This window comes from Pongo abelii, chromosome 3, assembly GCF_028885655.2.
Source record: "Pongo abelii isolate AG06213 chromosome 3, NHGRI_mPonAbe1-v2.0_pri, whole genome shotgun sequence".
Classification (NCBI taxonomy): Eukaryota; Metazoa; Chordata; class Mammalia; order Primates; family Hominidae; genus Pongo; species Pongo abelii.
Window position 1 is genome coordinate 176,713,328 of NC_071988.2, and position 72,089 is coordinate 176,785,416.

Consider the following 72,089-nt stretch of genomic DNA (forward strand, 5'->3'; position numbering starts at 1 on the left):
CTTGATGGTCTTTACAATTTGGCATGTTTTTGCAGTGGCTGGTACCGGTTGTTCCTTTCCATGTTTAGTGCTTCCTTCAGGAGCTCTTGTAGGCAGGCCTAGTGGCGACAAAATCTCTCAGCATTTGCTTATCTGTAAAGATTTTATTTCTCCTTCACTTATGAAGCTTAGTTTGGCTGGATGTGAAATTCTGGGTTGAAAATTCTTTTCTTTAAGAATGTTGAATATTGGCCCCCACTCTCTTCTGGCTGGTAGAGTTTCTGCCAAGAGATCTGCTGTTAGTCTAAAGGGCTTCCCTTTGTGGGTAACCCGACCTTTCTCTCTGGCTGCCCTTAACATTTTTTCCTTCATTTCAACTTTGGTGAATCTGACAATTATGTGTTTTGGAGTTGCTCTTCTCGAGAAGTATCTTTGTGGCGTTCTCTGTATTTCCTGAATTTGAATGTTGGCCTGCCTTGCTAGGTTGGGGAAGTTCTCCTGGATAATATCCTGCAGAGTGTTTTCCAACTTGGTTCCATTCTCCCCGTCTCTTTCAGATACACCAATCAGACGTAGATTTGGTCTTTTCATACAGTCCATATTTCTTAGAGGCTTTGTTTGTTTCTTTTTATGCTTTTTTCTCTAAACTTCTTGCTTCATTTCAATCATTTGATCTTCATTTGATCTTCTGAATCAATCTTCTGAACAATCATTCTGAATTTACATCTTAGTCATTCCAATGATCACTCCCCTTCTTACCCCTTGAACCTCCAACTAATTGACCTATAAACTACTCACCCAATCTTTACCCCACTAAACGCATACTACAGAGTTATTCTATCTCATAGAATAATATTTATTAATAGAACTAAAGACCTCTATTTGGGTTACATAGAGCTACTAGACTGCACCAGAGAGGAAGTTCTAACTCAGTCTGGTTAGCCTGCCCCACATACATAGGGCCACAGGACTCAGTCTTAATGAAAACCAGAATTACAGATTGTAGGTGTTTCGAAAGTTTACATTTGAATTAATTATTCTGACAGCAGAACAAGACTGCTTTTTGGCCTTTTTTCTTTTTTTTCGTCAGAAGGGTTTGGTAATTCAGTGTTGTTAAGACACAGGTTGAGAGAAATGTATCTAATTTATTAAGAATCAGAATTGGAGTGGAATAAGTAAAAGGTGGTAAAACATAAAAAGCCCATGATTTCAGGGATGCCCTAGCGACTGTGCATACAAGGTGATCAATGCAAATTAAGAGAGATACAGTGACTCATTAGAAAGATCTGATGCTTAGTTTAGAACCCAGACTGCATTATGGGTCATAATGGCATTCCTCTTTCCCCTTCGAGTTCCATGGACTCTCCTTATTTCCTGCATTTGAGAAATGCAAGCAAAGTGCCCTCTTGGGCGCCAAGCAGGAGTCTCTCTCTGCTTCCTCTGCAGTGACAAATGACAGAGTTGGACTGTCACAGCTGGAATCATCTACGGAAGATGCCATCCATGGAATGCTAAGAGAGAAATGTCATGCCTAAGAAAGTGCTTTGCCTCTCACATCCTTCATGGCCCGGTGTACTGAAGTGCCTGAACCAATGCTGGCCCTGTTGTCCTCAACCAAAATAATTTTCTTCATGGAATATATTTATGATGGCTTTAAAAAACTTAAAATGCAATTTAAAAGTTTCTGGGAGAACCAGAGCATCAGAATGAAAGTTAGAAGAGAGGAGTTGGAGATCCAGTATTGCTGCTAACGGGCTCTTTGATTTGGGGCAAGTTAATTTCAGCTTTCCCGGCCAAATGGTGCCTAAGGTGTCTTACAGCTCTGGTTTTCACTGTAACTTGTTACCCAGGGAAGCACACTACCAAACGTATGCAGTGAGACAAGACAGGAAAGATTTAATCACATTCTCTCTCAACCAAAGTTAATCAGTCTTCACTATCAGAAACTTATTTTTTTATTACATATATTAGTTTCTTATGTTGTGAGTTAATCCTAGATCTCTCAGAGAAAAGTAAGCGTATTTCCTCTGGCATCACCTATTTCTATTATTGTGGTTTATTTATGTATTTATTTTTAATAATTAGATAAGTGGATCCTGATGTTAACTAACAACTAATAACAATCTGAAAAGGGTTAGCTTTATGAGTACTTCCTTTAGTTTGCCCCTACGTCAACTGAGGCCTTGGTCATGGGTTTGGTCCATATGTAGGCCATTAGCTACATGTGAAGAAGATCTCAAGTTCTGATTTGCTGCCTTGAGAAGTGAGGTTGTTAATCATAGGAGGTACACTGACAGGATGTAAATATGGCTCATCATCATAACTGGAAAAAAGCAATGTTAACGCGCCTCTCCCGCCACATATAGTCATCTTGGTGCTGATGCTCACCTTCCAGTATAATGAAAAGTTCAAATTCATCTGTCAGGCAGAATGAATTAAACCAGGATAAGAAAGTAAGTGTCAGTGAATTAGAATAAACATACTTACTACACACATAAAATAAAACAAAACCCAAAATCCACATTTCCAAAACAGGTTTGAGATGACATTTCAATTGAAGATTCACCACATTAAAGAGCTCCTTGCTCCTGAGCAATGTGCTGTAGATCATTAATTCTATAAACATGCAAGTAGCTGCCAGATTTTTGGTGGATCTGTGTCATATTACTGCCACAGTAAAGGAAGCTGAAGAAGCTCCAACACATGGAAAATAAACCAGACCACTGCACAGGCTCATTTATAAGGAACAGAGGACTAAGTTGGATTTTAAACATTTTAAAGATTTCCCATTGCTTCTCTTTCCTTTGTGGGAGGGTGTATTTTGCAGAATGTATATGAAAATAACTTCTAAGTGACATAAAAGCTTGCATTTTATATGAGGAAAATACATGTATTCAGACTATTTTTAACCACTTGAATTTTGCATCTCTTCCTTTTTTTTTTTTTTTTTTTTTTAAGACAGGGTTTCGCTCTATCATCCAGGCTGGAGTGCTGTGGCGCGGTCATAGCTCACTGCAGCCTCAAACTCCCAGGCTTAAGCAATCCTCTTGTCTCAGCCTAACTCAGAGTAGTTAGGACTACAAGTGTGTGCCACCACACCCGGCTCCTTCCAATTTTTTATTGATAACTTTTACTTCCCATGTCACACAGTCACTATTATTTCTCTTTCTGGTGTTTGCAGAGATCCCCTTCTATTTTCTCCCTTGTTTGCCAAGTATCTTTCAACACTTCTTTTTAGTCACAAACACCTTTACATTGCTTATCATCTTCCTTCTTACTCATTTGGGTCACCTTTTCCCATAAGCTCAAATAAATCTTAAAACAAATCCAATCTGGAATCTGTTACTGAAGAATTCTAGCTGATAAAAGTGTTTTGGATCTCTTTCTCTGGGAGCCTTGAGAAATAAAGTTAAAGGTAATTTCTTTAATTGTACATGCAGAAAATAGTCTTTATAGCATTTGAAAAGTATACCTATTAATAAACTTTTGGATAATAAAAACTTGGACAAAATCTAACCAAAATGACATACAATGTTAAGTATGGGAAAGGTCTTTAAACAACACTGTCTCATCTATGGCAAGGTTCTATGGTCTGACTGTAATGCCTGTTGAGAAGCCCTTGTCTATTTGGTTTTCTTTATACTTGGGGAGAAAAAAGACAAAAAGGGAAACAAGAAAACCAGCAATGTTCAACAACCTTTCAGGCTATTTCCAAGAACAATCTTTGTACCTCACAACATCTCCACCTAGTGACTCCTTAAGGATCTTACAGCAATTCCTAGAAATTACTTGTTTTAAATTTACACTAATATGCCTAACCTCATTTCAGATAGTTTAACCTTAAACACACGTATTTAGAATTAATTACTATGAATTAAGAAGGTACCGACATGAAAATGAAGAATGCGGAGAATCTTTTTCTGGAGAAATAAAAGAGCAGCAAAAAATAGTAATCAATATAATAATCACAGTTCCCGAGGTAGAGAATTGGTGACATGTCAAACAAAGCCAACTAGGTCTATCAGTCTAGGTTTTCTAGTTGCTTTATTTTGAATGCATACATCTTATATAAAATAACATTTGTATTCATTGACTAAAGGGCAGACGGCTTACAAAAAATATTTGTTGAGCTTCCAGTGTGCATCTAGTATTATGCCAAGTTTTCTACTTGTTTCTGGATGTATTTTGAGACAGTATAGTATAGCAATTATGTCTGTAGGTTTCAAACTGGAGCCACTTACTTGCTTTATGACTTTGCCCAAACTACTTAAGGTTTCTGCATCTGTTTCCCCATCTGCAAAGTAGGGCTAGTAACTTTACGAAAGTTACTGTGAGAATTAAATGAAAATATGAAAAGTCCTTAGGATTGTTTCTGGCATCTAAAAGTGCTCAATATTTGTTAATATAATTTATTATTTTATTCTCACAATCCCCACTTTAAACAGGGTCTGTCTGGCTCCAAAGTCCCTGCTAATTCCTCACTGTTGTAGTATATTTAAAAATTAAAAATACACTTTAACAAAATTTAAATTGGTAGACATTCATTAGTTCCTTGAACATATGGAGAAAATACATTAGGAGTTAATGTGGAAGAAATCACCTTGAGGTTGGGAATAAGGAGATCTGTGTTACTCGGTGAATATACTGGGCATGAAGTTCCTTGTTAATTAGAGATCTACATGAGCTAGGTTCTTTATTGTCTAATATTCCATGAATCTAATATTATCTATAGATAAATAGTTGGTTCCTAAAGGTGGATTTTTCTTTCCTTGTCTGCATTTAATCTCGAGCCGTCTTCAAAGGAAGCAAAACTGAAGTTATGGATACAGAATGCCAAACAACCCTATCTGTGAACGTTGGTTTTACAAGAGCATAGAACCCAGTTCGGCAGTTCGCCTCTGCCAAACGTCTCTGCAAGCTGATTAGTGGTAGCGTCAGGCCTATCGCTAGTTCTCCTCATTTAACCCATTTGCTTAGTCATTTAAACCACTTATACTTTATACTTCTAGTCCTATTTGCAAATCCATCTTTTAGCTTTATAACCCACCTTCCCCCAGCCCTTAATTTCAAAGGTCCACCAGGTATATGTGGTTGTTTTGCGCCAAACTAGCAGTGGTTGTTTTACGTCAAACTAGCAGTTTACGACAAGAAAACTACATCAAACAAGTAAAAGAACCACTACGATGCATCTATGTTTTCCCTTAAGTACGGAATTTCACTACAGCCCTTGTCTTCAAACACCTAAACAATGCACCTAGGACCTTCATTTATTATTCCGTGCCCACCCACACCCTAAAAATCGCTCTCTTCACCCCAATTGCTCGAAATGCCTGTCACTCCAAGCACTTTGACTAGCCCAAGAGCTTCATTTAAACTTTAGCCCCACTTTCTCCTCCTCGCCCCGCCCCGAAGCTAATCCCTGATTGGATGAGGCACCACTCCTCGTGGGGCTGCTTAGGCCACCGCGCGCGCTGAGCGCTGGGAAACCAGTGGAGACACGAGGACCAGCGCGAGCGTTCCCGGTGGGTTCCCCTCCCCCTGCGGCGACCCCCTACCCCCCCGCTCTGACCGACTGGTCCCCTAAACGGTGGCGGCGGTTTTTCGTCGTTGGGCCCCGGGATTTAGGACCAACATTTGGAGACCCGAAGGGGTGAGGAGGGGAAAGGGGAAACGGGGTCACTACCAGACCACTGCTAACGGCTGGATACAGTGTCCGGCTCATTCTCACGCCGAATACACAGTGGGGGCTGGCGGCGGTGGCTGCGGGGTTTACCCCTCGTCCTTCCCCAGTCCCGTCGAGCAGTGGGAGGGCAAGTGTCCGAGACGCTGCTTCCCGCCCCGGCAGCATCCGGCCAGAAGGCGCCCTCGCCGTCACCCAGGCGCTGCATGGTGAGGGCCCAGCGGCCAGTCCCTTTGGGGCGTCTGGCGGCTTCTTCCGCCCCGCGGCGCCCTGCGCTCTCCGCCTTATTTCCGCTCTCCCCCGCTGCCTTCCGGCCGCTTCCCACCTGTGCTGCCTTCCGTGTTATTTTCCTGACACGCTCACGCCGACGACCAACGACCGCTGCAGGCCCGGGCCGACGTCTGGCCGTTGTAAGGCCCGCGCGTCCCCTGGAGGCTTTGGGACGCCGTCTGGGGCGTCCCGACGGCTGGGTGAGATTCACCAGTCTGGTGTCAGAATTGAATTCAGGCTGGGTGAGCTTTAGCGGGCTCCTCCTCGTTTTCGTGGAGTTCTAGCCGGGGCTGAGCCTCGACCTTTACTCTGCCTTTGTCTCCCTGTTTCTTCCCCGAGTACCTTCTGTGTGCTGGGCTGTGGGCAGTGGGAGGCCGCGGGTGTACAGGGAAGATAGCTCGCCTCTCCCCCGACATACGGACGGCAGCACAAGTCGTGGCACCACCTTTGTTTCCTGACATCTGGTGTTTTTAAACCCCTAATTTAAAAATGTTTCTTTGGAGCTACTGGAAAAACCACAGAACCAGCGGGATTTAATCCTGGCGTTGATATTCTGAGATATTGCGAAGCTGCTTGATTTATTTGGGCACCAGTTTTCTCCTATGTAAATTTAGCTTAGGTAATATTTAAGTTCTTTAAGCTTTAACTGTCTTTACATTCTTGATAAATTCCCCGTAACCTTTATGTTATGTCGTAATCCTAATATAGGCAAATATCAAAGAGGAAATATCATAAGGAGTTTTTTTGTTTTGTTTTGTTTTGTTTGAGACGGAGTCTCGCTCTGTCGCCCAGGCGGGAGAGCAGTGGCAGGATCTCGGCTCACTGCAACCTCCGCCTACCGGGTTCAAGCGATTCTCTTGCCTCAAACTATCGGGAGTAGCTGGGACTACAGGCGCGCGCCACCACGCACAGCTAATTTTTGTATTCTTAGTAGAGACAGGGTTTCACCATGTTGGCCAGGATGGTCTCGATCTCTGGACCTCGTGATCCACCCGCCTCGGCCTCTCCAAGTGCTGGGATAACAGGCGTGAGCCATCGCCGCCGAGCTTTTTAAGTCTTGGCTTCTCTTAAAAATTGGCCTGATTTTGTGTTTGAGAATGGCGTTATAACCAGGAAGCAGGATATGTTGCGTGTATAAGGAGAATAACATATAAGGGACGTGTTCAAGGGTCGGTAGAATTTTGCTTATTTAAATAATGGGAAGATATTTTCGTTTCAAGAATCACCACGATGTATATACAGTTTGACAGACTTCCATTTGGATCTTTTCAGAATTGAATCTCCTTATAGGGGTCTAATAATAGACTTGTTTTCAGGGCACACATTTAAAACATTCTACTTTAAACTTTGTTTGCATCTGTTTGCATTGTTAATAAAATTTGTTTGCATCTTTATAGACATAAAGATGACAGTGCTACAATCACTAAATATTAATGCTTTCTGCTTAAGGCACTGCTTTGATTGCTAATTTTCACTTAAGAGGTTGGAGTAATGGACTTGAATATTATTGCCAAATATAATACATATCAACACTTAAAATATAGGCATTACTGGATATATCATGAAACAAGAATTATTAATAACGAGAACAAACCCAGTTTATGGACTGAAATTAAGCCTCAGGTTTAATGGTGTTATTTTATCGTTAGGAGAAGGAAGACATGTCAATTTAAGTAGAGTTTGTGAATACAAATCAAGTAATTGCTGTAAAAATTGTCCAGATTTGCATATTAATGCCGAATATTACTTCTCATTTTACTACCTGATGATTGATGAGGCAAGAAAATGTGATCTCTGTGTTCAAATTGGTAACAGATTTTAAATAACAGATTATGAAGGACCTTGTGTAAGGAATGGTGTACTTAATTTGGACAAGAATATGTAGATATCTTTATCCTGAATTCAAACAGCATATACACCTTTGTGTTCAAAGCAGTATTTTTTAAAAGTATTAGTTACAGTTTTTTAAAGTAGTTCAATTTTTAAGTCATTTTAAATTTAAACTTCATATTAAAACTTTTTATCCATTATATATTTAACTTCTAGCAATGAAATGTGCTCTCATTCTTTAATAAAAACAACTTAAAATGGAATTGAACTGATCCATCTGTACACTTACTTCGAAATAATTATAGACTTCCATATCCACACACTTTTGATTACCTCTTCTCGTTTTCCAACCATGTTGGCTGTAGTGCAGTCTGTCACTAAAATGAATTGCTGCTTAAAAACAAACCGAAAACCTCCATTGACCTGGCAACCATGGCTTCCATGTACTATACTCAATGACAACAGAACTAACAAATCAGGAGTTTAGTACCATGTAATTCAAGGAATGTCATAAAGATTTAATGTGCCCCTATAAAGGCACGTTTTGATGTTCTTAATTTTTTTCATTATTACATTGAGTTTTTAAAACCCACAGTAAGATTATATAATATTCACTTTTCACAGCTTTCTAAATTTTTACAGTAACTTGGAAGATGAAGTTTCAATTGAAGTAGTTTTAATACAGCTGACACAGTTCCTTTAAATAATTTTCATTGATGTTTTGCTTAAATTGTGCTTGTCTTTTTTATTACTATTAATATACTTTCTATTTTTGAAAGGCAGTATAAATTTGAAAATACGTATTTTTGATAATTATTAAGAAGGTTAAAATTAAAGGAGATGTAGTTAGCACTTAAAGGCTTGATTCAGATTGTTACTTGAATAGCTTGTGATTTGCTATCCTGTCTTGGCCTTTTGCTTCTTACCTTAGAGAGGTTTTTTCCTTTCTTGTTTTTTCTTTTGAAAGTGAGCTAGAGAGGAATCTTTGAAAGTCTACAGTTTAGGGAAAAAAATACATATCTGAAAGCTAGAGTTAAATATGGCACAACTTTTAATTTCTCATTCCCACTTTGTCTGCAAAACCATTTTTGTCATTCTCCTACTCAAGATCCCTCCTTGTCTTGCTTGGATTACTTGGGTCAGCAGGGTAAGGAAACAAGTTTTCAGAACGCTTTGTAGTGTGACTCCACACCTGAAAGTGACAAAGGACAAATTAAGTCTGGAAGCCTCAATTGGTATGTCAGTTTTGCTCTAATGTATAGGACAGATTTGCTTTCTTGGATATTTAGGTAACAGGTTGATTCTGGAGTATTTTAGAATGAATGTATTGTATGCTTGTTTTCGATTTGATTATATTTCTCTGGCTATTCTTGAATTTTGCCTGTTTTAGAAATATACTTTTGTTAAATTAATATGTTAAAGTTAGGTAATTTTGAACTTTCTTGTGAATTATACATGTGCATATATTTTGTTTTGGAGGCTTTGAGATAACGCTTTTTTTTCTATAGAGAATATAGGATTGGTGACTCTTCAGTGTGTCTTTTACTTCTGTAATTTCAAGCTTTTATAATATTTTGATAGAGATTTTTTGAGATGTACAAAAGTCTAGCATATGTTTCTAGTCATTATCTAGTAAAAGGAGCCTTTAATGTGTATGGACTGGCCTGTTATTTCAACGTAAGAACCTAGATAATCTCTTTAAAAATAGAACTTTGAAGACATGAATTAACCCAAGAAATAGGTCTGTAAGGTAATTGTAGAGATGGGTTGGATTGCAGAAATCAGCCATTTGGAACTAGCTGTGAATTGTAGTAAAAAAAAAAAAAAAAAAAAAGTCTTGTTTATTAAGTTAAATTCTACATTTTGGATAAAATGGGAGCATATTTATTACTTATATAACCAGTAAGTAGCATATGTAAGGTACCATATTAAGGTTGGTGCAAAAGTAATCACGGTTTTTGCCGTTACTTTTAATGGCAAAAACTTTTGCAACAGCCTTAACTAGATTCTTGTTTTTTCCTCACTGTTTTTCCTGTAGCATGTTTAAAAAATACAAATCTCACAATTCCTTATTCATATTTTATCAACATGATCTTTAGTGTAATGGGCCAGTATGATGTCCTGTGGGATGTCGAGGCCATTGAAGACTCTCTGGACTAAATTATGGAAGAGAGTTCAAAGTTATGAATTTCTGAGGCTCCATGGTTTGGGCCCTTGGTCTTTTCGATTACTAATTTTGTGACTTTAAGCAGGACTCTTCATCGTATTTGCTTTTGGTTTTCTTGTCTACAGTATTGGAGGTCATCTAAGGTCCACTTGCAATTCTAATATTTTCTTACTACAAAATATTCAGTGATGGTGTAATGGCAAAACCTAGAGTCAAACAGTGTTAAGTTGAGAAAGGTAGTTATATCACTTAAAATGCTCTTAATTTTAAAGGAATGATGATAGAAAAACATTGAATTTTTTAAAAGACAAAAGACTGAAAGTTGATTGCTCAGTCAATCCTTACCTTTTTTTTTTTTTTTGAGATGGAGCCTCGTTCTCTCCCCCAGGCTGGAATGCAGTGGCACGATCTCAGTTCACTGCAACCTCCACCTCCTAGGTTCAAGCAATTCCCAAGCCTCAGCCTCCTGAGTAGCTGGGATTACAGGCACATGCCGTCACGCCTGGCTAATTTTTTTGTATTTTTAGTAGAGACGGTGTTTCACCATGTTGGCCAGACTGGTCTTGAACTCCTGACCTCAGGCAATCCGCCCGCCTCATTCTCCCAAAGTTCTGGGATTACAGGTGTGAGCCACCGTACCTGGCCAGTCTTTATGTTATTAATGGTTCTGATTACAAAAAATAACATTTCTTTCATCTGAATCTATTCATAGTACATTGTTTTATTTATTGCATTTGGTGTCACATAAATCTGTCCATGAAGTATAGTGTAAGATACACAGCTGATAATACAGACATAAGACTTTTCCCTTGATAAAAATTATTGTCTACTTTCTCTTTCTGCCGTTTAATAAATGTGTGAGGATATTCATCTTAAATCTTCAGTTAAAAAAAAAAAACGAAAAAAAAACAGGCCAGGTGCGATGGCTCACGCCTTTAATCCCAGCACTTTGGGAGGCCGAGGCAGGTAGATCACGAGGTCAGGAGTTCAAGACAAGCCTGGCCAACATAGTGAAACCCCGTCTCTACTAAAAATACAAAAATTAGCCTGGCATGATGGCACATGCCTGTAGTCACAGCTACTTGGGAGGCTGAGGAAGGAGAATCACTTGAACCTGGGGGGTGGAGGTTGCAGTGAGCCAAGATTGCACCATTGCAATCCAGCCTGGGTGACAGAGCGAGACTCCTTCTTGGAAAACAAAAACAATAACCGTGTGAGGTTAGTAAATTATAAGAACCTAAAAACAATATAAAGATAAATGAGATAGTACTTATCATATTAAAATGAACAAGAAAGGAGGAATTGAGGGAAAGCCGAATAGCTTTGTTTCCTTCTCTGGAGATAGATCTTTATAATATAACTTTATTATTTTTTAATAAGTGAGTTTCTATCCCTTCTCGGCCATTTGGCCAAGATCAAGTATAGTATGTGTCCTTACCAGTTTAATATCTGGTATGTCTTCTATCTGAGGACAAATTTTTTTTTTTTTTTTTTTATACTTTAAGTTCTAGGGTACAATGTGCAGGTTTGTTACATATGTATACATGTGCCATGCTGGTGTGCTGCACCTATTAACTCGTCATTTACACTAGGTATATCTCCTAATGCTATCCCTCCACCCTCCCCCGACACCATGACAGGCCCCGATGTGTGATGTTCCCCACCCTGTGTCCAAGTGTTCTTATTGTTCAATTCCCACCTATGAGTGAGAACATGCGGTGTTTGGTTTTTCGTCCTTGCAATAGTTTGCTGAGAATGATGGTTTCCAGCTTCATCCATGTCCCTACAAAGGACATGAACTCACCCTTTTTTATGGCTGCATAGTATTCCATGGTGTATATGTGCCACATTTTCTTAATCCAGTCTATCATTGATGGACATTTGGGTTGGTTCAAACTCTTTGCTATTGTGAATAGCGCCGCAGTAAACATATGTGTGCATGTGTCTTTATAGCAGCATGGTTTATAATCCTTTGGGTATAGACCCAGTAATGGGATGGCTGGGTCAAATGGTATTTCTAGTTCTAGATCCTTGAGGAATTGCCACACTGTCTTCCACAATGGTTGAACTAGTTTACAGTCCCATCAACAGTGTAAAAGTCTTCCTGCTTCTCCACATCGTCTCCAGCACCTGTTGTTTCCTGACTTTTTAATAGTCACCATTCTAACTAGTATGAGATAGTATCTCATTGTGGTTTTGATTTGCATTTCTCTGATGGCCAGTGATGATGAGCATTTTTTCATGTGTCTGTTGGCTGCATAAATGTCTTCTTTTGAGAAGTGTCTTTTCATATCCTTTGCCCACTTTTTGGTGGGGTTGTTTGATTTTTTTCTTGTAAATTTGTTTAAGTTCTTTGGAGATTCTGGATATTAGCCGTTTGTCAGATGGTTAGATTGCAAAAATTTTCTCCCATTCTGTAGGTTGCCTGTTCACTCTGATGGTAGTTTCTTTTGCTGTGCAGAAGCTCTTTAGTTTAATGAGATCCCATTTGTCAATTTTGGCTTTTGTTGCCATTGCTTTTGGTGTTTTAGTCATGAAGTCCTTGCCCATGCCTATGTCCTCAATGGTATTGCCTAGGTCTAACATTTAAGTCTTTAATCCATCTTGAATTAATTTTCGTATAATATGTAAGGAAGGGATCCAGTTTCAGCTTTCTATCTATGGCTAGCTAGTTTTCCCAGCACCATTTATTAAATAGGGAATCCTTTCCCCATTTCTTGTTTTTGTCAGGTTTGTCAAAGATCAGATGGTTGTAGATGTGTGGTATTATTTCTGAGGGCTCTGTTCTGTTCCATTGGTGTATATCTCTGTTTTGGTACCAGCACCATGCTGTTTTGGTTACTGTGGCCTTATCATATAGTTTGAAGTCAGGTAGCATGGTGCCTCCAGCTTTGTTCTTTTTGCTTAGGATTGTCTTGGCAATGTAGGCTCTTTTTTGGTTCCATATGAAGTTTAAAGTAGTTTTTTCCAATTCTGTGAAGAAAGTCATTGGTAGCTTGACGCGGATGGCATTGGATCTGTAAATTACCTTGGGCAGTATGGTCATTTTCATGTATTGATTCTTCCTATCCATGAGCATGGAATGTTCTTCCATTTGTTTGTGTCCTCTTTTATTTCATTGAGTAGTGGTTTATAGTTCTCCTTGAAGAGGTCCTTCACATCCCTTGTAAGTTGGATTCCTAGGTATTTTATTCTCTTTGAAGCAATTGTGAATTGCTTCACATGATTTGGCTCTCTGTTTGTTATTGGTGTATAAGAATGCTTGTGATTTTTGCACATTGATTTTGTATCCTGAGACTTTGCTGAAGTTGCATATCAGCTTAAGGAGATTTTGGGCTGAGACGATGGGGTTTTCCAAATATATAATCATGTCATCTGCAAACGGACAATTTTACTTCGTCTTTTCCTAACTGAATACCCTTTATTTCTTTCTCCTGCCTGATTGCCCTGGCCAGAACTTCCAATACTATGTTGAGTAGGAGTGGTAAGAGAGGGCATCCCTGTCTTGTGCCAGTTTTCAAAGGGAATGCTTCCAGTTTTTGCCCATTCAGTATGATATTGGCTGTGGGTTTGTCATAAATAGCTCTTATTATTTTGAGATACGTCCCATCAATACCTAATTTATTGAGAGTTTTTAGCATGAAGAGTTGTTGAATTTTGTCAAAGGCCTTTTCTGCATCTATTGGGATAATCATGTGGTTTTTGTCTTTGGTTCTGTTTATATGATGGATTACATTTATTGATTTGCATATGTTGAACCAGTCTTGCATCCCAGGGATGAAGCCCACTTGATCGTGTTGGATAAGCTTTTTGATGTGCTGCTGGATTCGCTTTGCCAGTATTTTCTTGAGGATTTTTGCATTGATGTTCATCAGGGATGTTGGTCTAAAATTCTCTTTTTTTGTTGTGTCTCTGCCAGGCTTTGGTATCAGCATGATTCTGGCCTCATAAAATGAGTTAGGGAGGATTCCCTCTTTTTCTATTGATTGGAATAGTTTCAGAAGGAATGGTACCAGCACCTCTTTGTACCTCTGGTAGAATTCAGCTTTGAATCCGTCAGGTCCTAGACTTTTTTTGGTTGGTAGGCTATTAATTATTGCCTGAATTTCAAAGCCTGTTATTGGTCTATTGAGGGATTCAACTTCTTCCTGATTTAGTCTTGGGAGGGCATATGTGTCCAGGAATTTATCCATTTCTTCTAGATTTTCTAGTTTATTTGCATAGAGGTGTTTATAGTATTCTCTGATGGTAGTTTGTATTTCTGTGGGATTGATGGTGATATCCTCTTTATCATTTTTTATTGCGTTTATTTGATTCTTCTCTCTTTTCTTCTTTATTAGTCTTGCTAGTGGTTTATCAATTTTGTTGATCTCTTCAGAAAACCAGCTCCTGGATTCATTGATTTTTTGAAGGGTTTTTTGTGTCTCTATCTCCTTCAGTTCTGCTCTGATCTTAATTATTTCTTGCCTTCTGCTAGCTTTTGAATATGATTGCTCTTGCTTCTCTAGTTCTTTTAATTGTGATGTTAAGGTGTCAATTTTAGATCTTTCCTGCTTTCTCTTGTGGGCATTTAGTACTATAAATTTCCCTCTCCACACTGCTTTAAATGTGTCCCAGAGATTCTGGTATGTTGTGCTGAGGACAAATCTTAAATTGATTTTTGGAGCCAGCAGAGGCAATAGGAGCTTGCTCCATTTACTCCACTCATTGACTTGATATTGCAGTACCTCCAGGTATGGGTGCATTCCCCTCAGGGGAATAAATTTTTTAAAAAAGCAAAATGAGTTTCTTCAGAATATCACATATACCTGTTTTTCAAATGTTAATACATCTTAAAATGAATTATCAGGGCCCAGATTGTATTGATGGGTAGATATTCTATGATATTACAATTATGAAACAATGTTGACTATTTAAGACAATGCAGAATTCTATTACTCATGGTCCGACTAGGGAAGTTTGAAGATGTTTTCTATTTATATTTGGACAGATAGCTCTTAAGTTTGCTAATATGAAAAGTATTATCTTGGAAAAGGGGAAAAGTTAGCCATTTCTTGGATGGGACAAGTGAGTAAAAGATCAGACGGGAGGTAGGAAGAACTGGCAGGTTGAATCTAATAAGATGAGATTAAGTTGATTCTAAAATGTGGATACTTGATATAGGGCGGGGCAGATTTGAGGTTTTTGTTGAGAGCACGCTGAATTTCAACGGACAATAGCATGCAGCTTTGTAGAACACCATTGTGCTGTTTATCTGTATTGCTGGAGTTTTCAATTTTGGCCAACCACACTTTTGAAGGAAGAAGAGACAGGATAATGAGAGAACATAAACTATGTCATATAAGAAACAGTTAAGTAGCATTTTGCCATGGTTCTGTAGAAACTTAATAGATAGGCCAAGGACAATTAGGGTATCATGCTGAAACACTTGAGTGAAAGCTGGAAAGTTCTTTTTAACTGAAACTTTTCTTGGCCTTAAATATGCAGATGATCATTGTGTTCCTTTTAAGAGGGATGTATAGTGATTTCTCAGATGTGTTTAGACTGGGAACACATTTTGGAGACCTGTTAATCACCTCTGGAACAATGTTTTAAGGGATGCCAGTTTAGGAAGTGTCTGGTTAAAATAACTGGTAATGAGGTAGGTGCCGTGACTCACGCCTGTAATTCCAGCACTTTGGGAGGCCAAGGCAGTGGATTACTTGAGCCCAAGAGTTCTAGACCAGCCTGGGTAACATGTTGAAACCCCATCTCTCTAAAAAATTAGCTGGATGTGGTGGTGCATGACTGTAGTCCCAGGTACTTGGAAGTGAATCATCTTTCAAATGCAGTTGTATGAAAGAGGCAGGTTCACTTTTGCCAGAAGGTTAAAATCAGGATAGATATGTGAAAGTTACCAGGAAAGAGATTATAATACATTATAAGAAATAACTTTCTTAAATAATTATTCAAAGTTTAGTTGCTCTAGAGGATCAGTTCTTTGTAAGAATCAAAAATAAGATGGATATCTTCTTTGTGGCAATATTATAAAGAGGACACACATATCAGGTGGGTGGTTGAATTAGATGATTTTTAAGGTTTCTTATAAATCTGAAATTACTTTTATTAAGGGTTTTCCAAAAAGTTTTGTTGCCGGACTTTTCCATCTAAGTTAATACAATGTTTGAGTTGTTTTAAAAGCATGCAATAGTTTTTCAGAGAAGGTATGAATAATTGATTTGATGTTATAATCTAAAAAAAATTGTGAAAAACATCTGGATTCAGGTACTTGTGTTGCTATTTGTAAGTTATATGACCTCAAGTAAATCACATAGTTTTCAGAGATGTGAATTTTAAATATTTAAAATTAGGGTAGTACAAGTAGGGGTTAGTAGCCCAGCATTTGGGCAAACAGATTTCTAATTTGAATACCGTATTTACCTTATGAATTTAATAGCACTATTACTTTCTCTCTTAGTCTCGTTTTATGTATTTTTAAACTGGAAAAGAAAAATATTTACAGATTACTATAAAGAATAAATGAGATAATGTATATAAAGTGCGTGTCATTATATGTGGTATTTAATATGCCAAATCATTAAGTGTAGAAGTAAAATGGAATTTCTTAGATTAGGAAAGTAAAGGTCAGAGCTGTAAAGTGCTTGCCAAAGTCTCCTGACCAACAACTGGAATTCAGGTCTTCTCCCATACAGTTACGTTATTTTTAGTTAAATCATGATGTCTCTCCTTCCGTGTCTCATTCACTGAATGAACATTTATCATATGCCAGGGAGTCTGCATGGTGCTTGGGATTCAGAAATGAAAGGCTAGACCCTTTTCAATGTCTGGTAGTGGGAGAGAGATGGAGGGAATTGACAGTCACAGCACTCTGAAATGGATTCTGTGATATAAGTACATATAAGGGAATACTTGATTTAGAGTTGAGAGGGAGGGTCAGGGAGGGTTTTCCTGGAGAATATTAGGAGTAGGAAAAGCCAAGAAAGTAGAGAAGGACTATAGGAACAATCTATGTAAAAGAACATATATGAGCACCTGGCATATTTGAGAATTTGCAGATGGGTCAGCATTGTTGTTGGCATGTCATAAGAAATGAAGCTGGAGGGAGAGATGATGAAGAGATCCTTATGGCTTTCTAAAGAGTTCAGATTTTATTTTTAAGGAACTGGGAAACCCCTGAAAGGGCTTTTTATTTAATTGAGTAGCGCATGCTCTTGATAATCACAGAAAAGTGAGAAGTAAGGGTTACTTGACTCCTTATTCCTACTCACCAATGATAACTACCAGTAAAGTTCCTTGTAAATTGTTTCAACATTTTTATATTCCTACACAGCCATCTATGAATGTGTACATGTATATCTTTAAAACAACACATACACAGTTGATATGAAAGTAAATATATTTTCTACTTGCTCTTTCTCACATATTTCTTGAATATTTTTCCATATCAGTACACGCAAATCTATGATATTCTTTAATAGCTTCATAACATTCCTTGTGTAGTTGTATCCTGATTTTTTATGCAGTCCTCTACTGAAGAGGAGCTAGATATTTTCTAGACTGTTATTTCTATATACAGTGTTTCAGTGAACATTCTTATGCTTATATCTTTGTATACTCTTGCAGTTATATCTGTAGGTTAAATTTTTAGTAATTATGAAGTATATGTGTGTTTTAGATTTTGATAGCTATTATCAAATTTCCCTCTAAAAGGATAATTTCAGTAATGCATATGTGCTAGCAGTGTATGAGGTCTTAAGTTTTCCCTGAGTTTTCTGGTGGGCTTCCCAGCAGATAATTATTGAGCACCTTCTGTGTGCCAAAGACTATGGTGGGTACTTGAGAAAGTGTTCAAGGCCGAAGTGGTCTCTGCCCTCATGCAGCCCAGAGTTCGAACCATAGGAAGCCTGCAGGTGTTTTGTTTGGTCTATACGCTTTCATAGCTGTTTGACAATTAAATTAATTTTCAGTTTTTAAATATTGAGAGATTTTGAAAAATTGGAAAATTTGGTATAACTAGGCAAGCTGGATTCTCTTATATTAGTTTGCTGCAGTTTAGTAGCCACTGCCTTTTTCAGACTGTGCATTGGACTTTCTAGGAGCACGGTCGATTCCATTTCTTATGGTCTCATTTCTTGACCTCTTAACATTTCTTGCCAGAGCCTTGTAAAAGCATTTGAGTGATCGTTTGATATTCAAATTTAAAATACCTAAAAGTGAACTCTGATCTTACCCCTAAAACCAGTTCTACTTAGTCTTCATCTCTTTCCTTGTTGCTTAGACCAGAACTGTGGTATCATCCTTCACTTGCCTGTTTATCTCACAGTATGTCAGAAAATTCTATTGCATGTACTTCGAAATATATCTCAAGTCAGACCACTTATCCTTTCCACCTCAACCTCTCTGGCCCATGCCACCATCATCTCTTGCTGGATTTTAGTAGTAATCTTTTTTTTTTTTTTTGAGACAGAGTCTCGCTCTTTCGCCCAGGCTGAACTGCAGTGGCGCTATCTCTGCTCACTGCAAGCTCCGCCTCCCAGGTTCACGCCATTCTCCTGCCTCAGCCTCCTGAGTAGCTGGGACTACAGGCGCTTGCCACCACACCCAGCTAATTTTTTCTATTTTTAGTAGAGACGGTGTTTCACCGTGTTAGCCAGGATGGTCTCGATCTCCTGACCTCATGATCCACCCGCCTCGGCCTCCCAAAGTGCTGGGATTACAGGTGTAAGTGGTCTCACTGCTTCCACCTTTGCCCTTCTACTGACTTCCCCATGTAACAGCCAGATGATCCTTTTAAAATGAGAGAACCTATTACTCATATGCTCAGAATCTATAGTAGCTCCTCATTTAACTCAGAATAAAAGCTAAAGTTTATAAGAAGTTACCTAACTTACAAGGTATACCTTGTACATGCCAAGTACACCTTTATATAAGGCCTTTGTCTTGGTTTCTCCATTTGTATGGGATGTTCTTCCCGGATAGCTGCATGGGCAAGCTCCTTAATTCTTTGCTGGAAGGTTACCTTTTTGGTGAAGTCTGCACTAGCTTTCTGTTTAAATTTGCATGTTCTCTTCCCTTGTCAACCTTCCACTGACCCATGTGCCCTCTTCCTGTTCCTTTTTTCCGTAAGTATTCTTACCTCTTATTATTTGCTTATTTTTTTAATCATCTGTTATTTTTTCCCCATTAGAGTGTAAGCTATGCAAGGGAGAAATTCTGGCCTTTTATTTACTAATAATATCCCAGGTGTAAGGAATAGTGCATAGAATATAGTTGGTCCTTAATAAATATTTGTTGAACAAATGAATGCATTTTGAATTTGCAGGCTCTGCTGTGCAGTTTGTTTTTCTTACTGTTTTATTAGGTAATAATAATAAGAAATACATGTATAGTGCTTATATGCAAAGACCTATTTTAAACCCTTTATTTTGAATCCCCTGAATCCTTCTACCCTGAGGTAGAAACTGTTATTATCTACTTATTATAGACAGGTAAACATAGGCATTGAGAGGCTAAATAATTTGTCCAAAGTCAGAGCTTAGTAAAGGAAGAACCAGGATTCAGATTTTTTAGCCAGTCTTGAACCTGAGTCTGCACTTTATAACACCATGCTGTCCTTTTTATTTTAAGGAAATTAGCTCTTTATGATGTATTGCAGATCATTTTTCTGTGTAATTTTTTTGACTTAGTTTTTGTGGATTTTTTTGCCTTCTAAAGTATTTTTATTTAGTAAAAAAATCTATTCATGTATTTTTTTGAGGGATTTGTTTGTTTCAGACAGGATCTTGCCCTGTTGCCCAGGCCAGAGTGCAGTGGTTTGCAGTCACGGCTCACTGCAGCCTCAAACTCCCAGGTACCTTTGAAGCTTTTAAACTTACTTTTTAGAAGGATCTCCCTGATTTTAACATTAATCATTTAGTCATTTTCTTCCTTATTTGATTTGATTTGAAATAGAAGTTTAAATTAAGCAGATATATATTTTATATCACCTTGACAGCATTATGGAGATTTTGTTTGAGGGCAACAAAATTAAAAGTTGGAACAGCATTTAGGAACCTGGCACTAATTGAAGTAAAAAATAATCGTCTGAGAATAGGCTGTAAGGATGGACGGGAGTAGACTGATTTCAAGAAATATTTAGGGCCAGGTGCAGTGGCTCACACCTATAATCCCAGCACTTTGGGAGGCCTAGGTGGGTGGATTGCTTGAGCTCAGGAGTTTGAGACCAGCCTGGGCAACGTGGTGAAACCCAGTCTCTACACACACACAAAATAAATACAAAAATTAGCTGGGTATGGTGGTGTGTGCCTGTAGTCCCAGCTACTTGGGGGACTGAGGTGGGAGAATCACTTGAGACCAGGAGGCCAACACTGCAGGAGTCACCTTCACACCACTGTACTCTAGCCTGGGTGACAAAGTGAGACTCTGTCTCAAAAAATGAAATAAATAAATATTTGATAAAATCTTCAAGTCTTAGTGACTTATGAGCTGTGCATCAAAGGACTCTGGGATAACACCCAGATTTCTGGTTGTGAGAGTTTGGAAGAGAGGAAATATGTTTGTTGGGGTGCCATTTATTGGTTGAATGTATGAATCATTGAAATGAGGTAAAACAGGAAGGAACAGGTTTGGAAGATAAAATGATAACTCAGTTTTTCATTTGTTGAATTTGAGATGCCTTATGAATATCTCATTTTCAACACTTAGGTTCATTGGGCAATTTGATAAATGAGAGTCTTAGCTTAGGAAAGAAAATTGGCTTAGAGATACTAGGTTTAGGGAAATACTAAACTGTGTGAGTGCATGAGCTACTTTTTTGCCTTGTTTTTTTTCCAGGATTATTACATTGGATATAATATAAAAATGGCTTGGGAACAGCTTTAAAGACTGTAAAAAGACTGTATGTTTGTGGTATGTATGATAAGACGTTTTTGTAGCTATTTTCATTATCATTCAGAAAAGAGTATTAGTGTCTCTACAGGGGAGTGTGTCACAAAGGTGAGAGTGGAAAGGATGTCACCAAGGATCACTACTCTAGAGCAAAAATTCAGATATTTTAAAACTAGGAAGGACTTAGAGGCTACCTGACTTAGCAATGACAATTTATAATTTCTGAATATTCCATTTGCATAAAAGCCAACTTGGGGGGCTTCCTGTTCTTTAGGAGACTCTCAAGTAAAGTTGCAACAGAAGATATGCCAAAGTTATTTTCTTAGAAGAAAGGAATATTTGTGATTAAGCAGACCTGGGTTTGAATTTTGTCTATGCCACTTTCTGCCTCTGTGATCTTTTAACACAGGGTAACAAGGGGATCTTTTAACAAGGGGTAGTATGATTTTTCTGTCTATCTAAGCCTCAGTTTCTTCCACTGCTTAAATGGAAATGGTAAGAAATGGTAATTTTCTTTTAGCAAGGATGATAAGTAGCTTCCACTAGCTTAGAGATTAGAGATAATGAGTGGAAGTGTCCCAACATTTCTAATAGACCTATTAAGTAAATAGAACCTCTTATGATCAATATTTTTTCAGCCTGTTTTTATCTTGTATCACAGCTTTATTTTGAAGCCAGTTACTCTAAAGTTGAACAACTTTATTCTAAGCTATAGTTATTTGCAGATGTTTAATGATTTGAAGGGATCCAATGTATGCATAAAAATTGGTATTTGTGAATATTTGTATTGTCTAAGCCAAAAAACGACTCCTAGAGGATTTCTTTTTTTTTTTTAATTTAAGTTTTAGGGTACATGTGCACAATATGCACAAGTTAACTTATCTGTTATTCATAAAAACTCTGTGAGATAGGCATTATCTGCATATTGCAGATAAGGAAATTGAGGTGTAGAGGAGCTAAGTAACTTATACAAAATTATATAGCTAGTAAGTGAAAAGAAAGTATTTGAATCCAGACAGTCTGGCTCCAGAGCCTCTGATATACCAAGTACTATTGAGGATAACTGCAGTGACAGTTTCACTTGCCTTAGAGCAGTGATTCTTTGTTGACATCTTTTCCACCTCCACCCTCATGGCAGAATTCACAGTAAAGATGCTGGTACTCCTCCCTAGATATGTATCTGCCATATCACATGAACCCCTCAACCTTTGAGAAAATGAAAGATGTTTCTGAAAAAAACAAATGATGCCTGTGTCAGCAGTGTGGGTGCACAAAGAATTAAGAAGCACTGCTTTCTAGTATTTGTCAGAACTAACCTTTATTTGATTCTTATGGAAATTCAACAAGCTTCTTACATACATAGTTTCCATAAATTTTAGCCGCAGCTTTCTGGTAACTTGTATTGATACTCCATTTTCAAATGAAGAGACTAAGACGTAAAGAAATTGAATAAATTGCCCAAGGTTGTACAACTCAGAAGTCTGAAATGAAAGTGCTGTGACTCAAAATTTCATACTTTAAAAATGTTATGCTGTGATGACTTGGTTTCTGTTTATAATATGGAAGGTTCTGCTGAAAGCCAAAATAGCCTTCTCTGTGTACTCTCCATTCTGTGAATTTTAATGTTTGCATTTATTCATGTTAACACTAAATGAGAGAGATATAAAATTAACCAAGAGACAGAATAAATCAAAGCATTGTTTTTTTTAGGGGAAAAAACCTGAAGTATATGCTAATTAAGTTCAAATTAAAATACATTTTTATATATGTGGTCAACATAGATCTCAGCTCTTTTACCCTAGCTCCTGCTCATCTATTGACATAACTTTAAGTTGCTGCCAATTAGAATTCACAGTAGCTTCTGTTGCTGCTCAGATGATAAGTGGTTGTGCTCTGTTCTCTCTGGTAACAACTTGTAGTAGATAGGAACAGGGGTTGAGTTGATGCTCTGTTTGCTTATTCCAGCCATCTATTCAGTATTTGGTAACTGGTGACGCTCTTAAAGATTACTAACAATGAGCAGTTTAGCTTTAGGCTATGTGTATCTGACAAGTGTAAGCCACAGAAAAATCCAGTTGGCTTAGGTGATAAAATGATTTAAACTTTGGGCTATGTAGATTGGCAGGTTAATTCATTGATGGCTTACATTTTGTTGTTATTCTGTTTGCTTTCCTTTTTCTTCTCTTTCACTTAATTTTGTTTTTCCATTCTTTGTTGCTTTCTCTTTTTCATTGTTTGTGTCCCTTTCTTATAGCTTAGGCCTTCTAAAGGTACTGCATAATTGGTCAGTGACATCGAAAGAAGTTTCCAAGTTTCCACTGTAGGGAAGAGCTTTGGGGCAGAACCTCAGAGGACAGTGAAGGCTAATCAGACATGCCAGCCACAACTGTCTTTGTTTTTCTGCAACCCAAAGAAATGCCTTATAGATTCTTGGTATTCTGTTGTAAACTTAACCAGTGTTATTAAACTTTGTTTTAGGAACTGCAACCATGAATGAAGAAAATATAGATGGAACAAATGGATGCAGTAAAGTTCGAAATGGTACTCAGAATGAAGCAGCATTACTTGCTTTGATGGAAAAGACTGGTTACAACATGGTTCAGGAAAATGGACAAAGGAAATTTGGTGGTCCTCCTCCAGGTGTGGATTTATTTACAGTCCTTTAAATTTAATCTTTAACCTCCTCATGTAGATTAGATGTGTATCCCCACAAGTATTCCAAACAATAGCTCTCTCCTTGTAACTGCTTTAAGACTTTTTTTTTTTTTTTTTTTTTTTACTGTTGAGGAGAGTTAGATTATAAATGTTATTCATGTACCATTACGTTTTTTCAGCCCTGCTCTTCATCTAAGAAGCAGTTGAGAAAGAAGCTGGGCTAGGTTGAGAAAGAAGTCAGGATTAGGAAAGTAGAGAAAAGGGTGCTACTCTAGGTGTTAAAGAGGAGATCATCTGGGGAGGAATTTGAAACAGCAGTGAGTAGGTGAGTGGTTTTTAAACTAGAAAACCAAATGGAAACAGGTGAATAGAATGTTTGACTTTTCTACCAATAGTCAGTACAATTCCTTTGCCCGAAACCCTTCAGTTTATCACACTTAAAATAAAAATCTGGCTTCTGGTTACCTCAATGGCTACAGCACTTACCACTTTCCTCCTTTCTCAAGTACATGTTAGCTGTACAGGCTTCTATAATCTATGTTGCTCTGACATAAAAGCACTTGCTTTTTCTTCTTTCCAAATGCCCTTTTCCCAGATAATCCTCGTGGCTCACTCCCTCATTCTATTCAGGTCTCTGCTTAAATCTCATGTGCCCAGAGATTTGCCTGACCACTCTCTTGATTTTCTTCGTGGCACTTAATCACTCACTTGTTACCTCCCTTCTCTATTGAATATTAGCTTCATAAGGGAAGGGGCTTTATTTTGTCCACTGTTGTATCACCAATACCTAGAATTGTGAGTGGCACACAGCACAGCAAATTTGTTGAATGAATATATGATTGAATAGTGAGTACAAATATCTGATTAGAATTTATGTGTCTGTTCATTTTTGTCGTTCAGGTTGGGAAGGTCCACCTCCACCTAGAGGCTGTGAAGTTTTTGTAGGAAAAATACCTCGTGATATGTATGAAGATGAGTTAGTTCCTGTATTTGAAAGAGCTGGGAAGATATATGAATTTCGACTTATGATGGAATTTAGTGGTGAAAATCGAGGTTATGCTTTTGTGATGTACACTACAAAAGAAGAAGCCCAATTAGCCATCAGAATTCTTAATAATTATGAAATTCGACCAGGGAAGTTTATTGGTGTGTGTGTAAGCTTGGATAATTGTAGATTATTTATTGGAGCTATTCCCAAGGAAAAGAAGAAAGAAGAAATTTTAGATGAAATGAAGAAAGTTACAGAAGGAGTTGTAGATGTCATTGTTTATCCAAGTGCAACTGATAAGACCAAAAATCGTGGTTTTGCATTTGTGGAATATGAATCTCACAGAGCTGCTGCTATGGCAAGGAGGAAACTAATTCCAGGTAAACTGATTCTTTTAAAGGTTGTTTTTCAATATTAACATTATTACAAATATGGAGAGATGATAGTACATCAGGGATCAATATTATCAAAATACATAATGCCACTTAAAGAGGAGTAAAGAATTGTTTGAGTAATGAAGTAAAATAAATCACATGATTCTAAAAGACAAGAAATTGTTCCAGTAAAATGAGTCCTATTTATGATATTTTTACTGGATGTATACACTTTGAGCTGTTAATTGTTGTTTAATAAAAATCCAAAGGGCAACACTTAATTCTTCAGATAAAGATCTATCTTTGAAGTGTATTTGTTCTATTGACTCTTAAATTACATAGTAAGTTTTAGTTATTTACTTTAGTAAAAATTTTTGTGTGAATAGGAAACAAATGCTTAACCAAATTTATTGATGTGTAGTTGAGTTTCTGCTTCTCTGGGGCAACAGTTTTACTGAACCTCTTTAACTTTTATTCTTTATTTTAATTCTCTTCAATTTTTTTTTTTTTTTTACAGGAACATTCCAACTATGGGGCCACACCATTCAGGTAGATTGGGCTGACCCAGAGAAAGAGGTGGATGAGGAAACCATGCAGAGAGTTAAAGTTCTTTATGTAAGAAATTTAATGATCTCAACTACAGAGGAAACAATTAAAGCAGAATTCAATAAATTTAAGCCTGGTGCAGTTGAACGGGTAAAGAAACTTAGAGATTATGCTTTTGTTCACTTTTTCAACCGAGAAGATGCAGTGGCTGCCATGTCTGTTATGAATGGAAAATGCATTGATGGAGCAAGTATTGAGGTAACACTAGCTAAACCAGTAAATAAAGAAAACACTTGGAGGCAGCATCTTAACGGTCAGATAAGTCCAAATTCTGAAAATCTGATTGTGTTTGCTAACAAAGAAGAGAGCCACCCAAAAACTCTAGGCAAGCTGCCAACTCTTCCTGCTCGTCTCAATGGTCAGCATAGCCCAAGTCCGCCTGAAGTTGAAAGATGCACTTACCCTTTTTATCCTGGAACAAAGCTTACTCCAATTAGTATGTATTCTTTAAAATCCAATCATTTTAATTCTGCAGTAATGCATTTGGATTATTACTGCAACAAAAATAACTGGGCACCACCAGAATATTATTTATATTCAACAACAAGTCAAGATGGGAAAGTACTCTTGGTATATAAGATAGTAATTCCTGCTATTGCAAATGGATCCCAGAGTTACTTCATGCCAGACAAACTCTGTACTACATTGGAAGATGCAAAGGAACTGGCAGCCCAGTTTACATTACTTCATTTGGGTAAGTTTAAAAATACTTTAAACGATGTATAATATGAAATTAGGAAATACTGTAGATTATTTTTAAATTCATTTATTTTGAACTCTTAACATTAGTGGTAAGTATGTAACATAAATTTTATCTCAATTTTATAAAGTCATGATAACTTTCTTGAAACTTGTGCCCTGTAAAATCTTCCTACATTTAGCTCTTCTTTTTTTTTTTTTTTTGAGAGATGGAGTCTCGCTCTGTCGCCTAGGCTTATGTGCAGTGGCATAATCTTGGCTCAGTGCAGCCTCTGCCTCCTAGGTTCAAGCGATTCTCCTGCCTCAGCCTCCCGCGTAGCTGGGACTACAGGCATGTGCCACCATGCCTGGCTAATTTCTTGTATTTTTAGTAGAGACGGGATTTCACTGTGTTAGCTAGGATGGTCTCGATCTCCTGACCTCGTGATCTGCCCGCCTCGGCCTCCCAAAGTGCTGGGATTATGGGTGTGAGCCACCGCACCTAGCCTACATTTAGCTTTTTAAGCATTAACCTGTGGGAAAATTTGATTTTGACTTACTGTAGTGTTCATGACCCTGTTTTATTAATTTATTGTTTTTTTAATGACTAATTCTCAGTTGAAATAAAAATTTTTTGTATAAGTTACAGGATATGTTAATTAAACCAATTTGTAAGAGAGTGTCCCTGCATCTTTGGTGAAGTCTACATAATGATCTTTTTGAGGGGCAGGGGGTAGGGAGTTAGTAAAATCAGCAGGATTTCAAATGGGTCGTGTGTAGACACAGCTTTATGCTCACCAATCTGGAAATTTGTCATTATCACTCATGAAAGACAAAAAGCATCATTAAGAGATGTTTGTGACCATTTTCTTTTTTAATTTCATGTTTTTCAAAAAGTAAATTTTCTTTAAAACGTTTGAAGGATAATTATGAAAGGCTTTGCAAAAGCATAGAAAGATATGCTAACTAAATATTTGACGTTGTGAAGGAAGAGACATAATATCACTATGGTGTTTTCTTTCTGTTTTTTACTGTTAGATTAGCCTCCCCCCTCCTCCATCCCCCGAAACCTGTTTATTTTTTAATGTGGCTATAGATTTTAGTTGATGATTACTTTGTGTCCCAAATAATATTTATTGGAAGAGTAGTGGTTTCCTGAGAATCAAATAAAAGAGAAAGCTCTTTTGAGGGTTATCATTGTTTCTTGATTATAATTGTGAAACTCTTCACTGAAAATTATTTTTTATATGGTTGCAGAACCATAGTACAGAAGCTTACATGTATTTAAAATTCATATTTGCAAGTTTAAGAGAAAATAGTCAAGAAAAACATTCTCAAAAGGGAGAATAATTTTTATATATTGTTTAGGCTTACTTATGTACCATAGCCATTGCCATACTATTACAATTTTTTTTTTTTTTTTTGAGACGGAGTCTTGCTTTGTCACCCAGACTTGAGTGCAGTAGCATGATCTTGGCTCACTGCAACCTCTGTCTCCTGGATTCAAGCAATTCTCCTGCCTCAGCCTCCTGAGTAGCTGGGATTACAGGCGCCCACCACCACGCCTGGCTAATTTTTGTGTTTTCAGTAGAGACGGGGTTTCACCATGTTGGCCGGGCTGGTCTTGAACTACTGACCTCAGGCAGCCCGCCCTCCTCGGCCTCCCAAAGTATATTACAGATACTTTTAAGAGATTCTGATTTGGAGATATCAACAAAACTTGTGGGACTAAAGGTAAGGTTCCACTTAAAGACACATTTAAGCAGTGTCCTCAATTATTAGTTTCGAGATATTTGGGGATTTGGCATCATTGAAGCTAATAAATTCTTAGTTCTTATTTCTATTGATGCACAAAATAGAAGCCTTCAATTTTACTTTCAATAAAGACCATCTAAGTTAAAGAAAAAATTGTTAGGTAGATAGCAAATAATTCCAATTAAGTTTCTTAGAGAAAAATGGGTCTAAATATTATTTTGGAGTGGGATGTAATTAGTTGCTGAGCAAGTTTCTCCCAAGGATACTTGTGTCTGATCTACCATGCTAATACTGAAAGATTTTTAAAATTTCTATCCCCTCTCATTCACTTACACATAAACTTCTAAAATTCTTACAACATAGCCATGTTAGTTTAATTTATGGCAAAATTGTATGTAGACATTGTTTGCCCATTTCATAAAGAAGATTCAGATTCTATATGGAAGCAGAGCTTTTAACTCCCTTATTACCATAGTTAACTATATAACATAGTTAAATAAACCTGTAGTTCCCTAAGAAAACACCTAATCAGGTACAATATTTTCAACTTAATTATGGTTAATTAGTGATCAAGGTAACGTCAATAAATGAAATCTTCAGTGGGCACATGCAGATTGTTTTAGTCATCTATTCCAGATTTTATCAACCTTGTATCAATGCTGATTTTAATAAAAAGTTGAACAATTTGTATTTTATGTATTTCCTCAATCTATATTCAGTCTCAGAATAGTTAATATAATGTAAGCAAAATTCACATATAAACAAAAAGATTAAACAAAACCCTAGGTCCTATTTCGGTGGAGTACGCAAAGCCTGAGGTCTTGTCTATGGACAGTAACACAGAAATCCTTATGGTGCTTGACTACTTATGTAAGTGAAGATTGTTGAGTTAGAGGCAGGAAAATATATTTAGGCAGCTGAGAAGGAGAAAGAGAATTCAGGGAAGCAGAAGAGCCAGAGATCAGAGGTCTAGGCAACTTTGATCAGAAAACAAATGTCAGCCCTTCAGAGGTCGTTAAAGTAGGGCCAGGAGCTGTAGACAGCGAGGAGGTTCCATGTTGCCACATGGCAGGTTAAGAGTAGATTTGAGTGTTGACGTAGCAGTGTTTTGGATCACTTTTTCCCTTCTGTTAATGTTGGAGCCTCTGGGTTTTAAAAGGTTGATGCCTTTCTAGTTATACCTTCTTTTAGTTAAAGGTAATAGGGTTTCATCGAATAGCTCAGAGTTGAGATCAATTGGTGGTAGTGGTGTGTTCTTGACATCCTAGTAAATACTTACGTAGTCCAAGGATTGAATTGTTTTGAAGTCTTGAGAGGTTGTTCTTAGTTCCTAGAGTTTTTCAAATGAAGTTCCTTACCTATTAAGTCATCTTTTGGCTCTATTAAAGAATTTGAGAAGTCAGATTTTCTAGAGAATCCATTTAACTACTGTTTTTAAGGTATTTTCTTTGGGGATAGTAATTTTTTTAAAGAATTTGCCTCAGTATCCTTATTTTAACCCTTTCAGTTTGATGCTATTTTGAGAATTACTATCCAATCTTAACCTTGATGATCTTTTACTGTCATATGTGATATAAACAGTCATTTTTAAAATTAATATTTCAGATCTCTTTAAGAGTGTACTTTTAATATCCACACAGTTTTGGTGTTACCACTTCTATTTCCCAAGTTTGAAAAATAAAAGAAAAAAATCAGGCTTTATTTGCTTAAATGGCCATCATTGCTGTTATGAGAAAAAAAATGTATGTCTTTTCAGGGAAACAGGCACCTACATGAGTACTAGAAGTCATGGCGTTTACTTCTGGTGAGCATTTAGTGATCTTACTAGCATCTCAAAAGTTCTTGGTTTACAGGTCCTTAAAATCAATTTTAAATATATTTAGGTGCTTTTTTTGGTCCTATCTAAAGCAAGCTCTATTTTAAGCAAAATACCCTTAATAAAAGAAAAGCTGGAAGTTGGGGTTAATGCCAAAATAGAACCTTCCTTATCCTTTTCACTTACTTCAAAATTAGAGACTATCTTCATCTTCATAATGGCAAGGAATGACCTCTCTTATCTCACTGGAAACTCATTACCTAACCAGCAGGATAAGAAATTATGGGCTGAGCACGGTGGCTCACGCCTGTAATCCCAGCACTTTGGGAGGCTAAGGCGGGCGGATCACTTGAGGTCAGGAGATGGAGACCATCCTGGCGAGCACGGTGAAACCCCGTCTCTACTAAAAATACAAAAAAATTAGCCGGGCGTGGTGGCGGGCACCTGTAGTCCCAGCTACTCTGGAGGCTGAGGCAGGAGAATGGTGTGAACCTGGGGGGCGGAGCTTGCAGTGAGCCGACATCAGCCACTGCACTCCAGCCTGGGCAACAGAGCGAGACTACGTCTCAAAAAAAAAAAAAAAAAGGAAATTATGTATTTACTGGGTTAATTTTAGGGATCTATAATCTGTAAGGTAGTCAGTGAGTGAGTTTAATGGGTAGAATCCTGATATAGTTTGGACATTTGTCCCTGCCAAATCTCATGTTGAAATGTAATCCCCAGTGTTGGAGGTGGGGTCTGGTGGGAGGTGATTGGATCATGGAGGTGGATTTCTCATGAATGGTTTAGCACCATTCCCTTCGTGCTGTCTTCACAATGGTGAATGATTCCTCACCACATCTGGTTGTTTAAAAGTGTGTAGCACTTTCTTGCTTTCTCTCTCTTGCTCCTGCTCTTGCCATGGGATGTGCCTGCCTCTGCTTGGCCCTCAGCCATGAGTAAAAGTTCCTTGAGGCCTTCCCAGTAGCCTAGCAGATTCTGGCACCATGCTTGTAAAGCTTAGAGAACTGTGAGCCAATTAAACCTCTTTTCTGTATAAATTACCCAGTCTCAGGTATTCCTTTATAGCAGTGCAAGAATGATCTAAACCAAATATAGACTGGAGGGTTAGGATAGATAGGGTCTATATTAAATATTTGCTATATGGAGATATCTTGGGTCATTCAGTATCACTAATTTTTAAATAAGTCTTTTCTGTCTTCACAATCTCATTATCTGTTTAGTGATAAAGCAGACTATCAAGGCGAATAGTACTGCTCTTCCTAAAAGTCAACTCTTTTGAATCTGGGTCTTTCAGTATTGCCACTGCTTTTCTTTGGAGGATTCTTTGCATTGTAGAAGTGGAATAAACAAAATCAAGGAGATCAAGGAACGTCCTGGAGAGTTAGAGTTTTGAAGAAGAAAGTCCTGGAGAATACTTAGTGGAAAGAAGAAGGTAGTCTTATCTGTATTGATAATTCACCTTGTTATATAATTTATTAGCAAATAATTTTAAGCAGGGCATCTCTTCTATGTTTGTGTAATACTGATACAAGTGGTATTTTTTTCTTACTTGTATGGCTATCGGAAACTTTTTAAAACAGGGATGAAGAACCTGTCACAGACTAACTTGTGCCACTGATTTAATTTCACCAGATTTGTGTACTGTTGTTCTGGCCAAAAATGATTAAGGTTATGTTGTTTTTTTGTTTTTTTTTTTTTAAACAGGTCTTTTTTGAAAGCCTCTTACATGCTAAGTGTGCTTTCCTAAGCATTCTGGAGCTAAAGATAAACAAAACATTGTTTTTTTGTTTAAGGAGTCACAGTCTAGTGATGAAGGCAGATACACAAATTCTTTGGATAGGTTATTTTGGGAGTCGAAGAGGAAAAAGGTATGCTTCCCTGACCTCAGTTGTAAACTCTTTGCGGAGTTTGTGGTCAGAGAGGAGCACAACGTGAGCAAACTCATCTTAGAAAAATAGCATGGTGGTGGTTTAATGGCAAGTAGTTCTGTATATTGTTTGCTTTCATGATTTCAGTGAGACTTAGGAAGAATTAAAGGAGTTGAAAAGATGTAAACATTAGTTAATTAAAATTTCATTAGTCCTGTTTCTTAAAACTTTCCATTTTTTTTTTTTTAGTGCAACTATGTTGGATATATCTGCTTTTCCTCTGAGCAAGTATTTTTTTCCTTAGATGAATCCGTCTCGATTTGTGTGGACCATTTTGTGTGTGAATATTCATTCTTACAACATCTTTTGTACTTACTTATTTCAGTATTCATTTTGTAATGGACTTGTATATTGCTTCTTATATTTGACTTTGAAATGGCATACATCAGTAGAATCTTGCATTTTTTTCTAGTAATTGAATAGTATTTAGTAGATATATATTCTAAGCATGATAGTCGCTGTTAGCTTATCCTTTTATTCAAATGAAGCTTTTATTTCCGTTATCACTTGTAAATTTGTTGAAAGTTACACTTTTGTGAAAGTATACTACTGTGAGAAGTTTTAATTTGAAAAATATTTGGTGCTTTTTTTCTTATGAGCTATTATTATTTCCAGATTGATGGGCAGAAATGCAAAAATAAAAAATAATTTCAGATAAAAATATTCGAAACCATTGCTTTGAAATAAAGAGAAACTTTCTCCAGGTTTTTTTAACTTAAGAAATAATTCTAGGAGGCACTTAAGCCAAACATGAAATAATGATTCTATGATATTATAATGGAGTTATAAATTATAAATAGAAGAAAAATAATACTTTTTAGAAGACTATTTTTTTCCAGTTTTAACTACAGCTCTAACTTGGTTGATACTATTCAAACTCATATTTTAAAGAACAAAGGTAATTTGCAAAATTTCTTTTAAAATTTACCTACTTGAATGAGAAATAGGCATCAGGATCGACATTTTACACATTTGTTTTCATATGACCAAGTGGTGACCAAAATTCCATTAACTCAACTATGTGTCTTTGACCCTCTGAGAGGGCTTAGTCCTCATGAAAATGTATTTGTATTACTCTTGAAATTTACTTTTTTCTGAAAGACCATTTAAATGAACATCTAGCATTACTTATAATTCTCATCTTACTAACACTTGTATTAATGCACCATATATATTATGGAGTTAGTACAGTGAGAGAAGCAGCTTAATAGAATGATTACTAGAATAAAAGTATAAGAATTGAGAATCCTTTCTCAGCCATCGACAAACTGTGTGACCTTAGAATGGCAAATGAATTGTTTAGTCATTGGACTTCAATGTCCTCAGATGTAAAATATCAGGATTTTATTTAGTAAGTTTTAAGGAATCTTTTTTCTAAAAAGATTATGGTTTCATTTAAAATATGGTCAAAATCGTATGTAGAACCAAAAATAATACTTTAAAATATTTTGTGTCTGCCCAGAGATAAATATTTGAGTACAAATAGTTTAAAACCAAGAGCTGCTTTTGCAAAAAATAATCCATCAGTTTAATATCCCTTCCTTTATAGAATTCAAAGCTTATGCCCCCCCCCCCCCACTTCACAACAGAACAGCTGGACAAAAAAAATAAATAAAAGATTCAGTCAGTCAGCTGTTTTATTTGCATGATGACAAGTAATTGTTTTTCAGTTATTTTCTTCTCTGAATTTGCTAATCAATTACTATAGTCAAAATCAAGGTTTTTATAAAACAAGTCAACTACTTAAAAGTTTGGAAACTAAATTTTCTTTTTGTAACAGAGGATCTAGGAAAATAATGATATGTATCAAAACATGCCATGTGGGGAGTATCTGTCCCATAGGTTTATTAACTGGTGAAGGTGATCCTTATTATTTTATTTACTTCATAAATCTATTTGATCATGCTTGATTCTTTACCCTATAACTTCTTAATGTCTTTGGTTAATATAGTCCTAAAATACTCCTTCTAATAAACTAGTTTTAATAGCAGCTACTTCTGTATTAATCTAATGTCTAATCTTATTTAATTCATATTTTAAAAAATGGTTTTAAAAATCTCCCTTTATATTAGATGCCATTAGCAATTGTGTATATATGTTCCATTCTTAAATGTTAGTAGCAGTTCATAATTTTGCCACATGATGTCCCTAAATACATATTTTTAATGTGGCTTTAAAAGGAAATTTAATGTTACGTTGATTTTTAGCTCCTCTTTGTCTTACCTTTTTTTTTTAGAATCAGAAAAATCTCTGTGAAATGCTCTACTTAGTCTTCTTCGGCCTATCATGCCCTTATCTCTGCTTCCTGTTTAATATTTAGTAGACAATAATTTTTTATGCTATAGCAGTGTAATTAAGTGAATGGACTTGTGAATAAGGAGACAGAAGATGTGGAATGATGGTTTCACTATGGCGAATTTATTTTGTGCTTTTAACTACTTTAAAATTCAGTGCTTCTTCCAGGCCTTTTAGGTAAAATCAAACATAGTATCTGCCCTTACTAGTTAATATCTGATATATCATCAATCCCAGAGCATTTCATCCTCTTTCCAAGACCTGGTAGTACATTACCTCCAAGAATGGTTCACTTTCCTGTGAAGCTTCAAAATAGAAGGACAATAATTAAAAACCTTAGTATCCCCCAAATAATTAGAAACTTTAAATCACCAGAAAATTAATAACTCCTTGGATTTTCATGCTCCTTAAAGTGATAGTATTTGGTCAGAAATGTATTAATGACATGCGGGTCGTTATTTGTCTCACATATAGCAAGTAACATTTGAGCTATAAGAATGTCCTGCATATGAAATTTTATGTACACAATAGTTCATATTTTAAGAAAATAATTTGGGTAACTAAATTTAGTTTGCCTATACGTTGCTTTGATTCAGTAAATATAATCTTTATACTACACTAATAGTGCTCTACTATAATTCTGTTTATAAACTTTGGATTAAAAAGTATATAGGAGTACAATCATCAGAAAACATCACTCTCTTAAAGTTGTATTGCCTGATAATTTGGTTTGTGTACTTTGTTACTATTCTTGTGTGTTTAAACAGTATACCTTGATTTCTGTACACAAATTCAAGGGATTGGCACTTATTTAAATAAAAATGTGAACCATGATATAAAACTTCACCTTTTTATAGAGTAGATAAATCTTTGTTGACCTATGCTTTACTTTTTCTTTTGTGCAATTTGATTGTCCTTCCATTATGTGGTCTAAGGATGTTTTTATTAGAGTTACTTTTTTTCTTTGTACTTTTCTTTAATCCTGTTTTGTATGTGGATTTTTGTAAGACGGAAGCCCATTTACTTAATTTTTTTTCTTGTTAACTTTGTTTCATCAATACATAGTTCCAGTCTGCTTGTTTACTGGCCAGATTATGGGGTAAATGAATATCCACAAAATTTGCAGCATATGTATATGTGGACGGCTTTTTTTTTCCTGCTGCTGCCCAGTTAATTTTTGGTCCAAGGGTGACCAAATCTGTAGTTACAAATTTATGAAAGTATTGGATAATTTGGGGCACAGAATTTATAAGGTTACAGGTGAGCCATTATCAATCTTTGGAAAACAGGTTAAGATTCTATTCTGCACTATAAATAATTCAAGCAGTGAAATGCTTGTTAATTTAAAGGCATTTCACCTGTATATATGTGTGTACATGTGTTTCCTTGAGAGAATAAGAATCCCTTAAGGGATTCCTTGGTGTGAACTTAGGTGTGTGTATGAAGTATAGAAATAATGATTATACCAGAATACTGAAAGATTATTTCTTTTCACTTAAGAATTAAAGGGAAAGAGGCAATAGTAAACAAAAATATGATTGCTTTCACGTGAAGGCACTCACTTAGTTTCGGAGAGGGATTTACAAATAAGATAGTAATGATTTTTCTCTTTATTTCTTAATATTTTCCCTATTTTACTTAGTAGATAGACTTAAGATTTTTAAGTTATTGTATTGAAATACATACATGTATGTGTGACTCTTCTATTTCTCACTAATATACTAGTGTTCTAAAACTCATTTTTATTGACTTTTTAAAATCTTTACATTTTATTTTCTTATTTATGTATTTTTTTTATTGTGATTTATGCTCCAGGCAGGGTGTTGCTACATTAGCTAATGTGGCTTGGGAGAAGGATGGACAGGGTTTTCATCAATCCTCTGAGGCCTTAGCTTGATGATGTCAGATGCTGTCATTTGAATTGATATATTGGAGAATTATTTCATTGCCTTTAGATTTAATCAGAATTTTTCTGTAATGATTTTTAATTTTAGTTTTTTATTCTGAAATTATTTATAATGAGTTTTCTATGACAAAAACTTGTATAATCAACTCCCAAATATTTAGATACGTGGCATGAATAAATGGAAAGGAAATAATCTGAATATAGTTAGCTTATTTGTTTATCCTAGAGTGCTCTTTAAATATATAGTATATTGATTCTAGAAATTTACATAAATTCAATACAAAACTCAGCTTAGGAAAAGTTGGAAAGATGTTCAGTTTCTCCTCCACTCAATTTCTTATCCTGCAGAAATGACATTGTTTCATACTGATGCAGTGCACTTACCTAAGTATTACATTAGTCTGCCCTCTGTCTTTTCTTCGTGGTTTTTACTGGTAAGAGTAGGTTGTTCACTTTCATTCCTGCCTTATTCCACAAAAGATTTGAAGTGGCTCCTTAAAAATATGTAACATACAAAAGGATTCAGATTTTAAATTGAAGAAATTGAGACAATTGGAAATTATGATTAGGAAAATAAAGCCAAGCAAAACCAAACAATAGGTTGTTTAGAGATAGATGATTATGAGGTAAAACCATAAAAATGCCAGGGAATTACTAACATTTAAAAGTTACTACTTGGAGGGAGAAATTGGAAAGGATTCAAAGGGACTTCTGAGGTATTGGTAATTTCCTGTTTCTAAACCTGGGTGGTGAGTACATGTTTTCATTTTTTTAATTATGTAAGGCATACACATCTATATTGTATATATTTCTTTGTTTCTATATTTCATTATTAAATTGGGAAAAATGAAAGCCAGCCAAGGGTGAAAACTTGTGTTATTTTGTCAAAATTGGAATAAGAGTCTTTCTACTCTAGAGATTCTCAGTATAACTCAAGGTAAAATAGGAAAGTTACATAGTATCAAGACCAAATAATTTTATTCTACTCAGACTATATTTGGAATGTTTTGGTTGCTTATGGGCACCACAATTTAATTCAACCTTGACCACTAGGGTGAGCTTGGAAACTCCGTAATATGTAATAGGACAGTGAACAACTGAAATATTTGGAGCTGTTTAGTGTGTAAATACTAATACAGAGGAAATGTGATCGCAGTTTTCAAATGTTTGAAGTGCTCGCACATGGAAAAAAGACTTTAGTCCTTATCTTTGGAGCTCTAGGAAGTGGAATTAAGTCTAAAAGAGCAAAGTTTTAAGGAGGTAGATTATGGCTTAATATAAGTCTCAGAACTATCTAAGCCTTTCGGCTGCTAAAAATTCTCTCAGTACAAAACAACAAACAAAAATAATTTTTTTAACATTTATTTTAAATCTATGAAATATATGGGGGAAGGAAAGAGTCTTTACTAGACTATTGTAACTCAGAATTATTTTCCCTAATACCACTTGGAATATAATGGCCGTGCCATTTTCAAGCCCTCTGAGAAATTTACTTTTTGCAAACTGATTAAGAAAGTTTGATTTGGGAATTTTTATTCTCATAAGAATATCCCTTTTGCTTATTATTCATTCCTTTAGGCTTCTATTCTCATGTTTAGTTTACTAACTGGCAGACGGCTGATTGTTAAATCTTGTTAAAATGTGTTCCTTCAACAAATACTTACCTAAGGCTGTTTTGTGTAAAGTTATGAGGATCACTGTAGGAATTAGACACAGTTGCTGCTTTCATAGACCTTACATTCTATTGAGACCAATATTCAGTTAGAGTTCTGATAAATGCTCTGAAGTAGTACGGGGTGTTATGAGAACATACAATTGGATGACCTGACCTAAACTGGTATTGGGGTCAGGAAATGGTACATTGCACTTTAGAAAGAATTTCAGGAAAAAGAAAGTAAGTACTATGGCATAGCATATAGGCAACATAGGAAAAAAGAGTATGGCATTTGGAGCCAGATTTCCTGGGTCCACATTCTAGCTTCATTACTTACTTGGAAAAGTTACTTAACTTCTCTGTCCTTCAGTTTCATCATTTGTAAAATAGGAATGATAATAACAGTATCTCATAGGGTAATTGCATGTATTAAATGAGTTAAAATTGTAAAGGGCCCAGAACATTCCCTTTTATATATATTAAGTACCATATAAATAGTGAAGCATAATTATTCAGAAAACAAATCCAAGATACCAGTTTCCAATCATATGTAATATAAATATTAGAAATAATAATAGTTAAGATTCTTTGAACACTTACTACATGTTAGATTTTGTGCTAAATGCTTTTACATGATGTATTAGTCTCACAGTTCTTTGTGGTAGATAGGATGTGTGTGTGTGTGTGTGTGTGCGCGTGTGAGACAGAGTTTCGCTGTGTCACCCAGGCTGGAGTGCAGTGGTGCGATCTTGGCTCATTGCAACCTCCGCCTCCCGGGTTTGAGCGATTCTCCTGCCTCAGCCTCCCAAGTAGCTGGGATTACAGGCATGTACCACGATGCCTGGCTAGTTTTCATATTTTTAGTAGAGAGGGGGTTTCCCTGTGTTGGCCAGGCTGGTCACGAATTCCTGACCTCAAGTGATCCGCCTGCCTCTTCCTCCCAAAGTGCTAGGATTACAGGCATGAGCGAACACGCCTGGCCTGTTGTAGATAGGATTTTAATGTTGACACTCCTTTACTTACTTTTTTTTTTTTTTTAAACAGGCTTCAGTATGTTAAATAATTTGCCCAAGATCCTAGTTAGCATAAGAGGCTGTGCTCTTAACTGCCATCCTTTGTAAATTCACATGATTCCAATGAAAAACTGGTTTTTGTCTAATATTAAACATTTGGTAACAGACAGTGGACTTGTGAAATATTATTGGCAAATTATGTTTCTGTAAGTTAAAATACAATGAGATGGGCTTTTGGTCCTGCCTTACCTTTTTTCCAGAGGCTATTTTGGCTTTAGGAAACCTACAGGCCCATGTACCAGACCCCACTCCATTGTAATGTTGACCTGAGACATCTGGTTGAATTCTGTGTTATTCTGAGTTAGAAAAATCTTGTAAATGTATCTTGTTTACAAGGTAGCTTCATGATTTTTAAATTTACCCTAGGATCAGCATTGCCAGCCAAGGAATGACATGTGTCAAGGTGGCAGATGATACATGTCTTTCCCCCATCCAGATTCTAGACAACATCAAACAGGCAAAGTTTGTTTATATCTATTTCCTGGTCCCCTGTTACTTGGTACTCATTTTACTCTGATTATATTCAAAACATCCCAATACATAGTTTAGCCATATAATTTATCAGTCCAAATAGGTTTATGCTTTTTCATTGTTACTTCCTTAGTCAGGAACCTATCATGGCTTGCTATTGTAGTATAATCAAATACTCTGAACTCCACATTCTCCTGTTCAGAATGCTCTACTGTTTGGCCCCACTTAACCTAACCATAGCCATACATTTCCTGCTGTGATCATCTGAATTTGCCATGCTTATTGGTAGGTCTAGGCCTTTCCTATTGCTGTGCACTGTGCTTAGAGTATTCTGCTTATCCTCATATACTTTTATATTAAGCTTTTATTGGACATAGTAACCCAAAATGACTTTTTCTTTATGATATTACTCAATAATTTTTATATTTTTTGTTTACTCAAAATTTTTCATCCATCAGTGTATATAAAGCCAGTGGACTTTGTACATGTATGATTTGTTGTTATTCCCTGCATTATATGGGTGAGTACTGGCTCCTTTAGTACTCAGCATATGGTGCTTTCCAAATAATTTAAAGCAATCTACATGCTATAAAGTTAAAAGATAAAGATTCCAAGGAAAGATACATTTCGGCTGTGCTTTGAGCAGAAGGAAGAAAGGATTGGGAAAGAAATATATGAGATAGGAAGTTGACAGGTATAAACACAGGCATGGTTAAATTATGAATGGTGGTTAATGGGCTGAAATATCTGCATATATGTCACCAAAGTAAAAATTATCAGTATATAATTTTTAACATGCTAATGTTGGAGGTTTCAAAATAGTAGAAATCCTTGAAATATAGACAGGGGCATATGGATGATTTTATATTGGATATGTGTATATTATATATATGTATATAAATTTGTATAGTGGAATAGGAAATTAAGGTTGTAATTGTTATTTTTAAACCCTCTGAGAAAACCTTTGTGTTTATATCAACCAAATGTAGTATAGAATATAATGATTTATGTTATGTGCAATTTTTAAGTTTCTTTTAAAATTCATTATATAATCCACAGTTATATCTAGCATAATCTATAACGTTTGATCAAGGCTTCACAAATAGGAAATGTCAGTTGCTTATTGTATGTTATTCTAATCTTAGTTTATTGCTAGCATTATACTTTAATATTCTTCTACACAGGTGTAGACTGAGAAGATGGTGGTGTTCCTTTCAGTTTAGTTTCCTAAAGACAGGAAAAAAGCTTGAAAATTCGGGGTGCTAATATAGCAGCCTTATTTGGAATACACCGGAATCCCATGCACTCAGTTATTTTCTGTCTTCAAAAGAAGAAATAGTATGCCATATCTGAGAGTCTAAAAATAATTTTTGTCTTTCATATCATTTACTTTAAAATTTATATGGAATTTTCTGTCAAACTAAAGACCAGTAAAATCTTCTTCAAAGATAGAGAATATGCTTTTGTAATCAGTTTTCAGTGACTTTTTAAACTTCATCACATCTTTGTAGAACAAGTCATCTATCTACAATGTTATGTTTTCTTGAAAATAATGAAAATTAGGAGCCTACTTAGATTTTTACTTAGTTTTCCCTTATTTTGGCCCTTATTCCTACATAACTTCTAGAAAACTAAATATAAAACATTTAATGATTCCCATTTTGCAGAGAGGTGGTAAAGATCCTGACTCTAGTCTCTGAAGTTTAATTTATCCTATTCTTTTTCTCCACTTTTTGACATGCCTTTTCTTTCCCCTAGTCTCTTTCTTATTGTCTTGCCTACTAAATAATCACTTTTGAAATAATTTCTCAGAATATATTCATTAACAGTTGTTGCTTTTTAAAAAGGAATGACACAAATAAGATGGTAAGTTAAATTGGGTGAAAAGTACCAGTAAGTAGCAGCCTTGCATTTGACACAAAATTGAGACTCTGCTGATAAGCTTTTGCTTTTGTGGTGAGAATTATCACCATCTCTTCTATATGCTGACATAAATTTAATTCTTATACACTGGTAATTTAAATCCCAGCATTTTTCCTGTTAAATTTGATTTCATTCAAACCAAAGATTAACAAAGCTAATTCTAAAAACTCCAGGTGGTAGATAGTGAAGGCCATTATGAAGAAAAGAATTGCTCTGTATTTAATAATATTTCTATGTAGCATCTGTACTGAAAATCATTATAGTTTAAAATTAGTCTGAATCACATATGCTCTATTTTGGTAGTAACTATAAAGTGATTTTATATTTTATCATAATTATACATTATCAACTTCTCCTTTATGTATATCACTGGGAGGTTTTTATCCCCTCCCCCCCTCTTTTTTTTTTAAACTCCTTAAGCTATAACATTACATACAAACAGAAAAGTGCACAAATAATGAGTGTAAATTCAGTAAATTACCATGAGGGACTATGTCTGTATAACTCACCACCAAGGTAAAGACATAAAATATCAACACTCCAAAAGACTCTTTTGTATTTTCTCCAGACATTACTTTCCTTCCTGCTCAAAGGAGGCCACTCCTCTGACTTATTCTATGTATTTTTGAAACTTATATAACATTTTATATCATCTTGTCTGGCTTCTTTTAACATTGTGGATTGATTCATACTGTTTCAGGTAGCAGTACTGTTCATTTGCTCTCATTGATACCTGTATTTCATCAGAGTGTTGTATAAAACTTGCTGTCTTTGTTGATGAAAATATAAAGAACTATCAGTTTGGGGCTGTTTGAATAATGACACTCTAAAGATTCTTGAACATAGTGTTTTTGGTGCTCATTTGCACACATTCCTGTTGAATATATAGGAGTGAAAGTGGTGGGTCATGTTTTTTTAACTGTAGTAAATAGGGCCAAATAGTTTTCCAAAGTAAGTATACTGATTTACACTTTACTAGCAGTAAATGGGAGTTCCAGTTGTTTCACATTCTTGCCAACACTTAGATATCGGTCTTTTACATTTTGGATATTCTGATTAGTGTATATTTCTTACTGAGATTGTAATTTTTATATGATGATAACTTACGATACTGATCATCTTAGGAGGATTATAGGGCATTACACTATTGTATTGGTGAAGTATCTGTCTTGTTCAAGTCTTGCTCCTTCATTTTATTGGTTTCATTTTATTACTTAATATACAAGTCCTTTATTGAATATATTTTTAAAATATCTTGTTCTACTCTGTGACTTACCTGTTTATTCAGGTATGTTTTGAAACATAGAAGTTCTTAATTTTAATATGATTCAGTTGATCAATCTTACTAGTGCCATTTGCATCCTGCTTGGAAAATCTTTACTCACCACAGGGTCATGAAATATTTTCTGTATTATCTTTTAGAAACTTCCCATCATCTAAATTTAGTGACAATGAGAAGTCTCAGAGTCGCCCCCGCTCATATGAATATTCACTTAACCAACACCATTTTTTGAAGACTTGCCATTTTCCCATGACTCTGCAGTGCCACCTTAATGTAAATCAAGTATGTGTATATACACTGCCTTCTAATACACACATACATATATGACTTATTCTGGATATTAACATTCTATTCCATTGATCTGTTTGTTTTTGCACCAATACCATATTGTCTTAATTTTGTAACTTCATATTTTATAAATAATATTTTCTCACTTATTTTTTCTTCTTCACAATTATCTTGACTTTTCTCAGCCCTTGAGTTTCCATATGAATTTTAGAATCAGTTTGTAACTTTATACCCAAGACCAAAATCCTAATGGGATTTTGATTGGAACGGAATTGAATCTGTAGATCAATTTGGGAACAATAACATTTTTATAGTATTGGGTCTTCTGATCCATGAACATGATACCTCTTTTCATTTACCTAGGCTTTTAAAAAATTTGCTCCTTCAGTAGTTTACTGTTTAAATATCTTCTACATCTTTCTCCAGACTTATACCTAGTGTTTGTTTTTCATAATGTCCTCATAAAAAAGAACTTATCTTAATTTTAGTTTCTAATTGTTCCTGCTTTATGTGAAAACGATTTATTTTTTAATATGTTGGGTAAAACTACTTATTTGTGTCAGATAGTTTGACTCTGCAGTAATTTTTCTGTATACACTTTTATCAACTAAATGTAAAGATCTGTTTCTTCCTTTCCATCCTTTATACACATTTTTTTTTCTCTTGCCTTACTGCACTGGCTAGAACTACTTTTTTAACGTTGAATACAAATTATGATAAAAACCATCCTTATAAACTTTCAGTATTTCTCCACTAAGATATGATATGTGTTGTAGCTTTTATTATAGAAGTCCTTTATCACTTAAGATACTCTCTTTTATTCCTGCTTTGTATGAGTTTTTATCATGAATGGGTCATGAATTTTGTGAAATACTTTTTTGCATCTAGCTAATTACATCATTTTTGTCTTTTATTATTTTAATGCAATAAGTTGCATTGATTGATATTTGAATGTTACATGAATCTTATTTCCAAAGTAAACTCAATTTGGTCATGGTACATTATACTTTTTATATATTGCTAAAATTTGTTATTTCCTTTAGGATTTTTACATCTGTGTTCATTAGTGAGATTGACTCATTCTTTTCCTCATAAAAATAGTTGGGAAATATTTTAAATTTCACTGTTCTCTGTAAGAATTTACATAAGATGGGTGTTATTACATTGTTTCTGAATATGTGGAATATTATTTAAGAGGCCATCTTAGAGTTTTTAGCCCCTCTTTTATTAAGGTTACAAATATCTCTCCTAAGTATGGTTAGAGCTGCATCCCATACATTTGGTTTTTCTTTTTCTTTTTCTTTTTCTTTTTTTTTTTTTGACACTGAGTCTCACTCTGTCGCCCAGGCTGGAGTGCAGTGGCGTGATCTCGGCTCACTGCAACCTCCGCCTCCTGGGTTCAAGCAATTCTCCTTCGTCAGGCTCCCGAGTAGCTGGGATTACAGGTGCGCACACCACACCCGGCTGATTTTTGTATTTTTAGTAGAGATGGGGTTTCACCATGTTGGCCAGCCTGGTCTCGAACTCCTGACCTCAGGTGATGTGCCCGCCTTGGCCTCCCAAAGTGCTGGGATTACAGGTGTGATCCACCATGCCTGGCCTTGTGTTCCATACATTTTGATATATTTTATTTTTATTATCATTTGTTTAAAAATATTTTCTCTTTTATGTTTTGATTTCTTCTTGAACCTTCAGTATTAATTTCTAAATATACATTTAATGTCCTTGCCAATATGCTTGGGATTAAGTCTCTCATTTTGCCATTTGCATTCTGTTTTCTCTGCTTGTTCTATTTTTTCATTTCTTGCCTTTTTTTTTTTACATAGTGTTTATTTTGACTTTCTTTTCTTTAGCTGTATTAGTTATACAATTATACAGTCTTTAATCTCTTAGTCCTTACTCTATAAATGCCAACATGCATTCCTAACTTACTGGTCTAATATTAATTAGTATTTTATCACATCCTAGACAATACAAGGAACTTAGTACACTTTGACTTCTTTCATTTCTTTTACAATTTATGTAGTGTCATTGGTACTTATATATATATTTAAACCTTATACATTTAAAACCCCACAATACCCAATATAATAAAAATATCTAGTTATAATCGTTTTTAGACTTAATATACATTGATACTGATTTACACATTTATCATTTCCTTTGCCCTTTCTTCCATCTCTAAGCTTCCACTAGAATTGTTTATTTATTCTACCTAAAGAATACTTATTCATATTTTCTTTTGTGTGGATATGCTTATGACAAATTATCTCAATTTTTGTTTGTCTGAATGTATTCTTAGTTTGCCTGCCATTTGAAAGGGTATTTTTGCTAGGCCAGCAGTTATTTTACTTCAGCCCTTTGCAGTTACGATTCTACTGTCCTTTAGCTTCTATTGTTTCTCTTGGGAAATCTGTTGTTGATCAGCTTGTTACTCCTTTGAACATACATTGTGCCATCATTCCCTGTACCCAGCTACTTTTACTATTTTCTTTTTATCTATGATTTTCAGAAGTTTTACTATTATGGATTTGACTTTTGTATAGTCTTCTTAGTTTTCATCTTACTTGGTACTTTCACCTCTTCTGAAGTCTAGATTAATGTATTAGTAAGTTCTACGTTATTGTGTTTTCAACTACTGCATTTGTTCATTTTCTCTCTTATTTCTTTATGGTAATCCAGCTACACATATGTTAAACCTTTTTACTGTAACCTGTGTATTGATTATATTTCTTCTGTATTGTCCATCCTTTTGTATGTCAGTCTGTATATTTTCTTACCTGTCTTCTGGTTTGTAATTTTTTTATCTGTAAAAAATTTAAAAGGTTTATCCTAAGAACCATTCATTTAGATTCATTTCTCAGTTCTAGAATTAAATTTGAGTCTCTTTTATGATTTCTACTTCCTTCCAAAAATTTTAGTCTTTTATTTTCTTGAGTGTATTAGGCATTGTTATTTCAATACTCAGTTCTGAAATTTAATGATCTAAATACCCTGTGGATCTGTTACTGTTGTCTGCTGTTTCTGTTGGTTTTAGGTGATACTAATTTTACCTCCTTGTATGACTAGTTATTTTTTATTCAATACCAGATATTGTGTATGAAAAATTGTAGAGATAATTTGAAGGCTAGCACGATGTTATATTTATTCATATAAGATTTATTTTGGCTTCAGAAAGGTGGCTAAAGGACTGACAAACCAAGATTGCTTTAATCTAGGCAGGGGTTGAAGTTAAATTTAGTCTCTGTTAAAGTTTGTCTGTTTCTGTTCCATTTTTACTCAGTTCCAGTCATTCCTTGTTAGTAGCTCTTTAGTTCTAGTTTTCGTCTTCCTAGCTTCATTTGTCTCTTGGCACCTTCTGTTAATTCCCAAGAGGGAGCTTTTGGGAATTGGCCAACCCTTCCAGGGGAAATGCACCTCCCAAAGAGGTGCACATACCTTTGGGTTTTCTTCTTCTCTGAGATCACAGCCCCATAATTCGTCACTGTCTTGGTTCTCAGTGATTTCAAGCAAATGTTTTTGTTTTTAATAATTTCTTACATTTTCTAGTTCTTACCAAGAGGGTTGATTATTGTTACCTAGTTCATCATGTAAAAACAGAAGATATTGTGACTATTTTTATACTGAATTATAATCTTTAGATGGTTATTTTTATACCTAGTTTTCTATAGATTATCAGAAATTTTTCATTTGTTTATACTTTTATACACAATTTCTTAGCATAGACTTGGATATACATCCATAACAGAAAGGTTTAAGGCATATGAAGAGACAACCACTAAAATAGATGGATGCCCACAGTTGTACTATATTTGACTAAATTAGATTTCAAGTAGATAAAATTTAGCTGTTAGGAAAAAAGATTTAAGTTTAGTATTATTTTGGCCATCTATCTTTTTTAAGACAGCAAGGAAATGGTGTTTCATATGTAAAATAACTACACCTTATACAACATTTCTATTTCCCAAATTTGCTTAGATTCTTTGGCTTTCTGCTTATCAGAAATTGGGTGATCTCATTTATTTTTAAAGTCTCTTCTTTATCTTAGCAGGGTAGTAATATTTAGAAAGATAAATGATAATTTGTTTAGAAAGAGATAAATTTTTTTCTGATAATGTATTACTCATAATTTTCATTCAGATATCAAAATACTCTTCTCTTTGTTCATCTTTGTAGAACTCCAGAAATAACTATTTGTCCCTTTTTCTCTAAATTTGTTTTTTTATTTACTGATCAAAAGGTTTTTTAACTAAAGTTACCAAGGATTCCATGCACTTCCAAGATAGGGATAACATCAATCTAAAGACTCAATTATTTTCTGTCTTCACTGCTTACAGACAGGGAACACAATCTGTTCAGCCTGGACCTGTGTAGAAGAATTTGGAGAAAATAAACAGGTAAGAGTTTATTAGGTAAGAGTCTCTTAGGAATATTAAGTAATATATTTAATTGTCAGAAAACCAGTTTTAAATTGTTCTTTATAATGAAAACAATGAAACTTTATGAAGTATTTTTTATAATAGCCTTGTTCATTATAGACTCATTAAGCAAATGTTTTAAAAAGTTAAAGTGGGTTTCTGTATTTCAGGTCTTCTCAAAACATTCAACATGCTGGTATACCTTGAACCACCAAGATGGTAAACAGTATTATAAATTCGATATATTTGGAGTTAGTGTGTTATTTATAGATTATCCAAGTATTTCTCAAAAGTATCTGAAAATAGGACTCTCTTGTTTTTCAACCTTAAACCCAAATCTTATTGAAACAGTTTGGGATAAAAGTTGTATTTACTAAGACTTAGTGTTTAGTTTATTCAACAAGGTACTTCTTGAGGAAGATAAGTTTTAGTAGGAAGTTGAAAGATAGCTTATTTGAGTCAAGATTATTACTTTACAAAGTCTTTTTTTACATGTAGAGGCAAAGGAATGTGATGTTTTCTAGGATGTAATTCATGTACTACATCTGTGTCCTTGAGTAAGTTAACTTGACCTTTTTGTGCTTCACTTCCTCATTGACAAAGGGGATAATAATAGTACTTAAGTCTGTTATGTGGATTCAGTTGTACTAATCTTGTGTGGTTATTTTTATCACTTAATAATATTGCCATTGCAATTAATATAATCTGTTCTCAGACTCAGAGAGAAATGCTTGTTATACTTGAGACTTAAATTTTATTTTTACAGATCTTAATCTTAGCATAAAAATTCAAATAAGTGATGCCAGTCTTAGAGGTCCTTCCAACTTTTTATAGTTCAAAATTTGAGTTACAAGGGCTGATTTTACTTATAGAAATAAAACTTGAAAAGAATTGCTGTATTTTCTAAGGCTTTTCTTTTTTGCCCACATGGTTTTAGTGAGCTACAACTTTTTTTTTAACCTATACTGAAGCCTACCTAGATTGCTGCAGCTCTGATTGTAATTTTTTCTCTCATAAGCTGCTGTTCTAGTACTCACTTTCCAAATGGCCTAAAAGGAGTTGGACATAATTATCTCTTAATACAAAGGTAGCAAACTAGAAGCTCTAGATGTACTTTTTTTAATGGAAAGCAACTAGACTTATTTTCAGTACAAATAAGTATCTGTTGTTTTATTCTTGACCCTCTTTGTGTTCTTTTTGTTTGTGTGTTGCCTTGCCTCTGAAGGCATTTGAGCTTTTAATTGCTGTGTTTAATATATTTGAAGATTTTGTTCTGTTTTGTTTTTAATGTTTTCCCATTATGTATTAACTCCATTAAGATTTCTTCCTTGATATTCAAAATTCAGTGAAATAACTGCTTCTAAGGTCAAACAGGTTTGGGAAAAACTGTATACTAAATACTTCCTTTGGAAAATCAGTGCATACTAGCATCCTAGGTAATTGAGGTAGCAACCTGTTTAATGTATAAGCCTATCTGTTCTAAATTTTTCTTGAGATTATTTGGCTATAGGATGCTTGTTTTAAGAAATTCTTGCACTTTAATTGTACGGGATGTGGTTTGGGAAATACTGAAGCTAACCCAAAGACACACTTGAGTTTAATTTGTTTTTATTTAATATGTTTCTGACTTTATTGAGGTATAAATAAAATACAACAAAATGCCCATACTTAAAGTGTACAATTCGGTTCATTTTAATTTATGTCTATATCTATGAAATGACACCACAGTTAAGAAAACAAACATTTCCTTCACCCTCAAAAGTTGCCCCATGCCCCATTGTAATCCATTCTTCCTTCCATTCTCATTCTCAGGCAACCACTCTAGATTAGTTTGCATTTTCTAGAATTTCAGCCCCTTGCTTTCGAAGGTTTAAATTGTAATCTTTAGATAATTTAAAATTTCATTTTAAAGAAATTTCTTTATTTCCTCTGCTTATTTAGCTCTTGATTTTCTGTACTAGAATAGAAAGTACAAAATAAATGATAGATATTATTTATACTAATATGATATTTTAATCTCTGTGTTTGAACCCAGCCATATTTTATGTTCTGGGAATGTATAGTAGTAGTATATAGCTAAAAAAAAAAAAAGAAAAAAAAAGTTTTGTTTTGTTTTGTTTTTTTCAGATAAAATTTAGTGTTTGAGTGAAAGTAAGTTATTGAGATAGTTATTTCAGTTATGGTTATTGAATGTTAGAAATTGAAATAATAATGGTACAATAAGCTTTTTTAAAAAAAATTTCAATACAGATCTCATAGGTATCTAAAGAAATGCTTAAAATATGTGTTAAAGGTCTGATAAACATACTTCATAGATGAGAAGATCAGGTGTCTCATCCTTAACACTGGTGGGAATGTAAAATAGTATAGTCTTAACTACCTTGGAAAACAGTTGAGCAATTTCTCAAAAAGTTATACGGGGAATTACTGTATGACTCAGCAGTTTCATTCCTAGTTACTTACTAAAGAGAATTTAAAACATATGTTCACACAAACATTTGTACATATTATTCCTTAGCAGTATTATAAATAATAGCCAAAAGGTTGAAACCACCCAAATATTTATCAACTGATGAGTGGATAAACAATGTGTAATCTAGCTATATGATGAAATATTATTCAGCCATTAAAAGAGATGAAGTTCTGATACATGCCACAACATGTGTGAGCCTTGAAAGCATTATGTTATAAAGTCAGTTCCAAAAGACCACATAAATTTATACAAAAAGTCCAGAATAGGCAAGTCTATAGAAATACAAAGGCTAGTAGTTGCTGGGGCTGAGAGAAGAGAGAATGGGAGTGACTGCTAATAGATAACAGAGTTTCTTTTTAGGATGATGAAAATGTTCTAGAATTTTATAGTGGTGCTGTTGTACATGTGATAAAAATCACTAAGTTGCAGACTTAGAGATATATCAGAAAATGGATGGATGTGGTGGTAGAACTCACGTAGCTAACGGAAGAAACCAATTATGAGGAATATATTTTTTAAATGAAAAATTAGTCTGAAGAGTATCTAGTCAGAAACAAAAGAAAAAGGGAGTCAAAATTAATATGAGAAGACACTTTTATCTCACTTTAAAGTCTCTATTAAGGGTTTTCTTCATCTTTAAGACAGAAAAGCAGCTAAGAATTAGTGATGTTTGGTCAAGATGTGTAAGACGAATTAAAACAAGAAATACATTGAAGCAATGTATCTATCCACTGTTTACATTTTCACTGAGAAACGTACTGGTATTATTCACTACCAGACTGTCTTTGTGTTGGATACAAAAAGGTGGTAGACCAAATTATAGTAGCCACATAAACAGGCCTGACAAGTATGTGGTGTATGTACTACCAGTCTCTACTCTTGCTCCTTTGTCAGATGTGGCCTAAGTCATCCCTCGCTTTCCTGTTTATTCCAGACACACCACCAGAATCTTTCTGAATCTAGAATTCCTATTAGCCATTACTGCTTAATTAGAATTGCCACTTAAGGTTAAGCTTATTTGCTATTCTTTGTATATATCAAATTTGTTCTATGAAAATATTTGTATTCCATATATAAATAGGAAATTAAAGATAACATTTGATCAGGTTTTCTATAATAATCCGTTATATCAGAGCAGTTGTTCTGTTTTTTTTTTCTCCACAAAACAACCTTTACTTCAAGTGAAAGTTTAGCATATAAAACAAGGGAATGCAGAGCTGCATGAGTTGAAATGAGAGGTTGGAATAGGTATGATTAAAATTGCTGGCAGTACCAAATGTTGGAATGTGGAGCAACTGGAAGTCTCATATTTTACTGGTGCGAATATAAAATGGTCATACTGGAGAACTCTTTAAGCAGTATAGGTCATCTATCCTATGACCTAGCAATCCCATTCCCAGATATTGACCCAAAAGAAATGAAAACATCTATCCACCAAAAGATTTGTATAAAAATGTTCATAGCAGCTTTATTCATAATAAAACTTAGAAACAACCCAGATATTCATCATTAGGCAAATAGATAATGAAATTGAAGTATATTCACACAATGAAATAATAACCATAAAAATGAAGAAACTACTGAAAGGTACAACGTGAACGAATCTTAGAAATTATATTGAGAGATTGTCTGGATTATCTTTCTGGAATAATTTTACCAAAACAAGCTATTTGCGTTTAGACTTGGCAAGGCAAGATACGTCAGTGGATTCTCTTTGTGAATGGAAAAAAAAACATTCTTATTTTGTATAGAGGCCTCCTCTTTTTGTAACTTATTTTTTATTGGTAAAAATTAATTCAAATGTACTTAAAATTATGTTGAGAGAAAGAAGATAGACATAAAAATACTTAATGCATACTATATGAAGTCTAAGAACAGGCAAAACTGATTTATTGAAATAGAAATCAGAAGGTGGTTGCCTCCAAGTGAAGGTCTGTTGGCTGGAAAAGGGTACAGGAAATTTCTGGATTGGGGATGTGTTTTATATCTTGTTTTGAGTATCAATTACATAGATTTATACAATTATCAAGACTCATTGAAATAAACATAGGATGTATGCGTTTTATTTTATATAAATTGTATATCAATGTTCAAAGTGTTAAGGCAGTTGAATAACACTTAGTGTAAAACTTATATTCTGAAATTGGCTCTGTATCATTCCTTAAGAAGGGATCTGAAGTACAGATCCCAGTCTGAGGCAGAAACAGTGGGATTGAAGAGCTAAGGATGTTAATTGGGAAGAAAAACTAGGGGTGGGCAAATAAGTATATGCTAGGAATTTAAACTAATTTATTAATGTATTTTCTGAAAATTAGAATTTCTGCTTTTTATTTCCTATGATATGAAAATTATATGTTATAATAGATCTGAGGAAAACATGATTGTACTTCTAGGTTCATCCCACTAAGCATTTAAAGCTTACATTTCATTCATTGAAATTTGGTTTGTATTGTATTTTCTAACCAGCTAGATGTCTTCCTGAATATATTTAGATTCTTAGTGATTTTAGTAATAAAATTTATTTTTGAAATGCTTGTAAAATCTTACAAACTTCTGAAACCTTTTGTTTCCTAATCTTTGTTATTTGTGAAGAGTTTTTTTTTTCCTTTGGATTTATGCTACATGAATAAAGTCATAATCAACTTTTAATTTTGTATTTAATTTAGTCTCCTTGAAAATATGCAGTACAACAAATGATCATTGTGTATATTTAAGGGCTTAAGTTCAAGGTTTACAATGGGGACTATCAGGAATGAAGATAAGCTAGGCATTATGCTAGTAGCCAACTGCTTGGCTATCCGCTTTCTGAAATCTTTCCCTGAAGATACCTTCTGTGTTCACAATTCATAAATAGGCTGCATTACCTGAAGATACCTTCAGTATCCACATTTCATAAATAGACTGCATTACCTCTTGAGTGGATGTAAACTCAAAACAAAAGTGATTTCTCTTTGAAAACTACATTTCCCTGTTTGTGGTAGCCTGCTCTTCTAAATTGTATTGTTGATGACCACATTGTTAAAATTTGAAGAGCTGGGTGTATTACAGATAAATGGCTAATAAGAAATTGACTGTATTTGCATAATAATTTTCAGAAGGAAAGAATCAGACTTTTTTTAATAAAGCAGTTATCTGGGAATACATGGAGCCAGTAATGGTCCCGTTTATACTCAGTACCAAACCCTTCAGGTGAAGTGGATCCTTTAAAAGAAAAAAAAAAAAAAAGCACGAGGCACGTTAGCTCACACCTGTAATCCCAGTACTTTGGGAGGCTGAGGTGGGTGGATCACCTGAGGTCAGTAGTTCAAGACCAGCCCGGCCAACATGGTGAAACCCCGTCTCTGCTAAAAATACAAAAATTGACCGGGTATGGTGGTGGGTGCCTGTAATCCCAGGTACTTGGGAGGCGGAGGCAAGAGAATCACTTGAACCCAGGAGGTGGAGGTTGCAGTGAGCTGAGACCGCACCATTGCACCCCAGCCTGGGCAACAAGAGTGAAACTCTGTCTCAAATAAATAAATAAATAAATTGTATGGTACGTAGAGTCATCCTACTTTGGATGTTAGAAAAGTAAATGATATCAAAGTAATTTCTCATTCATTTTCAAAATACTGAAAATATTTGGAACTGGTTACTTTAAATGTATTTATGTCTTCCTGGAACAGATCACTTTGTTGATCTTATGGTACCATTCATAAAAAGGTTATAAAATTAGTTTAATTAGAGTTTTATAATGCTGGAAATTAAACCTATATTTAACTGATTTTCATTTTTCCTTTTTTTTTGTTTTTTCCTGAACTAGGTCCTTTCTGATGTTGCTTGAGCTTACTCTCCTGCAGTTGATCTCATTCCTGTTGGCTAAACATTAAGTCCCATGACAACATTAAGTTAATGCACCTATGGTATAGGCATCATTTATAGTACCAGGACAGTATTATAGAAAAAAACTTACTTGTACATTAGATGACCTGATTTTTTTTCTTCCATTCCTAGAAACACCATAATGTTTCTAAATAATGATTTTATAGTCATTGTCACACCCTTGGCTTATTTTACACTAAAGAACATAGTTGAGTTTTTGGAAGGTACAGGATTTAAAAATTTGGTCTGTAATATATACACACACATATAAATGTCACAGTTAATGAAACAGGAAATTATTGATGCATAAGATGAATGTTTATTGTGAAACAGCAGTATTTCAAATATTTTTTAATAATTTGGTTTAATTGGATATTTTCTGTACTATAAGTTGATAATGGTTTTTTGAAGTTTATTTAATAAAGGTAATTCATTTTACTGTTTTATCATACCAGTAGGACTTTTAATGTTAAATCAGTATGTTGAGTTAGATAAATGTTTATATTAGTATTTAAATAATGAAATATTGGCCAGCTAGTTTATACCAAATGTTTTTGCAGTCCAGGGTGAATGTTTCTGCTGGTTTGATGCCTAATACAGCTTCAAAGAAAAAAAAAGCAAATATGAATTCACTGTTTTTTATCTTTTCTTCATGTACTACCCCTTAGAACCAAATTTAAAAGAAGCTCCTTTGTAGAGCAAGAGAAATGAGACATTCTCTTTTTCTATAATCAGAATTCCAAGAAATAGTAGATATCCAAGAATTCATTCTGGTAAGATCTCTGAAACATTGTGTGAGTAAAGGAAAGGTAATACTGACAAAACTCTCAGGATTTGCAGTGCAGTGAATGCTGAAATAATCTTTAACCAGCAATATAGTATCATCAAGATTTCCAATGTTAGAACATTATGTTAAAATGTGATTATTGTTTAATGCTTTGTCTCTTTAAATTAAATTTGTGTCCATAAAGATGTACAGCATAATTGTTCATGTATTTATTTACAGACTACAATTTCCGTCGCAGCTCAATAAATAGTCTTTCCCCTGTTAGTGCTACCCTCTCTTCTGGGACTCCCAGCGTGCTTCCTTATACTTCAAGGCCTTATTCTTATCCAGCCTATCCCTTGTCACCAACAATATCACTTCCTAGTGGCAGCCATGTTGGACAGCGACTATATATCTCCAATCAGGCCTCATTCTTCTGAAGAAAATACTAACATTAGTATGAAAATTTGTGTAAATTTGTAGTATGAAAACTTGCAAATTAAAATACTGTTTTATTTTAGAATCGGGTTTGCACATTTGGTTTTAAAAAGATATTTATTCCAAAGTACTAAACGTCAGCTATAATTCAGAATAACATGGAGTTGTAGAATTTATAAAAATGCAAAGTTTAAAAAGTTATTCAGTGGTTCTCTTGATAAAGGTACAGCAAACTACTATTCTTTTTAAACTTTTAGGATTTTCTTCTACTTCCTCAGTGGGCAATAGAACCTAGTCATTTATGTTAATTTTTTGCATAATTTTACTTAGTAGTATTTCACAAATATTAAAGCACTTGAAGACAATGGTTATAGTAGATTTGATTACCAAGGATCACTATCTGTACTGGAGATTAGAACAATTATATGACCAGAAGCATCTAACCATTATGTAGAAAGAAATGATGAGACAAAAAGATTAAGATACAAATTCTGTGCAGTACTAAAGAAAAAGCAGTCTACCATTGTGGTCCTTGAAAATAACTATAGATATTTTCGTTATTTGTTAGACACAAATTATAATTTTGCTGTTAATGTATTTAAGCATTTTATAGTTATGCTTCATTTGTGTTTTTGATATTCTTTGTATTGTTAATAACAAGTGTTATGGGTTTTTAATGTTGAAATCATGTGTTAATTTTTGTACTTGAATTCAAATTTTTTGACATTAAATATGTGATGCTTCTATTGTGTGTTTTCTTTTTATTAGAATGACAAAACCTTTAGTTCTCACAATCACTTTGAGCTTTTCTTGAGAACAATTTCACTTCCTAGTTACACCGTCATAGGCTCAGTGCTTTTATGAGACTCAAGTGAAGGATGTTGAAGAAAGAAAATTGTTTTTATATACCCAAAAGAATATAAATCATTCTATAAAGACACATGCGCACGTATGTTTATTGCCATACTATTTACAATAGCAAATACATGAAACCAATCCAAATGTCCATTAATGATAGACTGGATAAAGAAAATGTAGTACATATACACCATGGAATACTGTGCAGCCATAAAAAGGAATGAGATCATGTCTTTTGAAGGGACATGGATGAGGCTGGAGGCCATCATCCTCAGCAGACTAACACAGGAACAGGAAACCACCACATGTGCTTGCTCATAAGTGGGAGCTGAACATTGAGAACACATGGTCACAGAGGGAAACAACACACACCAGGGCCTTTTTGGGGCTGGGGGTGAGGGGAGGGAATTTAGCAGACAGGTCAATAGGTGCAGCAAACCACATATGTATATCTATGTAACCTGCATGTTCTGCACATGTATCCCATTTTTTTTGGAAGAAATATAAATTGTTTTATAAAATAGTAACAAAAATTATTTTCAGGGACTAATAGAAATACTTTGTTAATAGACCCACTGAAGTTTCTGCCTTTCAGTTATGAATAATTAATGAATTCAAGTCATTTTGACTTCAATATTTTAGTATACATTTATAATGATTGCTAGTGATAGTTTTTATAATTGATGTCTGAGAAATCTTTCAGATAGCAAACATTACCTTTTTTTAATCAACTCATTGTGCAGCTGTATGGGACATAGCATTTGTAAACAGAATTTGAAATAGTTGCAAATTTTTTTTTTCTCAAGTTTCAAGCAGAAGTTATATGGAAATTTATCTCAGTTTTTTCAACCTTTAAATAATGTTCATTCCATATAAATCATATGCAATACTTACCTTCCAGTTTACTGCCTTAGATTTTCTAATTTAAATGAGCATAGACACAGTGCTTAACAAATACTATTTTTCTCCTTACTCAACTGTTGAATTGCATAGATTTTGCTCTTTAATTGCCAGGTGTATGTGGGGCTCACAGGTGCATATCACTCAGCAAGCATACAGTGAGTATTTCGTTGGTGATTGTGGTAATACCTTTGGAATACAGAGGTTACTGAGACAGCCAGAAGAAAAAGAGACACTTAGTTTTTCATAGAAGTGTTTGAAATAGCCCATCATAATAATTGCAAGTTTCCACATAGCTTTTTCACTTTCAATAAAAATCAAACAATTGAGCTTACCAACCACACATTGTATTTGGAGATCCATGGTGATTGGATGAGAAGCATATAAGCTGTGTTAGTCAAATCCCACTCCATTAAGTAACAGCTCTTTGAACTTGGACACAGTTTTTAATCTTAGCCATACTTTTCACTTCTGTAAAGTCATAGTACACATAGGTAAAACACCTAGCAAATGGAAGACACTCAGGTGGTGGGTGGTATTATATGGGTATAGTTATATGAAGTGCATAGTACTTTGTAGTTTTTCATCCCTACTCCCTTTAACTGGAAATATAGAAATTAGCACATTCATGTCAAACACTGTCCCTTTCTGTGATGTTCTGGATGAGCAGTTAATCTTGTTTATACTGAATAAAATTTTATTTGAGTTGTGAACATAGCTACTAATTATTTGCTGCTGTAACTCTTGCAGAATAAGCTGTATAAGGCATTTGCTTCAAATGAGGGTTTCCTTAGATGATCACAAACTATTGATAAGTCTTAGCCATGTGATGTATCTCATTGGTCAGGGAAACAGTTCTAAAGACAGACTTCAAATTTTGTGTGCAACATTACGCAAAGAACCATGGCTGAAATGTGGAAGTTTATGATCTATTATGATGGAGCTAGGACCTGTCCTGCTTAAAATCCCTTGTAAGCAGAAAGATCAGAAGGTATGCAGAAAGTTTAATTAACCCTATCATTCTTCCCTAGTTTGTTTTATAATGTTAGAGAGGGAAAGACTTCTTTATGACTTAAAATGTAGAAACCATAATAGAAAAGGTTGCTAAGTTCATTTTAAAAAGAAAAGTCTGCATGGCAAGGAAGTAACATAGGTACGTCAAAAGACAATAAATGACTCCATCTCAAAAAAAATGATAAATGATACTTGCATGTTGTTTTACAAAGGGCTAATCTCTAATATTTCTAGATATCAGAAAAAGTAACCACCCATGAAAAAAATGGATGAAATGTCTGAATAGGCAGATGACAAATGGCTCCCAAACCTATTAAAAAGATGGCTTATGTCATTATAGGAAAGGCAGATTAAAAGTTCAGATTGGCAGAAATTCATAGTTTGATAAACTTTTGGCAAGCCTGTAAATATTCTCATACATTGTCATTGGGATTAAAAATTGGTATTTATATAAGAAGCAACTTGGCAGCTATTGTCCAAAATTACATACAGACATTTTGATCCAGCAATTCTACTTCTGGGGTATACTTGGATGTGTGTATGTGAAATGATATATGTGTAAAGGTATCCATCATTAGAGGACGGATTAAGAATACATTTATCAGTACATACTAAGAAGCTATACAAAAGAGAATGACTATTCTTGATACAGGAAGAGAGAACGTTAAGTGAAAAGAGCAAGGCTTATTTAGGAATGTATGTATAATACAGTGTTCTATGTTTTGGTAAAGAGGAAAAGAACATTTGTATGTGCTTATAGGTGCATACAGAACTCCAGAAGGATATGCAAAAAAAAGAGTTATGAGAGAAGTGGATAGGATCACAGTGTGACATCTCTCACTTGCAGACACTGTAATGAATGATAAATAATTTTAAGTAAAAAGACACATAATTGTTCTCAGAAACAAAAGAGCTCTAGTGAACAGTAATCTGAACAAAAACACATTAGGAAAAGCTGCACTGGATCTCTTTACTGAGTGACCAGAAGTTGGTGGATTTTGAGTAGAAACCCAGGGCAAAAGCTCTGCAGATGATAAACAGCACTGCAAACAGCTGTGAACTTCACTGCTTTTGACTCAGTGGGTCCCAATATACTTGAAATGTCTTTCACTAATTATGATGTCTGTGGATATGAAGCACATTCAGTCTGGTAGGAAAATCACAGTGAGGGCTTGTAGGATTTGATGCAAAGCTGTGTTCTCTTAGGCAAAGAACTAGTCTGCTTTTGAGAAATAACTCTTAGCCAGTTATTAAGCTGTAATAGATACTGACTATGGGATACCCATCATGAATTGGGTGTTATTTGATCACGAAATTCATGAAGTTGAGCATGTTCAACAGCACTGCTACAAAGTGGAATACAGTGACAGTCTAGAGGCTTCTTCCTGCCATACTACCATCACTTGGCCTGTTATATCATGGAATGTACCTAAGATCAGTTGGCTGAGGGAGAAAACTTTGGAACCTAGTATCCTAAGGATAATGGAAGTCACCAAAAACAAATATCTTTACACATCCTGTACAAACTATATAGAAAAATAATAAAAAGCAAATGAAACCACACATGTTCCACACCTTCAGCATAACCAGAGAACACAACTTTTCAAATTATCTGTTAATAAAAATAAATATATATGGACATCAAGTTCCAGCAATTATGTTTTTAGCTGTTGCCACAAGCCTTTGGAGAAGAAGGGGTGTTTTGAGGGGCTGGAAAACTACACAAGAGAGAACAAGAGTGCAGAGGGCCTAAAGGTGAGCTAACAATGTCCATCCCAGGTATGAAAATACTGTAAGAATACCCTGGTATATAAAAGCACTGACTAATGGAGAATGACTTAAAATTACGTAGACGAGATGGCAGTTTTGGAAAGGCATTACTTCTGGGAGAAAAGAGTTAAAAAGAACTGGGAGGTACCCTTTTGTTGTGGATGATGAAAGGGAAAAAAGCAAAGGGGAAATTCAGAATCCTGCAAGACAAAGAGAACCAAAAGAGTGTGGGTGACATCAGCAAGATGGCAGAATAGGAATCCCTAGACCTTTCTTCCCTTACGGAAATGTGGATTTAGTAATATGTGGACCAAATTGAAGCCCAATAGGAAGATTTGTGGCACTATCACCAGAGCCCCTACCCCCACCCAGCATGGCGAGGCTGAATTGGGAGGAAATTTACAACTCCTGTTTTCTTCCTGGAGAGGGAAAAGAGTAGAATGTAGGTCCAACATTTTGACTTTCAGATTTACCAGAGGGGCCAGTATTTATCATGCTTGAATCCAAACACTGAAAGGAATATGGCCTACCCTGTGGGCAGGGGTTGCGGGGGGTGCTCTCCAAAAACAAAATACACCAAAGTCTGTGATACCACAGAAACTAGGTGGAGCTTGAGCACTACGGCTTTTTATAGCACCAGAGTTGCCACAGTATGGCAGAAAGACATCAAGGTAGAACTGGCAAATCTCTTCAATTAGGAGATTACACACACGAGACCAGAGAGGGCACATTTTCAGAAAAGGCTTGAGATATCTTCAGAATTTCTAGCTGGACTGAGTGAAGAAAGTTCTTTTATGAAACTAGATCATAAAATTTGGGAGAGGTGGCTGATTCTTCAAGCGGCAAAATCCCAGTAAAAAATAACGAGACATACAAAGAAACATGACACATTTAAATGAATAAATATCCAGAAACCAACCCTCAATAAATGTAGAAATATTAATTACCAAAGAAGTAAAAATTACCATTATAAGGATGTTCAGTGAATTAAAAGCACAAATAGACAACTAAATGAAATCAGGAAAACTATAAAAAACAAAATGAAAATATCGACAAAGAGAAACTATGAAGAACCAAACAAATTTTTGGACTGAAAAATACAATAGCTGAATTGAAAAATTCACTAGAAGGAATCTACAGCAGACTTAACCAATCACAAGAAATCATCAGCAAATTCTCAAGACAGGACTTTTGAGATTACTAAAGCAAAGAATCAAAAAGAAAATGACAGGATAAAAGTGAAATGGTAGAAACATATATTTCATGTAATTAGGAATATAAAAAGAGTAGGGATGGCTATACTTAGAAAATGTAGACTTTAAGAAAAAACTGTCAGAGACAAAGATGGATTATATATATATGTATGACTAAAAGGGTCAATTCATCATAAAAATAACACATATGCATTTGACATTAAAGCTGTCAAATATATGAGGAAAATACAGAACTGAAGAGAGAAATAGATAGCAACACAATGGTTTTAGGATACTTCAATACTCCACTTTCAGTTGTAGACAAAACAGATAGAAAAGGAACAAGGAAACAGAAAACTTGAACACTGTAGACCAATTGGAACTAAAAGATACATACAGAACACTTTACCCAACAACAATAGAATGCATATTCTTAAATGCAGATGGAGCATTCTCCAACATAGACTACATGTTTGGCCATAAAACAAGTCAACAGATTTAAGAATATTGAAATCATAGAAAATATCCTCTCATACCACAACAGAAGGAAACTAGCAATCAATAGCAGAAGGAAAACATGAAAATTCACAAATATGTGGATATTAAACAAGATACTCTTAGGCAACCAATGGGCCATAGAAGAAATCACCAGATTTAGAAAGTATCTGGAGCCAAACAGAAACAAATCATACTAAAAGTTATGGGATGCAGCAAAATCAGTACTAAAAGGGAACTTTATAGTGGTAAATGCTTATAGTAAAAAAAGGATCTCATATCAACAACTTAACCTTACACCTCAGGAGCTAGAACAAGAAAAATAAATAAAACCTAAGGCTAGCAAAAGGAAGAAAATAAAGACTAAAGTAGAAATAGAAGATAGAAAAGAGAAAACAAATTAGTTAAACCAAGAGTTAGTTTTTGGAAAGATCAAGAAAATTGACAAACCCATAGCTAGACTAAGAAAAAAAGAGGACTCAATTATCTAAAATTAAAAATAAAAGAGGGAAAACTACAACAGATGTCACATAAATAAAAATAATTATGAAAGACTAACTACTATAAACAATTATACACTAACAAATTGGCCAAACTAGAAGAAATGGATAATTTATAGAAACAAAACCTACCAAGAGTGAGTCATGAATAAATTAAAAATCTGAACAGACCTATAACTAGTAAGGAGAATGAGACAGTAATCAAAAACCTCTCAAAAAGAAAAGCCCAGGACCAGATGGCTTTACTGAAGGATTCTATTAAACATTTAAAGAAAAAGTAGGGCTGGGCATGGTGGCTCATGTCTATAATCCAAGAACTTTGAGAGTCTGAGGTGGGAGAATCATTTGAGCAGAGGAATTTGAGAGCAGCCTGAGCTATATGGTGAGACCTCCATCTCTACAAAAAAATAATTTAAAATCAGCCAGGTGTGGTGGCACCTGTCCCTGTGATCCTAGCTACTTGGGAGGCTGAGATGGGAAGATAGCTTGAGCTTGATAAGTTGAGGCTACAGTGAGTTGTGATCATGCCACTGTACTCCAACCTGGGTGACAGAGTGATACTCTGCCTTAAAAAAGTTGTAAATAGGCCGGGCATGGTGGCTCACGCCTATAATCCAAGCACTTTGGGAGGCCAAGGTGGGTGGATCACAAGGTCAGGAGATTGAGACCATCCTGATTAACATGGTGAAACCCTGTCTCTTCTAAAAATACAAAAAATTGGCTGGGCATGGTGGTGGGCACCTGTAGTCCCAGCTACTTGGGAGGCTGAGGCAGGAGAGTGGCATCAACCTGGGAGGCAGAGCTTGCAGTGAGCCAAGATCATGCCACTGCACTCCAGCCTGGGTGACAGAGCAAGACTGCGTCTCAAAAAAAAAAAAAAAAAAAAGTTGTAAAGAAAAATTAACATCAATCCTCAGATTATTTAGAAGAATTAAAGAGGAGGGAATCCCAAACTAATTTTATGAGGCCAAGTTACCCTTGTACCAAAACCATCAAAAGACACCAAGAAAACTACAGTACAATATCCTTGATGGATACTGATGCAAAATTTGTAAACAAAATACTAGCAAACTGAATTCAACAGCACATTAAAAGGATCATACATCATGACTGCAGGGATCTGTCCTGCAGACCCCAGCTGCATGATGGATGAGACACGTACTCAGACACCAATATTCAGTGAAAGAGTGTGCCAGGGGGCTGCCAGCACTGGCGGCCAAAGAGAGTTTGCAGCCCCTCCAAGCTGGCAACCATTTATTTAGTACAGATTCAATTGACAAAGGCTTTGAGTCAACACACCTGTGGGTAATTAACCTGGCCGCCCCCCGCCCACCCCCCTCCCCGCCACCCCGAGAGGGCCATTCTGCCTGTGAATGATCAAAGGTTGATTTTAGGACCACATGATAAACAAGCTATTTAGATGAACTACTCTACATTCCTTTGTAGCTGCACCCCCAGCTGTTAACTCTAGGTAAGGATTAGGCTGCTTTCAGCCATAAAACCCTATCCTGAGACTTTTGCAAAACCTTCCAGCCTTCCAAGAAGGTTTGTGTCTATATCCTATAACTTCATCTTAAAATTTTTCCCACCAGCTTGACCGAACTCCCACATCTCCCTCTTCTCTGTTTTTTTTTTTGCGTCGGGTTCTGTTGATTGAAGCATGCAGATATGTGCAACAACAGGCCTGTCAGGCGAGGCAGTCATTGCTCTTATTCTGGCATTGCATCCTAGAATTAGCAAATAACATAAGACAGTCATGAGTATAATTAGCAACATTCTTTTCCAATCAAGGAACGACCTGCAGCATTGCTTGGCGCTTCAGTTTGATGTGTGCTGTTACTAAGGTACCTCACTGGGGGTAAGTTAACCCCTTCCAGCCAGGCAGTCTCATTGTTAGAAGCTGGGAAGGAAGTGTCTGCCCAGATAACAGGGCTGAAAAAAGGCAGATTTAGAATATGAGCTTAATTGAGTGTAGCAGGTATAGGTAGCAGGCACAGGAAGAGAATAAAAAAGGAATATATTATCTGGAGTGAATGGTGTCTGTTCCCGGAGCAGGATTTGCTCAGTCTTCTGACTTGTCTTCTTCAGCATAATGTCTGGGGCCTGTGTTGTTTGAGGAAACCGCATCCTCTGGGGATGCAGGTTCTGTAGGGTCAGTTCCTTCATTTCTGGTACTGGCTTGGTTCCTAGCCATGCCATGGTGTGGTTTGATGCATCATGCTGGAATCCAAAGAGGACCTGAGGGGGTGTGGACACAAGCATACCCTCTTCCCCAAGTTAACAGTTCATTTGGACCACACCATACATTGCTGTTTACATCTTTCAATAAAACTGCAGGTTTTATGTCTTGAGAGGTTTCAGCAAAGTGCTTTTCTACAGCTGATTGAAATTTATCATCTAAATTTACAAAATTAAGGGTAAATAAGACTTGCGCCAATAGTGTTGCAGGGTCTTTACTCATACTCCCCCTTTTTTATTTTTTGAGCATATTTTTAAGGGTTGAATGGGTACGTTCTACTATGGCCTGTCCTTGGGGGTTATATGGGATGCCTGTGGAATGCTGGATGTTCCAAGTGTGACAAAATTGTTGAAATTGTGAGCAGGCATAAGCTGGACAATTATCAGTTTTAATTTTTGTGGGCTGTCCCGTAAGCGTAAAAGTTAAAAGAAGATGTTTAATGACGTATTGAGTGGACTCTCCAGGAAAGGCATGGGTACTAATTAGATGAGTGTTGGTATCAATGGATACATGTACATATCTTAGTTTTCCAAATTCAGGGATGTGTGTAACATCTATTTGCCATACTGATCAGGTTCTAATCCTCTAGGGTTAACACCTGTTGAAGGAGGGGACATGCCTATGAGCTGGCAATCCAGGCATTGTAGGATAATTAGTTTAGCCGGTCTCTGGGCAAGTTGAAATTGTTTAGATAAGTTTCTTCAATTTTGGTGGGAAAATTGATGTGATAGGGTGGCTTGGTCAAGCAGTGATGTCATAACCTGAAGGTCTGCTTGATCATTGCCATAAGCCAATGGGCCAGGAAGTGAGCTGTGGGCTTGAATGGGTATAATAAAAATAGGATGTGTACATTGATCTAGCAATTGCTGAAGTCAGAGAAAAAGAGCACACAAAGTGGGCTCCAGAGTGGACTTAATTAGGGCTGTCTCAAGGTTCTGCAATAAAAAGTAGGCAGAATCACTAACAATATTGAGGGGCTGAGCGGGAACAGTTTCCAAAGCCAATATCAAGGCCCAAATTTCAGCTTTTTGAGTGCTAGTAAACCTAGATCAAGTGAGTGAATTATGTGGTCTCCACCAGACTGCTGCCTTTCCATGTTTACCAGAACCATCAGTAAACAGTGTTAAAGCATTAGGTATGGGGGAGTGAACTATTTTTGTAGCAAGATCACAGGAGTATGAGATAAGAAATGGAGGAATTTATCAGCAGGAAGTACATGCTCTATTTGTCCTGCTAATCAGAGAGTGCTATTTGCAGATCCATCAATAAGGGCAATAATGCTTCGAACTGCTTTTTGCTTAAAGGAATCCTGATGATATCAGGATCATAATCTAGCAACTGATTGCATCATTCTATATAGGGAGCTTTTAATTACTCCTCAACAAATTTATGGGCCCTTTGTAGTTTCTGTCCCTTTAGAGGTTATTATTTTATTTAAATTGGATTTGGAGAGAGTTATGTTAAGCGTAGAAGAGAAATAACAATAGTGGCCATTATTAGGTCTTTCAAATTCTTAAATTTTACTTAGATCTTAGCAGAGAATTATAATCTGGGATGTCACTTGTATACAAGGAACACATGAAATTTTGCCCTGGGCTGCCTGTGGAACTGGAGAGCTGAGGAGGCGGGTCCCAGGGTGTGGCCGTGTTGTTCCCACCTAGTCACTGCTTTTTGTTTGTGCTGTTTTTTTTTCTGTGCTGCTCCCTACCCCTGCCACTAGTAGGCTGCTGCTGGCTGGCAGACATTCCGGCGCATGCCTTCTACCCCTCCTTAGCAGGCCAGCTCCCGCACGCTGGGCCTGGCTTCCGGTGGCCGCCGCCGCCACTGTGCAGGCTGAGCTCTTGGGAGCAATTGCCGGCTTCGGGTTTGTGAGCTTACCCACCGCTGAGCCTTTCCTTCTACCTACCGCTTGCTTGGTCATGTAGCTCCAGCCTCTAATGACTTTTCTTATCTTTTTATAAGTGTTAAAATAAATGGGTTTATATACCTGATTGCCTTGTCAATCTAGCATTACCAGGCAGGCTAAGAGCTCCACTTCCAATGCTGCTTGCTTAAGACAGTGTCTTATAGCTGTAGCATATCCCTTGCCTTTTTCCCAATTCATTGGAGGAGGGGGTTCAGGCAAGACCTCTGTTTCCTCTTTGTTATTTTGGTCCAGTGATGGGGGCCTGAGGGAAAAGGAGGTGACAAGGCAGGTGACAGTTCCTCCTCCTTCCCCATTCTAGGCTCTTCTGTGTATAAAGGAGTCAGGGCCACCCTAACTAAAGCCCATAGCATTAAAGATGATACTGGGACCCGTTGCCCTTGCACATGATGTTGTTTAAGATTTCTCCCCACTTGTTCCCAGAGCTCTACATCTAGTGTGCTTTCTTTGGGGAACCACAGGTTATGGGATTCAACAGTTTGCATTAGGTCTCTTAATTGAGCCTGCGAAATCGAGGCTCCCTCCACTAGCTTTAAGCAGATGTTTCAATACTTTTATATACTGCTTCTGTTGAACTGATAATTGTTGTCCCAGATGAAACCCAAGGCTGAACAATTCCCCCTGAGCCCCCTGCACACCCCAGCTGCACAACAGATGAGACACATACTCAGACACTGATATTCAGTGAAAGAGTGGGCCAGGGGGCTGCCAGAACTAGGGGCAGAAGAGAGTTTGCAGCCCCTCCAAGTTGGCAACGCTTGCATTTATTTAGTACAGATTTAATTGACAAAGGCTTTGAGTGAACACACCTGTGGTAATTAACCTGGTCACCCCCACCCCAGAGAGGGTCATTCTGCCTGTGAATGATCAAGGGTTGATTTTAGGACCACATGAGTAAACAAGCTATTTAGATGAACTACTCTACATTCCTTTGTATCTGCACCCCAGGCTATTAACACAAGGTAAGGATTAGGCTGCTTTCAGCCATAACCCTATCCTGAGACTTTTGTAAAACCTTCCAGCCTTCCAAAAAGCTTTATGTCTATATCCTATAACTTCACTTAAAATTTTTCCCACCAGCCTGACTGAACTCCCACCCATGACCAAGAAGGAATTATATCTGGAATGCAAGGATGGCTTATTTGACAAAATTCATCATCTTTTCATGAAAAAAGAAAATAATCAACAAAGTAGGAAACTACCTCAACATAATAAAAACCATATATGAAAAGTCCACAACTAACATCACACTCAACAATGAAAATCTGAAAGCTTTTTCTCTAAGTTCAGGAACAAAGCAAGGATGTCCACTCTCACAGCAACTGTTTAACATGGTGCTGGAAGTTCCAGTCAGAACAATTAAGCAAGAAAAAAAATTAAAAGGCATCCAAGTTAGAAAGACAAAGTATAATTAACTCTTTTGGCAGATGACATGATTTTATATGTCAAAAACACTAAAGATTCCACACACACACACAAAAAACTGTGACAATAAACAACTATAGTAAAGTTGTGGAATACAAAATCAACACAAAATCCATAGGTTTTCATAAACTAACAACAACCAATATGAAAAATAAATTAAGAAAATAATTTCATCTGCTAAAGCATCAATAGAATACAATGCTTAGGAATAAACAATCAAGGAGGTGAAAGACTTGTGCACTGAAAACTACAAAACATTACTAAAAGAAATCAAAGAAAGTACAAATGGAAAAACATCCCATGCTTGTGGATTGAAAGGCTTAATATTGTTTGTTTTGTTGTTGTTGCTGCTGCTGTTGTTTTTGAGACGGAGTCTTGCTCTTTTGCCCAGGCTGGAGTGCAGTGGCTTGATTTTGGCTCACTGCAACCTCCGCCTTCTGGGTTCAAGTGATTCTCCTGCCTCAGCCTTCAGAGTAGCTGGGATTACAGGCATCCACCACCATGCCTCATAGTAGTGATGGGGGGTTTCACCATGTTGGTCAGGCTGGTCTCGAACTACTGACCTTGTAATCCGCCCACCTCAGCCTCCCAAAGTGCTGGGATTATAGGCGTAAGCCACCGTGCATGGCCATATTATTAAATATTGTTAATAATATGACTTAATATTGTTAAAATGGCCATACCACCCAAAGTGATCTATAGATTCATTGCAATCTCTATCAGAATCCCAATGATATTTTTTACATGAATAGAAAAAAAAATTCCCAAAATTAATACAGAATCCAAAGAGACTCCAAATAGCCAAACAATCTCAAAAAAGAACAAATTGGAGGCTTCAAGTGGCCTGATTTCAAAACAGATTACAAACCAACAGCAATTAAGATGGTGTGGTAGTGGCATAACAATAGCTGTTTAGTCCAATAGAACAGAATATAGAACCCAGAAATAAACTCTCACATGTATGGTCAAACTACTTTCCACAAAAAATGTGAAAATGGGAAAGAACAGCCTTTTCAACAAGAAAGAACACAATGGGAAAGAACAGCCTTTTCAACAAATGGTGTTGAGAAAACTGGATATCCACATGCGAAAGAGTGATGAAGTTGAATCTTTACACCATATACAAAATTAAAATGGATGAAAGACCTAAATGTAAACCTTATAGCTATAAAACTCCTAGAAGAAAACATAGGAGAAAAGCTTCAGGACGTTGGATTTGGCAATAACTTCTTGGATATGATACCAAGAACACAGGCAACAAAATAAAAATAGACAAAAGAGGCTACATCAAATTGTAAAATGTTTGCATGTCAAAGGAAACAACAGAGTGAAAAGGCAACCCATGAAATGGGAGAATAACTGCAAATCAGATATGTTTTTTAAATATTTTGTGGGTACATAGTAGGTGTATATATTTATGGGATACATGAGATATTTTGATGCAAGCATGCAATGTGTAATAATCACATCATGAAGAATGGGGTATCCATTCCCTCAAGCATTTATCCATTGTGTTACAAACAGTCCATTTACACTTTTATTTTAAAATGTACGATTAAGTTATTATTGACTATAGTCACACTGTTGTGCTATCAAATAGTAAGTCTTACTTATTCTTTCTGGCTTTTTGTACCCATTAGCCATTGCAAGTCATATATCTGATAAATGGTTAATATCCAGGATATATAAGGAACTTCCACAACTCTACACACCACACAAAACACAATTATAAAATGGGCAAAGGACTTGAATATACGTCTCTCCAAAGATGATATGCAAATGGTCAATGAGCACATAAAAAGATGCTCAACACTAATAATTAGGGAAATGCAAATCAAAACCAAAATGAGATATCACACTGCAAAGCCATCAGGCTGGCTACTATCAAAATAACCAAAAATAACAAGTGTGTTGATGAGGATGCAGAAGTTGGAACCATGGTGCACTATGGGTGGGAATGTAAAATGGTGCAGCCATTGTGAAAAACAGTATGAAGTTTCCTCAAAGAAATAAAAATAGAGCCAGGCGCGGTGGCTCACACCTGTAATCCCAACACTTCGGGAGGCTGAGGGGGGCGGATCACGAGGTCAGGAGATCAAGAACATCCCGGCTAACACGATAAAACCCCGTCTCTACTAAAAATACAAAAAATTAGCCGGGCGTGGTGGCGGCCGCCTGTAGTCCCAGCTGCTCGGGAAGCTGAGGCAGGAAAATGGCGTGAACCCGGGAGGTGGAGCTTGGAGTGAGCCGAGATCACGCCACTGCACTCCAGCCTGGGCGACAGAGCGAGATGGCGTCTCAAAAAAAAAAAAAAAAAAGAAAGAAATAAAAATAGAATTACTATATGATCCAGCAATTCCATTTCTGAGTATATATCCAAAAGAACTGAAACCAGCATGTTGAAGAGATATTTGCACACTTATGTTCATTGCAGGATTGTTCACAATTACCAAGAAGTGGAAGCAAGCAAAAATGTCTAGGGACAAATGAATGGATCAAGAAAATGTGGCATATACATACAGTGGAGTATGATGTAGCCTTCGAAAAGAAAGAAATTTTGTCACATGCTACAGCATGGATGTCCTTGAGGACATTATGCTAAGAAAAATAAGCCAGTCACAGGACAAAAAATGTGTGATTCCACTCATATAAAGTATCCAAAACAGTAAAAATCATAGAAACGGAAAGTAGAAAGATAGTTGCCAAGGGCAGGGAGGAGGGGGAACTAGTGTCAAGCAGGTGAAGAGTTTCAGTGTTACAAGAGGAAAAAGTTTTAGAAATCTGTTACACAACAATGTTAATATACTTGACACTACTGAATTGTAGATTTAAAAATGGTTAAGATGATAAATTTAATGTTATGTATTTTTACCACAATAAAAAAAGAGACATACAACCTCTTTCTGCTATTAAAAAAATCCATTGTTAAATCTGCCGTTTACTGCATTGAGAACAGAGGGCACTCTTGAACTTGGAATCTTATGAATAACACAAAACTGCCAATTCTATCTGTGGAATGAATATACAAAAGCAAACCTCTTTATAAAGCCATTATTACAAGAAAACAGAAATATGAAAATATTTCAGCTTTTGAAAATTTCCTCCAAAAGCCAAACATTAAATAGGAAAAAACATTTTTACAATAATCGAAACTAAAATACCTTCTCAAACAGGTATTTGGCAATGTGGAAGCAAAGAGACAAGCAAAACATCTTGTAAAAACTCAGAGACTATTATCCTTTGTGGCTTCCTAAGGAATCTGCTAGAGGATGAGCTCTAGGGAAACTTTAGCAAAAGCAATGATGCTGAGCATTTAATATATTTACTTGTAGATCCATGGCTTAGCCTAGGTGGGGCTGGTGGGAATATAATACATAAATGTTATATGTTGTCACAAAGTAAAAATAATGCAACTAAAAATAGGAGAAGAATAAGGAAAACAGGAAGGTGTAATTAGCTCTTTGCTTTTAGATAATAGTTAGCAGTCAGATGGTACCATTAAAAATTGACAAGCCAGATTGCAAAATGTCACATAACAGGAACTAAAAGCCTTATGAAAGGTATAAGTAAGAAAGTAACCACTAGATTAAAAGCACAAACCTAAAATATTAAAAGAAAACAAAAAGAACAAAGAAAACTCATCACATAGGGGAAAAACACAGTAAATATAACAATACATGTAGTGATTAGATCCTAAAATAATGAGACAGTTGTGAATGGGCTTACCTAAAACTGACTCAGAAAACAAGGTCCAACTCCATGCTCTATATAAGAGACAGCTCTAAACCAAAGTGATTTATAAGGACAAAATATAAAGGAATTACAAATGTATACCAGTATACCAAAAATAAAAGTAGATATGTACAACTGTATTCACTGCAGCATAATTTGTCATTGCAAAACACGGCAAACAACCCAAATGTTCATACATGGAAAATTGGTTGAATAAACTAGCACATCCACATCATGGAATGCTCAGCAAGTGTAAAGTGAGGAAAAAAACTCAGTGAACTAATATGGAGTGGTTTCCAGAATACATTAAGTGCAAAAGCAAAGTGGAAGAGAAGATAATGTATGCTACTTTTTGTAGATAAAGCAGTAAATAGAAAATGTGTATGTAACATTTTTATTTTAAAAAGAGGTGAGTGGCATTGGGTTGGAAGGAATTAGTGAAAGGCTGGTGACAAATCTCTATTCTTTTTGTATGGTTTTGAATTATGGAACCATTTAAATTGAGGAAATAAAATTTTTAAATTTTCAATTTTTAAATTGAGAAATTCTATTTTCTTCCTAAAATAGAAATAAAAAAAGGAATCTGGTTGTATTTCAAAAGAACTTAGCCACTCCAAATGGGTGGGGAGGAAGAGTTATCCCAAGTAAATTTTGAATACAGTATTTTGTCCGTATTTGTTCAAACCCTGAGTGACAATGACTAACAAAAATAAAATTAAGCTATTAGGTTTATTTTACACAATGATGTGGATTAGTGATTTTGAGTCTGTTTCTGTGTTTTATAAGAATGAGCAAATAAATAAATATATTGAAGAAGTTGGGATGTGGGGAGGCAGGCTTTTCACTTCTGGAGAAAGGTGTTACTAATATGGAATGGGAGAAGGCTAGCATGAACCCTGTGGAGTTTGATTTCACTTAGAAGTATCAGTATGAACTTGTATTTTTAATAGAAATCTAGCTATGGTTGTGTAGATATGTTTGTTTTTTAAAAAAAAAAAAAAAACCATGAGATTTCCCAGCTGTGTCTGCTGAAAGGACTCTGAGACAATGACACTCAAGTAGACGTAAGCTTACCTTGCACCCATATAGTGGCTTCTAAATGCCATTTCTCAATAAAATAGGCCAGGACTCCTGCATGATTCTCAGTCTAGGCTGGGGAAAAATACAAGATGAGCCTGGGGTATCTTTTATGCTAGAGAGTAAGACAGCATTCAAAAATGGAGATATGTTAAAAGTACACTAGAGCTAGCTTAAAGGGCTCCCTTTGGCCAATTCTGGGGCATGCTGAGCATAAAATACAGTAATAATAAAGTATAATTTCTCACATAAAATAAGGATCTGTATATCCATATTGATGTAAATAAAAAATAATAAGCAAGGGAGAAAGAAAAACTCTTCCTTGCAATAAAATGCCATACAATTTGAAAGAAATGGTGGATTTGGAAAAATCACCATTTTGCAAGATAAATAGCAAAATTGATCAAGACAAGAATCACCAGCATTAACCAAAACTAGTGAGTGAATTTTTGATGAGTAACAGGATATTTTCATATTGTCAAAGTATTTCACCACAAA

General features: G+C 35.7%; 1 protein-coding gene and 1 pseudogene across 8 annotated transcripts; both read left to right on the plus strand.

Annotated features, from left to right (window-relative positions):
* Window positions 1-5,415: 5,415 nt before the first annotated feature.
* Window positions 5,416-55,210, plus strand: RBM46 (RNA binding motif protein 46). 8 transcript variants are annotated; one of them, XR_008524825.1, is made up of 8 exons: window positions 5,416-5,501; window positions 23,292-23,453; window positions 24,369-24,836; window positions 25,348-26,130; window positions 46,846-46,905; window positions 47,097-47,145; window positions 53,202-53,301; window positions 54,267-54,402. XR_008524825.1 is itself a non-coding variant. In XM_024246109.2 (5 exons), exons 2-5 carry the CDS (start codon window positions 23,303-23,305, stop codon window positions 54,464-54,466), a joined length of 1,602 nt encoding a protein of 533 aa, XP_024101877.1. In that variant the 5' UTR covers window positions 5,416-5,501; window positions 23,292-23,302; the 3' UTR covers window positions 54,467-55,209. The 8 variants fall into 8 exon arrangements, 6 of the variants coding, with proteins under 6 accessions (XP_024101877.1, XP_054410594.1, XP_054410593.1 ...); XR_008524824.1 differs by having other exon boundaries at window positions 53,202-55,205; XM_024246109.2 differs by lacking the exons at window positions 46,846-46,905; window positions 47,097-47,145; window positions 53,202-53,301 and having other exon boundaries at window positions 54,267-55,209.
* LOC112133320 (U2 spliceosomal RNA) lies at window positions 11,316-11,484 on the plus strand (annotated as a pseudogene).
* Window positions 55,211-72,089: the final 16,879 nt, after the last annotated feature.

Excerpts from the sequence above, each read along its gene's own strand:
- RBM46 (XM_024246109.2), top strand. The coding sequence starts at position 23,303 with ATGAATGAAGAAAATATAGATGGAACAAATGGATGCAGTAAAGTTCGA. Across the intron at positions 24,837-25,347 it reads AAGGAGGAAACTAATTCCAG|GAACATTCCAACTATGGGGC; the intron begins GTAAACTGATTC and ends TTTTTTTTACAG. Across the intron at positions 26,131-54,266 it reads GTTTACATTACTTCATTTGG|ACTACAATTTCCGTCGCAGC; the intron begins GTAAGTTTAAAA and ends ATTTATTTACAG.